This window comes from Lactuca serriola, chromosome 6 (genome assembly GCF_051521515.1).
Source record: "Lactuca serriola cultivar US96UC23 chromosome 6, Lser_US96UC23_V15, whole genome shotgun sequence".
NCBI lineage: Eukaryota > Viridiplantae > Streptophyta > Magnoliopsida > Asterales > Asteraceae > Lactuca > Lactuca serriola.
Window position 1 is genome coordinate 158,516,000 of NC_136413.1, and position 72,089 is coordinate 158,588,088.

The window sequence follows — 72,089 nt, forward strand, 5'->3', positions numbered from 1 at the left end:
AAACCCTAGAATAAGAAATCAATGAAAACAATTAAAATGAGATGACAAGAGAATGTATACGCTAAATAACTTGTATTGATACATTTTCCATCTTTTAAGCCTTGCAAAAATGCATCTTACCTTGGCTACTTGTGGATTTCTGGCCATAATTATAACATGCCTTAGAATAAAAAAAAACAAAATCAAGATTAAAAAAATTGAATATAATGGGGGATGTCCTTACTATGTGCTATCAATGTCTTCCAAAACTCAGTAAGATCAAAAATAAGGTTTGAGCATAGTTCCACCATAAAGAAACCTTATGTAAGTGACGAAATCATCAGTTCACGCTTCAGCTTCGACATCTTCGTTTGGATCTGGAAAATCAAAATACATAAAAACATGGAAAAAAAATGATGAATATAGACCTAAAAATCATACTTGGGAAATTAAAATTCAAGCGTTGGGGAAATTGATGAACATTGATGCATCGTTTGGGATTTATCAAACTTCGTAGATCGGAACCAAGTAATGGAGATAGATATACACCATCAATGACCATGGAAAACAGCAAAAAAAAAAAACTTGGGCAACGACACACCCAAAAAAGATAACAGAGAGCAAGAGAGATGTAATTCGAGCTAGGGTTATGAGAAGAAGCAAGGTAGAGATATGTAATATGAAGTATTCAAATTTTGAATTTTGAATTCCTATATTCACAGATATGTAATATGAAGTATTCAAATTTTGAATTTTGAATTCCTATATTCACGCTATAAAGAGCTGCAAAAATCACGCTATAGATTTTAGATTTATGAACTTCTTGGTTTTAAGGGATGCGATAAAGGTGATTGAATTGCTGAAGCAAATTGTGTTTAGGCAGGAAAAACATAATATTGGCTTACAGGAAGAAGCCACGTGGCAAAACAGATAATAAAAAGATGACATCTGACAGAATTAGGAGTCTTTAATTAGGAATGTAGATGTAGATGTAGATGTAAATTTTGCATTTTTTTTCAAAGAAATCTCTACATCAATATTCGAATTCATGAGTTATTCTTTTTTCTTTTGCATTTTTTCTCAAAGAAAGCTCTGCATTAATATCCGAAACATCTATTTTGGAATGTTTAATATTATCGATTGACTTTAAACCATAATTTTGTATATATTTCCTATTTAATATCCATGTTTAATGTTAGATTCGAGTAAAAAATAAATTTTGTTTCGAAATTCAAGAATTGCTCGTTGAGTTTCAGACTTATTTTTTAAAATTCCCGAATGTTTTTTTTTCGAAATCCAAAATCTTTTTTATTAACTTGGTGATTATTTTTCCAATAACAAGTTCTTTTAATTGCTTTCTTCAAATATTGAGATCACTCAATTTCCCAAAAAGAAAAACATAAACCGTTTGCCTTTTTACAAAATTAATTTGTTTTGTCGATAAGTTATAGACATTTTTGAATAGTTAGTGTATTTTCTTTTTTTTTTTTTTAAATTTTTTATAAAGGTTTTAATTAGGGTTAACATGGTAAATATACCATGAACTCGATGATGTTTTGCCGTCTCCAGTTTAACCTCCTTCCAGAACCTAAGAAAAAGGAAGTCATGAAATGTCAGTAATACCCTCCCGTGATCATCGAAACTACACTCCTTACATGGTAATTTAAGTAAATGCAAGTGGTTATTCAGGGATCTGGTTCAACTTTGTCAAATCTTCAATAAGAAAAAGCAAAATGGATCTTAGAACCCACAATCTCCGATCGATCCCTTCCGTGGGGTTTTGATTTCAGGAATAATAAATCTAGTGATTGTGTGTGTGTGTGTGTGCGCGTGTGTTCTGCTTCGTTCATGGCGGCCCCGTTCTTTTCTACGCCGTTTCAGCCATTTGTTTATCAGGTATTCTTAATTTTACTTCCAGGTTTTTGTTTTTGTTGAATTTGATTCAATTTATGGTGTTTCTTTGTGAAGAATTCAAATTGAACATATGCGTGTTTATTATTGTAATAATCTGAATTGTAACAGAGCCTGATGAATTCTAATCTACTACTAAACCTCCGTGATTTTCGAGTTTGTTAATTATACTTGCTTTGATATGCAACTGATGATCGTATCAATGATCGTGTACAAATAGTAAATTAACAGTGGTTTTTTATGCCGATCTCCCAGAAGGGATACTCCTTGTTCAAATGTAGGTTTTTTTTTTACAGAACCTTGTTATCGGACACCTTGGAGAACTTGAATCTAGATATCGTCATCAATAGAAAATATAATGAAAAGGGGAATTAGGGTTTATGCGATATTTGATGTAAATTGTTGATTTCTTCAATCTAAACCCAATCAGTTACTTTTACCAGTGACTGCATCTGCAAAATCATAACTTCCATTGGTATATGAGATGCTGATTGCAATTTTGGAGCAAGAAAAAGAATTTTCTTCACATTATATCCTGTAACTATGTTTTCTTAAGACAGTTCAATAATGTCATTACAATAATTGCTATTACTACTATTTTCTCTGTTAGATTGAAGAATCTTTGCATTTACATTAACCAAGAGTCTGAAATGACTCTTTTGAAGCAACAATGAGTTTCAGTTCTCCTGTGATGATAATACTGACATTATCTTATCTGGCATTCTTTCTTACATTCACAATAATCTGACTCATGATGTTGACTTTCAATAGAATCAACAAGACGATGTTACACCTTTTCAGATTTTAGGTGGTGAGGCTCAGATTGTTCAGGTATTTCTTTTGTAATTAAAATTTTCCATAGAAATTATATCTCCATCAAAACAACCTATAACTGTATCTGTATTTCCCCTCTGGATTGTTTATTCCAGATAATGTTGAAGCCAGAAGAGAAAGTGAGTGCAAGACCAGGTTGTATGTGCTACATGTCTGGAACTACTCAGATGGAAAATGTTTATGCCCCTGAAAATGAAGCAGGAATGTGGCAATGGCTATTTGGGAAGAATGTGACTAGCACAGTGTTTTTAAATACCGGTTCAAATGATGGATTTGTTGGCATTGCTGCACCTTCTCTAGCAAGAATTCTTCCGGTTTGTATCATCCTAGCTTATAGTTGATTAATCTTTCATGTTGGATTCTTGATTTTGTTAATTTATTCCTTATGCTGCAGATTGATTTAGCAAAATTTGGTGGCGAAATTTTATGCCAGGTATATTTGATTCTTCGACTGTTTTCACCTTTCTTTCTTTCATCCATGAGATCGGATGATTAGAGCAGTTTCTGCTCCATGGATGACCGGAGCAGTTTGTTTGTTCCGGTCATCCATGATGACCGGAACAGAATGTAAATTTTGTTCCGGTCATAATGGCGAGAGCAGATTAGATTAATCTGCTATGTTCATCTAATGATTGTAGCATAACATGCTACAGTCATCGTATGTCGGATGACAGAAAAGCTGCAGTCATCCGATATTGGATTATTAGAAGTCTGTATCTGACTTTGTGAGTATTATTTTGTAGCCAGATGCGTTCCTTTGCTCTGTTGGTGATGTGAAGATCAGTAATACTTTTGATCAGAGGGCGCGTAATGTTGTACCTGGTATAGAGGTTAGATTATGTTTTGATTATTTACCCTAACAATTTTTAATTATTTATTTTTCCATCAAATGATTTTGTTATGTTGTATGTAGGGATTCTTGAGACAAAAACTATCTGGCCAAGGGTTGGCATTCATAACAGGAGGTGGATCTGGTAGGCTTTTTATATGACATTATATATATAAAAAGTAAATAACATTTTCAGTTTATTTGACCTTTTTTTTTTTTTTTTTTTTTTTTTGTGGTGTTAGTGGTGCAGAAAAATCTTGAGGTGGGGGAGACACTTGCAGTTGACATGTCCAGCATTGTGGCTGTGCCATCTACAGTAAATGTGCAAATAAAATATAATGGACCAATGAGAAGAGTAGTCTTTGGGGTAACTTTTTGATGAATTACTTCCTACTTTTTCTTTTTTCTGTTTATTTTTTATCTAGAAGCTTTTGTTTTTTCTTAAAAAAATGATTTTACACAGGGGGAGAATCTGGTAACAGCAATGTTGACAGGACCTGGTATTGTTTTTATTCAGAGCATGCCGTTTCCTCGGCTTTCTCAACGTATTGCTAGGTAACACTTTTTATTTATTTGATTATTTCCTATATTGGTAAAAAAAAAAAAAAAAAAAAAAAACTAAAGTGTACATTCATACATTGTTATTTTTTGCAATTGTTGTTTGAATTAAGTTGAATAAAATTTACAGGGCAGTGACGTCACCAAACATGAGGGACAATCCAAAGTTGTTCATGCAGATAGCGATATTTTTCTTTCTTGCTTATGTTGTGGTTGTTTCATCATTGATCTTGACTGACATTTGACTTGTTTTGGTTTTCTTTCTCATGTTGGGTTCAAGGTTCTAAGCCCCAAGTATACTTAATTGAACTGGTTGAAAACTATATCTAGCCCTAGTTTACTTAATTATGGTGACCCAAGAGAATGTATGATCTATAAAGTTTTTTCTTTTTTATACTTTGTTTTGCTTGATACTAGCTTAAAAAAATTGTAAATTTATTGTTTACTTTTTTGGTTTTATGGTGTTTGGATGTGTGTTTAGTAATTAGAATCATATAGCCCATGCGACTAAAGTCACTAAAGCTTAGTGTTTGAGGTGCGATAGAAGTTGATATTTATGAATTTCACCACTTGTTATTCACGATTAACTAAAAATAATTCTTTATAAGTTTACACACATGATTTAATGGTCATTCAAACCCAAAATGGATTGTTTCGGATTTGGGATCTCATGGGTACCCGTCCATCCAAGTGATCACTTATTTAAAGAAAATTTGAAATGTGATACCCACCCTCATTCCACCATCCCAGAATAACATTTTAGACTTTCTCAAATCGAATCAACATGGATTTGGATGTAAAAGTGATTTAGGTTTATCCGGTATGTTCTTTATAACTTGTACATCTGTTACATTATAGCTTATAAAAATGAAAACTGTCAGTCTGAATTGAATCAAATGCCCTTATCCAAAGTTCGAGAACTTGTCCAAATGGATATGTTTTTTTTTTTTTTTTTTTTTTCAAATACATACTCACTATGCATTTCTTGGTAATTATTATCAAAGCTAGTAAGTAGTAGTGTATAGGGATAAACATTTAACCCAGTGGAACCAAATTAGACTAGAAAAAACCAGAACCAATTGGAACGGAGGTATTCAATCTGGTTTCTGGTTCTCTATTTCGGGAAAATCGGTTATTGGTTTTTCGGTTCTTGGTCCGAATCCGGACTGATGCTCATCCCTGGTAGTATAATAGACATGCTTGTTTGAAATAATGATCTATGGTTGAAATTCGAAGAGCATGTTCATAACACATGTTCGAAATAGAAACCCTATCCAAAATGGGATGAACAATTCCTAAATGCATCCTATAGTGTTTGCTTTACTAACTTGATATATTGTTATTTCAACAGATTGTGTGTACGGTGCTTCGTTGATATTGAGATCCCACACCCATTGGTTGATGAACAAATTTATTGGTCGGTAAGATCTCATACCCATTGGTTGATGTTGCACGTGTCATCAATTATTGATTACTTAGAGGGTTTGGTATAGAAAAGTTAGAATATGAGTTAAGTCATTTGGCATTATAGAAAAGTTAGAATATGAGTTAAGTCACTGTTACAAATACAAGTTGACTCATATGTGGTCATTATATAATGTTTCATACATCAATCATGTTGCACCCATAACAATATTGTATCTTATGTGGATAAATCATTTTTTAAGAGGAAGAATCAATTCTCTTCTTTTTATTAACAACTTAAAGTCATAAACCATAAAGATCACTTAACAAAAATAATTTGAAAAAATATAAACCATAATCATTCATAGTTTCATATTATAGTTTGTAATTAATACCTTAATGATAACAAGACACATTTGAGCTTAATTTATTTAAAAAAATATATATTGTTCTGATTTGATATCTATCTATTATTTTAAAAATAAAAATATTTGTATAGGGATAGTTGCTAATTGATAACACTTAATTTATATATATATATATATATATATATATATATATATATATATATATATATATATATATATATATATATATATATATATATATATACTAGTCGTTTACCCGCGCTAAGCGACGGGTGCGAATAATCTATTTCAAAAATTATTTTCTAGAGACGATTTTTTTTGGACAAATGAAAGTGGGGTGTGGTGGTGAGAGCTAGAGTTCTCTTTCGTCGACTGCGATGTGATGAAAGAAAATGAGAGTAGAAAATAAGAGAAGAATGAATTCGGCTAGCTTCACATCCGATATTTAAAGGACAAGAATCACATTCGATATTTAAGGGATAAGAATCACATTCGATATTTAAAGGATAAGAATAAGCAAATTTGAATTTCGAAATGAGATAAACATAGTCAATCTTATGTAAAATTTTAAAAATTCAAAATCTGATCCTTTACTTTTTGACTTGTTGACCGGATAAGAATCACATTCGATATTTAAGGGATAAGAATAAACAAATCTGAATTTCGAAATGAGATAAACATAGTCAATCTTATCTTAAATTTTAAAAATTCAAAATCTGATCTTTGAATTTTTGACTTGTTGACCGGATAAGATTTACATTTTTTAGATGCATAAATTGATTGTACATATTGCATTATAGTTTGTACGACTTAATTTTAAGCGTTTGACCAAATATGCTTTATAAGGTATAATATATATATATATATATATATATATATATATATATATATATATATATATATATATATATATTTCATGAATTATCTTATTATTTTGATGTTATTGAGGAGAAAAGGTGCTTAAAATTGAAAATAAGCAATTTGGTTGGAAACATTTCCAGAGTTGGAATACGGAAGTTGCGAAAAGATGCAGAAAAGTGTCCGACACACGACTAAGGGGACAAATCAACTTAGGAATCGTTGAATAATGAATTAAAACCATTTCATCTTTGTTTTGTTTTGGTTTGTCGGTAGTTTAATTTAGTTGTAATGTAATTCCCCTTTTTGTTTTTTTTATCTTTAATTTAACTAGTAATTAGATTGTTCTGAACTGAATTATAGGCATTCGATCATTCCTCTTGAGTTCGACACATGCTCTTACCAAATCTATACGGTTACCGATTAGATCCATCGCCTAGTTGTGCATGTCCCCAGTAAAAATAAATTCAATTTTATAATTTTAAAACGAGATTTGCATACATCAAGTTTTTGGTTTCTGCCATGGGTTTGTCCACTACACATCACTGATTGAGTCAAACCTACTAAGAGATCTATCGATAAGCTATATGATCGAATTAAAGACATCTAAATGTAATATGAAACATTCCAAGGAGTTGTGTTTTTTTTTTTTTTTTTTTTTTTTTTTTTTTTTTTTTGATAAAAGTACTTTTGGCACTTATCACTTCCAGCGCCTAGACATTTTCCAAAAAGCTTGTTTGTTTTTTGGAGGAAAAAGTAATCCTAGAAAGACTTTTTAACCACTTTCCCCAAAAGGCTTAAAAATAACTCTTCCGACGGTTAGACATTTTCCAATCTACGTTTTTTCACAGACACCTACATTCTCTTTCCCTTTCATCGACGACTGCATCCTTATTTCTCTCGCTCGCTGCCGCCGCCAGCTTTCCTTGCCGCCCTTCGCTCCGTTGCCGCTTCCGTCACTCCACGCATTCGCCTCTGTCGCTACACTCCGCCTTGTTTTGGTATTTTTCCCCTTTGTATTTTAATCATTGAATTTTCCAAATCATTTCCCATTTTTTTCTGCTTTGTCGATCAACCTTGTGTAGTTGTGTTGGTGATTTAATATCATCAATATTATTTAAATGTAATAGGATTAAATTTGTTGACCAAAAGTGACATTGATGAATATCGAACAAGTTATGATGGTGTAGAAGTGCACACTTGTTCAAGTTTTTCAATATTCAAAGTACACTGTTATTTAGGGGCGAAGCCCCTAAACGAACGGGGGCCTAGGGGCAGCGTCCCTAGCGAGGTCCAAGGGGCAGAGCCCCTGGCTGGGGTCGAGCTACCAGGTCAGCGCGGAAGTTTTTTATATAGGATATGTTACTATATTAAAAATGCATCAAAAAAAAGTTTTTTCAAATAATTGACCATTGGTTTGACCCTTATCCAAATACCCGTTTTTATGGTTTTATGACAGTTTGAAACTGTCATATGACAGTTTTCAGACAGAGATCATAAGTCCGTTTTCGGTCATTTTTCTGGTACATCTTAAAGAACATTTTCACAAAACATTCTATGATTTCATATATTTGAATTTCATCCAATTGAGTGTTCGATCTGTACCATCGAAATACTTCATTTTGATAGTGAATCATGACTTTCAGAGAATCCAAGCAATCTGTTCATCCTCTATTTCTAACACCTTGCTTGTTGTCCTTGTCCTAATTTTAAGTTACGAATATGGGTATTAACAACTTTTACATATTGTTTTCACTTTCTCTCTCGATCACGGTTTCCCCCTAAAATCATATTGCTATACAGTTTTGTACTTATGTGTTTCACGTAATTATGAACATAGGATTAAAAATTATAATATTGTGTTTTCTCTTTTGTCTTATTTAGTTCAATATAATTAAAAAACAAACAATCTTTTGTATGAAAGCATAGAAAAAACTTTTGGTCCACATCTTCTTCGGCATACATGAAAAAAGTTTAAAAACATTTTACCACCTCCAAAGCAAACATCATCTTAGTCTTTTATAAAACTTGATACAAGGCTTATCAAACAACCATTTGGGCGTGTTTGGCAAAATTAGTTGGTAGCAGGTAGCTTGTAGCGTTTTGTTAAACACTATGTGAAGTAACATTTGGATTTTGAGCGTTTCATTTAAACTAAACGCTGGAAGCCTGTAGTGCCAAACAAGATTTTCTATTCAAAACAGAGCGTTTTGTCAAATGCTTCAAAATGCTCTGTGCCGAACACGCCCTTAGTATTTTGGAAAAAGATCTAACATTTTAACTTTGATATTAGTGTAAGGCCGATCAATTCGATATAGGGTGTGTTCGGCAAAACTAGCTGATAGTGGGGAGCGGGTAGCTACGGGCGTGTTTGGCACAGAGCTTTTGGAAGCGTTTGAGAGCTTCTAGCTTTTATCTTTTGATAAAACGCTTTAATTTAAACAAAAAGTTTCGTTTGACAATACGAGCGTTTAACTTTTAGTTTAAACAAAACGCTCAAAATCTAAAAGCTACTTCATGTAGCGTTTAACAAAACGCTACCGAGCTTTTGAAATTAATTTTCATAATTACCCTTAAAAATATATTTATATATATATTTATTTATAATCAGTTGTCCTTTTATGTAATTTTATATATTTCAAAAGCTTCTAGCTACTTTTGCCAAACACTTATATAGCAAATAAAAGTTACAGTTTCCTGCTACCAGCTACCCACTACCCGTTACCCGCTACCAGCTATCCGCTAACCGCTTCCAGGTAACAACTATTTTTGCCAAACACGCCCTACATGAAGTAACATTTGGATTTGGAGCGTTTTGTTTAAACTAAAATGTTAGAAGCTTGCAGTGCCGAGCGGGACTTTTTGTTCAAAACGGAACGTTTTATTAAACACTAGAAGCTAGAAGCTCTCAAATGCCCCAAAAAACTCCGTGCCGAACACGCCCATAATCCTATGTCCCTTATTGAAAAAAACAATTAAACCCTTTTTTTTGTGCTTTATAACCACCGTATGCATATATGTGATTTCTAAGCTCCTAAATTACATAAAGAACAACTATATTATTTTGTAATTCAAAAAAGAAACCAAAATTAATTTAATTATCGACTTTTTGTTTGACTTTGGTTTAAGGCTTATAGTCGTACATCTTTCTCTTTGACTTGCACCTTGGACACTTTCCTCCTTGCTTCTTTTATTTGGGTCCCAAGTCAAAAACTTGGTCAGCAATATCACCTCTCAAATTCAATAGTCAATTAATTAATATCATTTAGCCCAAAACTATAACTATTCTTTGTGGTCCAAATGATATTAGTTCTTATACCATAACTTCCAAAAACATCGCTTTACATATCACATATATAGATGGTGAATATTTTTTATGCATAAATTAAAACCACACTATACCTTGTTTACATCAATTAAAATTTCTATATTAACAAGAGTAAAGAGACAACTTAAATAGAAGAGGGTTTTGAGCTGATAAATTTTTTATGGCTATAAATGTAATATATTATCTAATAATCATTATATATTTTTAAAAATTCAACCAAAAACACTAAGGTACACAAAAAAAAAAAAATCTAACCATTAGACTATTATTTTCATTAGGATATTATTGATTATCAATTTTACAAAAAAAACATATATATGGTGATTATAAATTTTATGGACAATCCATGTTAAACTGTTAATCATGAACATAATAAGAATAGTACAATCATATGATAATCATTTAATATTATCTTTTATAGCTAGTTGATCATCTAACATAGTATTATTTTGCCATAAAAACCATTGATTTAATCAGTTTGGTAAAGGCTTGTATTGAGGATAAAAAAAATGTTTTAAAAGCTTAATATATTAATACAAAATAATGCAAATATATAGTATTTAATAATATTTATCTATTAAAGGTCACGATTTTTTATGCCATACACTTTTTCTTTATTATATATTTTTGTCATTTATTTTGCCCTTCAAATATATAGACATAAAGGATTCCTTGTTTAAAAAAGAAAAGAAAAAAAATCTCATTTAAACTTAGCCCTAATTTAGGATTTTGTCAAATGGTTCTATGCATATCTAAAGTCTAAACACTTCTTGGGCTTCAAATCGTCATTCTTGAATAGTAAAGGAGTTAAAGTGTAAATAATTACCCTATAAATATAAAAGTACAGCCCGCATTATCTTCAAAGGAGGCGAGTTTCACACGTATTGGGGTACATCGTTATCGCGATTTTGCCCTAATTTTGCACACGATCTTCTGGATTCTTTGAACACCATCAACGAATCTCCGATTGTTGAACTCCTCACAGGTGTTTCACAGAATTAACCGCTGAAAACCGAGATTCGCTTCGTGGTTGGAGAATTCGTGGATTATATATATATCCAGATTCGCGACTACTGGAAGGCAAATAGTTTATCTGAAAGTAGATCTGAGAAATTGGAAGCGAATCAATCGGCGTCTCGGAAGAATCAAGCACCGGAAGAGGTCGACGGCGAATAGAAGGATTACGGTAACTCGTTATCATCGGAGAGAATCGGTTCTTTTGGAGGCTTTAGCTCGTGAGATCCTTCGATTTTCTCATCACTATCGAAAGTCAAGTGTTCCTGTGGAGTTATATCTGATCGTAAGAATCTGGCGAACTGAAGAATCTACGCAAATAGTTCGAAACATCGAAGGACTGAGCGTGTGAAGATGTTTCAAGGATTTGATTGAAGCCTTTTGCAGATTGAAGCCGTTCCTTAGTCGGTTTGATCTTTTTTTCAGAGTTACTGAAGAGTGGAAAACGAAAAAAAAATAGAGAATCTTGGCTGTGGATTTTTGTACTGTTATTATATCTTTTTGTTTCGGTGTTCAATTCAGGCGTTTGATAATTTTCTTTTATATGAACGCCTTTATTGATACTACTAGTATTGCATTTTGTGCTTGTTCCTGATATATCTTTTTTTGAGGGAAAAGAAAAAGAATTTATATTAAATTATGGCAGTATATTACAAGTTCAAAAGTGCTAAAGATTATGACTCGATTCCAATCGATGGCCATTTTATAACGGTTGCCTCTCTGAAAGAAAAAATATATGAATCCAAGCAATTGGGCAGGGGCACTGATTATGATCTTGTGGTCACCAACGCCCAGACTAATGAAGGTGTGTTTTAAGTTCTAGACCTAGTCAGCCTCTGTGTTCTTGAATAATTTCAATCTCTTAATATTCTATTCTAAAATCACACTGAATTTCAACTTTCATGTTTGCAACTTAAATGGCAACAAATATTTTGTTCAAGAGTCGTCAAGTTTTGCTTTTCTATAATTAGGTTGATTGGATTGAACTTTGAAGAGGATTCACATTTCACATCAACTCAACTAGAAGATGACTAGAACTAGCTATTAATTATGTATTTATTTATGTTATATAGTATGCAAAAATGGGTTGGCCTTTTGGGTACTACCGATGTGGATTGATCTATTTATAGTATTTCACAGAAGTGTTTCTGTTTTGAAATTTCAGAATATCTTGATGAAGACATGTTGATTCCAAAAAATACATCTGTTTTAATTCGTCGAATTCCTGGACAACCTCGCATGCCTATAGTTGCAGCACCAGTTTCTGAACAACCTGAGTACAGTTTCAAAACCTTTAAATTTTTTTAAATCACTCCCTACTTTTTTTCTTAAAGATTTAGATACCTTATTTATATAAACCCTGCAAAAGCTTTGTACATGTTTAATCATTAATGGCCATAAATCAAGTTTTAGTTGAATTGTTTTATGATTTGAACTGCAGGCAAAAAATGGTTAATGAGCTGGAAGTTGTGCAATCTGCAAAGAGTAACTTTTCAGGAGCTGGACTTTCTTTTCCCAACTATGTAAGCCTTGTGTAGTTATAACTTATAATGTTTTAAAAACTTGTTCATGGATGAATGATGATAGATGATAACATAACGCATTAATTTTTTGTAGCTTGATGGATCAGAATATGATGAATTTGGAAATGATTTGTATGAAATTCCTGAAGTTATTCCAGTTGTTTCTAGCAACCAACTACAGGATGCTCCTGCTCCTAGTAAAGCTGATGAAGACAGCAAAATTCAGGCCTTAATTGATACACCAGCTTTGGATTGGCAGCAGTGAGTTTTAGTTTAGTCTCTTTTTTAATGATTTAATATTTTTATTTTTTGAAAAAGATGTTGACTTTATTGACTTTTCAGGCAAAATTTTGATGGGTTTGGTGGTGGTAGAGGCTTTGGGCGTGGAATGGGTGGTAGAATGGGCGGACGTGGTTTTGGTAAAATTATCTTTTAGCTTCTCTCTTTTCTTTATATGTTCATGTTTATTTATATAAACATATAACAATTTTGCTTTTGAAAACTGATTTGTTTTTCTTTTCTCTTAAATAAATTTTAGGTAGGGGTGGTGGTGGTGGCGGCTTTGAGCGGAAAACACCACCTCCAGGCTATGTATGCCACAGATGCAAAACCCCAGGTAGATTCATCATTCATGAATCTTTTTTTCTTTTTTCAAGTAAGAAATCTTATAAATTTATAATCTTTTTTTACCAGGGCATTTTATTCAGCATTGTCCCACAAATGGTGATCCTAATTTTGATATAAAGAGAGTGAAACCTCCAACTGGTATTCCAAAATCCATGTTAATGGCTACTCCAGATGGCTCATATGCATTACCTAGTGGTGCTGTAGCAGTTTTGAAGCCAAATGAGTATGTTATTAATTAATATTTTTTTTATTTAAATTAACTTTAGATATATATATTTGTGTTATATTAATAATGTTTGTTACAATAGGGCTGCTTTTGAGAAGGAGATTGAAGGGATGCCTTCTACAAGAACTGTTGGTGATCTTCCTCCAGAACTTCATTGCCCTTTGTGCAAAGATGTGATGAAAGATGCTGTTCTCACCAGCAAGTGCTGTTTCACCAGTTTCTGTGATAAATGTAAGTTTTTTTTAAAGCCGACATGGCAAAATGAATTGGATTTTTTTTTTTTATAAATATTTGATTCTGTTTATCTTGATTATACTATCAGGTATAAGAGATCACATTATCTCCAAAGCAGTGTGTGTTTGTGGTGCAATGAATGTGCTTGCAGATGATCTTTTGCCTAATAAGACATTAAGGGATACAATAAATCGAATATTGGAGTCTAATAATAGCAGTGCTGAAAATGGTGGCAGTGCTTTTCATGTTCAAGGTATGTGAATATGTGATTAATTTACAAAAATGGTCCCTGTGTTTTCTGAGTTTTACCATGTTTAGTCCAAAGTTGAAACCTTTGTCAGTTTTGGTCCTTATTCTAAGGTTTTTTTTATCGAATATGATGGTTAAAACCAACTTAAAACCTTGAAATGACCAAAATCGATATGAAACTTCAATAAGGACTAAAATTGAAAAAAGTTTCGGTTTTGGACTAAACATGGTAAAATGCAGAAAGAACAGGGACTATTTATGTAACATACTTTATTTCTTGAAAAAGTTTTTAGTTTTTTAATCTTTATATTTTGTTTTTCAGATATGGAGTCTGCTAGGTGTGCGCCACCACCACAGCCGAAGATTCCATCACCTTCACGATCAGCCGCCTCCAAGGGGGAGCAAGCACCACCAGCACAGAACGGGGAGGCTACAAATATGCAGCAGGCGGAGGTGGCGGCGGCGGCAGAACATACTCCGGCAGCTGAGCCGCCAGTCTCAGGGAAAGGAAAAGTGATGAAAGCTCCTGATGTATCTGAAGCTACATATGATTCAAAGAGTATGATGGAACCGGCTTCACAGGGAAGTGCAAGACCTGTTGATGATGAAGTGCAGCAGCAGCAGAAGCAAGTTCCCGGTGAGGCAGGTAAATGGAATCTGTTTTTGGAAGGAATGGAATCTGTTAAAGGAATTGGAATATGCAAGAGTTGTAATATGTCATGTGTTACTTTGGTTGGTAGGAAATGGAATGGAGTTCAATCTCATTCCTTTGCTATGATTGAGGCAATGAACAGACGTGTTTGTGTTTTAATGTGTATGATGGGCAATTTTGTCTTTTAATAAAAAAAATAGAGAAATTTGTTCCTTAAACATGAATTTTGGTTCAAAATGGAATTTGAGATTCCAATTCCTTTGATTCCACTGGAATCCATGAAACCAAACACGCCCTAATACTTTTCTAGGGATAAATGCAAGAGACAGATAGCAACTTCATTATTTGTGTATATATAATCCTACTTTCATTTCCTTCTATTACAACATTGTACTTTCCTTACTTTTATTTCTTATTAAGGTGATGTGCTCTAAAAAATCAAAAGTCTACCCAATCATAACCTTTTGTGATGTCCTAATAAGAAAATAAAATGGAAGTAGCACATTGCTATTTCTTGCATTTAATCTATGGAGGTTTACCTTTTTTTGTTAATTTATTTTTCAGTGTTATATATATTGGCTTACATTTTCCTTTCTTGTTTTCAGCAAAGAAGAAGAAAAAGAAGAAAGTTAACATGCCAAATGGTAGAGTTCCAACTTCCAATCACTGTTATACCTTTTGTAGCATCTCATTTGTTCATATGGGCTCCTTTTTTTGACATTTTTTTTTTAAATTTATATTTTCAGCAGCAGAAATGCAGTGGAGGGCATCTCAGGAGTTTGCAGCTGAAAACTATATGATGCCGCCAGGTCCTTCCCCTTACAACCCCTACTGGAATGGGATGCAGCCTGGAATGGATGCATTTATGGGGCCATATGGTGGCGGCATGCCGCCATACATGGGTGGTGGTTATGGATTTGGGCCGATGGATGTCCCCTTTGGAGGTGGCATGTTCCCCCAGGACCCTTTTGGTGCATCAGGCCTTATGATGCCTCCTCCTTTTATCCCTCCACCTCAGAGGTAATTTCATAACAAGTTAGTAATTAGTAATTATATTTTTAAAATGGAAAATAAATAATAGAGAAATTAATTGTTTGATCTTACAGGGATCTTGCAGAGTTAGGGATGGGCATGAATGGTGGTGGGCCCCCCATTATGAGCCGAGAGGAATTTGAAGCCCGCAGAGCCGAATTAAAATGGAAACGTGATTTTGAGAAACGTGGCCCAAGTGGAAGGCAAGTTATCAAATCACCATTTAATATAACGAATTAATTATAATAATAATAATAATAATAATAATAATAGTTTTGACTTGTTGTTACTACAGCAGCAGGGAATTACAAAAAGAAAGGGATTTCAACAGAGAGCCACGTGGCCATGGCCATGGCCATGAGGATGCTCCTCCAATGAAGTCGAAATCGGTATATGAAGTTTTGGTCTTTTTATTTTTATCTTAATATTATTTTAAACATATTTTAAAGTGTCTTGTTGGATTCCAGAGACCAATTCCGCCGCCTAGCAGTGATGGTCACCACCGCCATAGATCCGACAGGCCGTCACCGGACCGCCGCCATTCCCGTGACGACGGTCATGATGTACCTCCACATCCATCGTCAAAGAGGAGATCTTCACGTGATCGCAATGATTATGAAGACCGTGACGACAGCCACCACAACCGCCACCATGACCACCAGTCACAGCCGCACAAGAGCCACCGCCGATCCGAATCATCATCCACCACCACCAGAAAGCCACCACAAGCACCACCAACATCAGATTCCAAATCGGCTGCACCAGCGGCACCCGTGGCGGCAGCCAGCAGTGGTGATCGGAAACATAAACCAAGTGTCTTCTCTCGCATCAGCTTCCCGGAAGAAGAAGCGGCGGCGGCCGCTGCGGCAGCAGCCGCCGCAGGTTCCAAGAAACGGAAGGTCACGTCAAGCTCAACGGAAGCGCCACCTGGCGGATCCACAGCGGTGTCAAGGAAGAGTGGCAGCTCTGCCACCACCACCACGACCACCGCTACCGCCACCGTCGCCGCCATAGATTATGAGTCTAGTGATGATGACAGACATTTTAAGAGGAGACCTGCGAGATATGAATCGTCTCCGGTGAGGGAACGGGAGCGGGACCGGGGACGGGAACGGGAGAGGGAACGTGAGCGGGAACACTACAGCAAGCACAGGTAGCTAATGACTTAATGTCAAGCTACTGTGCAATATGATTCATTTTAGGAATCTGAAGGTGGAGGATTGTTTTTCTTTTCTTGATGTATTACGATATTTAACTTGATGGAAATAAGTAAAATATATTTTGGTCGTTTCTTGCTTTGTATTTCTGGGTTTTAGCAGCGATTGCTTTTGTTTCGTGTTATGGTACCCCTTCATTTTAGTCTTCATCCTTGATTTTTCTTATGGGTTTTCTTGATTTTAGTCTTAATTTTTATCTTATGGAAGCTGCAAAATCTCGAGTGAAAGCAACATAAAAACTCAAATCCATCATTGTCGTTGTTGAGTTGAGGGCATGTGTAAAAGAATTTCGATTGACCTAATTTCAAGATTCAAAAATAGATTACAATCTTTTGAAGTGGATTGATTCATCACAACCAAATCAATGGTAGACAAATCTTGTTCATGAAATGCAAATTAAGCTCGAAAACAATAATCATATGCACTACCAATTGGAAAAAGAAGTTTAGGATGACGAGTTTATTTGATTTGGTTTAGTGATGATGCAACTTTTATTAAATTTGAGTGTGGTGTTTCTTGTTGTGTAATTGCTTAATTTAGGTCGAATGTTATTGTAATTCAATACTTTTAGTTATTGTACGCCGTTGTTATTGTTGTTTCAATGTTATTGTAGTTCTTGAAATTCTAGCTAATGAAATTGTTCCAAGTTAATAAACAAAATATACAATATAATATTCATTGTGAATTAATACACATGAATTAATATATTGCATATAACATACTGCATATATGTTTACGTACTCTTAATAAACATTCATTGATTCACATGCGAATACATATTCACATGTAAATATTTGGCGCAATATTCATTTTATACATTTATTTATACAATTGTTGTAAATAGTAAATACACTTTAATTTGTGTAGTTGTGGCAAAACCTTCACACAAGCTATTATAGTTCCGGTAAAAAGATATTTTTGGTAGGAAGATAAGAATTTTTTTTCCGGCATATCTTTTGACGAACAAAACAAATGAATCACTAAATAAATGAAAAATAACATGATTCACAAAAAAGTTCACGAAAAAACATTTCGATGATTTATTTTTACAATGATTTTTTTGATATTCACTGAAATTTTAATAAAAGTGATTTTTTTATTTACTTAAAAATAAATCATGAATGTGTTTTTTCAGGAATTTTTTCTTTTAAATCATCTAATGATTCATTTTGTTTGTTTGCTAAAAAAAATATGTAAATATAAAAAGTTTCTTACATTCCTACTAAAATTTCTCTTCTTATTTGATCTTGGTTATATATATATATATATATATATATATATATATATATATATATATATATATATATATATATATATATATATATTATCCCGTTCTTGATAGAGATGGCGATTTATGGTGAGATGAGGTGTAGTTGGTGGAGCGCGGGGTAGAGTATAAGCTGTGGTTGCAGGTCGACATTGTGTAACAATGGCGATGACGGTGTTGATTGTTAGGGTTTAAGCACTTCAATAGACAATTCAATGATTCCACAAAACAGAGTAATAATGTAAAAAGAAAAATAAAACATAAATTTTAACGTGATTCACGCAATCATGATGATCGGCTGCGTCCATAGTCGAAAACGAGAGATAAATTTTATTATACCTATCGAAAAAAGGTATCGGTATATTTGGTTACAAGAATTCATGGATATAAATATTGAGCACGATCCTATGTTTGGTCTGTCTAAGGGCTATAGGTTAAAAAATGAATCAATCTCTACAACTTAACATTTACATGGTATGTTACAATAAATCAATCACACTGAGGAGGATTGCCCATGAAGGTGGCTCATGACAGTGTTCAGGCGAGAGTAGTTTTGTGACACTCCCATTTTCATGACTAGAAAAGAACGATTTCGTTTATGCTTTTATAATAAAATAAGAGTAATCTTTCAAATAAAAGTGATGCGGAATTTGTTCCCAAGACAAAATATGATAATTTTTTTTATCAAAACATTTCTTAAAAAATGTATTTTCATTTCATTACAAACTTGGGATGTCAACATCGATACAAACCAAAAGCATAAACAATACAATATAGGCCTTACAACATTTATTTACATCTACTGACCTATAATCCAAAATCCCTCATCATCATCCATCTATGCTTTTGTTCAACTACCTGTAATACAAAAAGTTGAGTGAGTCAGGCTTGGGAGCCTGGTGAGCACATAGGGTTTTCAACCCACAATAAATAAATTTATTAATTTCATCAACCAATAATAAATTTATCAATTTCATCAACCAACAATAACCCTGATTACCCGTTCCCGTTATCCTCACTTTATGTCCCTAAACACCTATCATAAGGGACCTAGCCTAAGGATCATCATTAGGACGGACAATACTGCTAAGAGGATTCCTCAGCCATATATGTCCATAAGGCAACCATGAGGGGGGTGGAGTACACCGGCGAACACATCGTTCACAAACACCTACAAGTTGTGAGCCTGTTAACGTTCCACTAGACTGTTTAGAAAGGTCCGTGGTCGTCATCTATACTCCGCTAGATGAATGAAACATTGTCAACTTTGAGGCCTCTCATCATTTTATTTCATCACACATCAACTATTTCATCTACCCATGTTTTACCCAACATATTTGTAGATAAAATACATATACAGTTTAAATCATTCTAAACATGTATAAAACATTCATTCAACATTCATCTTAAATAAACAAACAATATATATACACATATCACGTATTTTATATAAAATACTTCATATCTATGTGTAGGATGAAAGTGACTATACACTCACCTGATAAGATGGTGATTGGACAACAACTCGTTCCTTAAAACAATATTTTTCGATAAAAAACTGGGGATTTATGCGGGCAGAGTTTCGACTCGAAAAACTCTTTTTCTCGTAGACTTTGGGCTCTCCGGGGCTTTCTTCTGGTGCTAGGAAGGTACCCTAGGTTTGGGGGATTTTAGTGTAGTTTAAAAGAAAGTAGAAGGTGGAAAGTAAGAAATTTTGTAAAATAACTTGGGCAACCTCGCACCCTTTTTATAGTCGGCTGAAGCTTCAGGTTATGCTAAGCGTAATCCTTGGTACGTGGGGCGTACTGCTCTATACTGCTCTACGCTGGGCGTAGGAGCTGGGGATACTTCGGACGTGTCATTGACGTGTCAAGCATGCAAAGGGTATGTCATGACCAATTATGGATCGAGTAAATATAAGACCGCTGGGCATACATACCTCGTACGCTGGGCGTACTCCGGTACGCTTAGCATACCCCTTCGCATGCTGGGCGTTCCTCAAGCCTCGAAGTTTGTGCCTCGAACTTCAAAAATTCATAACTTTCGCATACGAGCTCCGTTTTCGACGCTATTTATATCCACGCATAGATGAGACCGTGCTCTACAACTTTCGTATAGACTCCGTCGGCTAATTCTGACTTTATTTTTAAAGTTATATTTTTAACAGGTTGGGACAGGAAAAGTCCGTTAAAAATTCATATTTTCTTCATCCGACGTCCGGTTTTGTCTGTCTTTTTACCGTTGAACTACTATCGACGAGATCTTTGACTCTTTTTTAGGTTGTGTCGGCTAAAAATCACTCGATCTATAATTCGAATTCCGGGCTGCATACTGTTATGCCAAATCATAGAAAATGCATAACTTTCTCATAAGAAGTCAGATTTGGACATTCTTTTTATGCACGCTCTCGATTTAACGTATACTACGACTTTCATTTAGATCGCTAAGGCTAAAAAGCACTTTATTGTAAACTCACTTTTTACGTCACACAGCGTCGTGTCGGTTCTGTCGCGAAACTTCGACAGGTCATAACTTCTTCGTTATGACTCGGATTTCGGCGTTCTTTGTATCTCCGGAATCCTTGTTAAGACCACTACAGCTTTCTTTATAGATATTGGGTTTACCTAACCTTTTACTTTTGACGCTTATTTTTATCCTTAATTTATTATATCATCATAATTAAATATAAGATACATAAATTCACATAATTCATTCTTATTACTTCAAAACGCGTTACAATAGTTGACCTAAACTATTACATCTTCTTTAATGCTTAGCCTAGAAACATGAACGCTACAAGTTTGGGGTCGGAGGAGGAAGCTAACGATGGATCGGATGAAATAGCGTATAGGGTTCTTATTTAATTTCATCTTATTTACATATTTGGTCCCTATAGTTTACAAAATGGTTAAATCACATAAGAGACGAAATTAAGGGTATACCAATCTCTTTTAAAAGGTAACAACTCAAAAGTCAAATTTAACACCTAAATGACAGACCTCTAAAGAAAATGAAACTATAGGAATCAAGCACAAGACATTTTGATAGTTGTATTGAATCAACTTGTTTTGGCAAACCATAACAACCGTGTAATTTTATCAAAAAATAATTTTTATTCTTTTGCTTATTATACCTAAACAATAAAATTGATTCTCCGAGTATATTTCTTTGGGAATTACTTTTATACCAAACATGGCTAAATTCTCTTTCTTTGAATTTTCATTTCAATTCCATTTCACTCAAGTATCAATGTGGAAGAAATGAAGAAATGCAAAAGCACACTTTTCAAGTGATCCTACATCGGATTGGGTAAAAAGATTTTCACTTGTACAATTGGACGCTCAAACTATTAGTCTAGTGAGGTTTATAAATCACTTAAATAGTTAAATCTACTTCTTGGATCAACTTTTTTTTTTGGTTAATGTCTCTTTTTGGTGTCTCTTGGATAAATTAAGAGGTGTCCTTCCATTTCTTAAAATAGAATATTACTAAATCTTGTTCTTCAATCAGTTTTTTATACCTTGTTAATGCCCCTTTATAGCGTCCCTTGGAAAAAACTAAGAGGCGTCCTTCCATTTCTTATAAGAAAATATTACTAAATCTTGTTCGTGGATCAGTTTCAACCCTGTTAATCTTGTTTGTAGAGTCCCTTGGACAAATTGATAGGTGTTCTTTCATTTCTTAAAATAGTATTAAAAATCTAGAGTTGTCCTTTCATTTCTTAAAAGGTTAATTTAGGTCCCTGGGATGATTCACCCTTCAAGGAAGTATGGAGCCATTCCAGAGAATATAAGTAGTGGAAATTAACTTGTATGCTTTGGAAGTCTACCAAGTGTTTTTTTTCTTATTATGAGGTAAGCATCGAGTAAATTACACTTGGAAACCATGCACTTAGAAGTTTGGTTTCTTTGGGTTAGAATTGGTGCGCAGGTTTACATGGGAAACAATGCTCGAGGAAATCATTTCTAGATTAGACAGGCCACATTAGGGAGCTTGAGAAATTATTGGAAGGGGAATGAGGAGCGAATGTTGATGCAGGTTTTACCATATCAATGATTGGAGAATGATAACACATATCTTTCATTTTTTCAAACATGGCATTGCGAGATCATGAGTAGGATATCTTACATTACTTACATTACCATGTTAGCATCATGAAGGAATATTTACAAAACATCAGCAATTAGTGTATCTTGCTTAAAAGGAGATCAAGAACAGTGTAAAATATGCCATAACTGCTAGAGAATATGGATAGATCTTAAAGAAAGGTTTGGGAAGGAGAATGCCCCTCGGGCATATGAATTAAGAAGAGCTGTGACCATGATTAAGCAAGGAGGTATGTCTGTTTCAGCTTATTATACTAAATTAAGAGGGATTTGGGATGAAATTCAATCTATAAACCCGATACCCACATGTGCATGTAATGGTTGTAAACGTGATCTTGCAAGTGAATTCAACAAAATCAGAGACAAAGAACGATTGTACGACTTCTTAATAGGTCTAAATGAAGAGTATGGACCTGTTAAAACACAGATTTTAAGCAGCAGCCCATTGCCAACTTTGGGAACTGCTTATCGTCTTGTGAGTCAAGACGAACAACAAAGACAGGTGGGTCTTATGCGAAGCAACTCAACTGAAACGTATGCTTTTGGGTTGTATGGGAGGAAAGAGGAACGAATGAAGGATGAACGGACATGCACACATTGTAAGAAAAATGGACACACAGCTGATGGATGCTTTGAACTCATCGGGTATCCAGAATGGTGGTCAACAAAAAACCCAAAATCACAATCAAATAAAGCAAAGCCAAATCCCCGTGCAGCCACTGTCAGAGAAGAAAGTTGCATGCCGAAGTTCACTAAAGAAGAATATGAAAAGTTGCTTCAAATGGTTAGAACAACACACATGAAAGAAACAACCCCAATGGCAAACATGACGGGTAAGACAAATACACAAAAGTCTTGGATTATTGACTCAGGTGCTAGTGAACATGTCACACATCATGAGGAGTGGCTCAAACCCACCAAAGGTCATAAAAAGGGATCTTCTGTTGTCATACCAAACGGAGACTCTTACATGTAAAAGGATTTGGGAACATTAACTTGACAGATAATTTTGAATTAAAAAGTGTCCTTAACGTTCCTGATTTCAAGTGCAATTTACTATCTGTGAGCAAGTTATCTCGTGATTTAAATTGTTTCCTAACATTCTACCCGGATAAATGTTTCATACAGGACTTATGTACGAGGAGCCTGATTGGGACGGGTAAAGAACAAGATGGGTTGTATCTCCTGGAGCCGTTCAAGTAGAGAAATGTGGCAATGTCAGTTATGGTACAACAAGAAGTCTGGCATAGAAGGTTGGGGCATGCTTCAGAGGCAATTATTAGGAAAATACAAAGATTAGATAGTATAGGTACTTTTAATCGTGTTTGTGATTCGTGCATTCGAGCTAAACAAAGTAAATTACCGTTTCCTATTAGTTTTTCCAATACCGATGAATGTTTTGACTTAATACATGTGGATATTTGGGGTCGCTACCAACATTCTTCATTAGATGGTGCTCATTATTTCTTATCGATTGTTGATGATCATAGTCGTGGAGTCTGGGTATATCTTATGAAAACCAAGTCAGAAGCTGCTCATTTTCTTGTGTCTTTTCATAAGATGATACAAACTCAATTAAACAAAAGAATTAAACGGTTACGAACTGATAATGGCTCATAATTTCAATCCCGATATATGCTTGGATTCTACAAGAACGAAGGAATCATTTTAGAAACTTCATGCCCATATACACCACAACAAAATGGTGTAGTAGAGCGAAAACACAGACATTTACTGGAAATGGCTAGGGCTCTTCGTTTTTAAGCCTCTTTACCTATACAGTTTTGGGGTGATTGTGTCCTACCTGTATCATATGTGATTAATAAACTCCCTGCCAAAATTATTGACGATAAGACTCCACATGAGAAATTGTTAGGTAAACAACCATCATACGATCACTTCCGTGTTTTTGGTTGTCTTGCTTATGCGCATGACAATCTGTGGAAACAAGACAAGTTTGGAGAAAAGGGGAGGCCATGTGTGTTCATCGGGTACCCAATGGGACAAAAAGGGTACAAACTTTATGATTTAAAGAGCCAAAGAACATACACTAGCCGTAATGTTACTTTTGTTGAACACAAGTTTCCGTTTGGGGATCATTATGAAGGTCACCGGTTCATTGAGAATAATCATCTTGCAGACTGCAGTCCGTGCGAAAACTATGATAGTCAAGCTCCATCTTATCCAGAAGTTGAGTTAAATGGTAGCAACAACCCACAATCATCTAACACCAGCAATGTTGCTGATGATGGAACTCATAAGAATCACAACAGTCAAACTGATGTTGACGGAAGCCCAAACAAAAACAATGACAACCATCAGCACACCCACGACACAAAGACATTCTCACATGAGACTAATACTAATTCCACACCTTCAACTCATGTACAATCAGAAACGAACATGCCACGACAAAGTGCTCGAACAAAGGTCAAACCAAAACATTTAAGTGAGTTCATAACTGACTTGCCTCCTTCTCTTGAACATCCACAACAAATGACCAATTCAGGCTCTTCTACGGCGAGTCATTCAACGGTACACCCTCTTTCACATTTTATATCATACAATAATTTTTCCAAAACTCACCGTACTTTTCTAGCGGCCATTACATCCACTGACGAGCCTATAAGTTTCACTCAAGCATCAAAAAATCCAAAATGGCGAGAAGCAATGAAGAAGGAGATTCAAGCTTTAGAAGAAAATAGAACGTGGAGCATAACAGAACTCCCTCCAGGCAAGAAAGCTATTGAATCAAAGTGGGTATACAAGATCAAATACAAACCAAACGGTGAAGTGGAAAGGTATAAAACTCGCTTGGTGGCAAAAGGATATACTCAAATTGAAGGTGTTGATTTTCATGAGACATTTGCTGTAACACCCAAAGTTTGAAGACCAAGAAAGGAAAGAAAACCCTAACTTTAAGGGGAGACTCGGCGAGTCCAAGGAGGAACTCGGCGAGTCCGAGCGGGATCCGGGTCGAGGAGTAAGTGACCGACTCGGTGAGTCGGCCAAGGGGACTCGGCGAGTCTGGTCTGTGCGAGGAAAAATCTAAATTCGGGACTTGGAGCCTATTTAAGTGCCTCATTCTCTTCCCTAGGGTTCCTTTGCTGCCTCTTTAACCCAGAATACGAACCCTAAGCCTCCATTGTTGTGCATTCAAGCTTCCAAGTCATTTTTGGGTAATTTGAAGGAAGAAGAAGGAGGGGAATCATTGAAGCTTCAAGGTTTGGCCTTAGATCTGGAGTTTATGGAACCTTTCTGAGTTATTGAAGGTATTGAGTCGTTTCTTTCCTTTAGATCTTCTATGGTTGTGAGATTTGGGGCTTTTAAGCCATGGTTAGTCATCCATTTGAGTTAGAAGCCGGATCTGGAGTTGCTACTTCAGATCTAAGCATATTTTGGTCCTGAGAAGCATAAAGTATCTGCCCATGAGTTGATTATGGAGCCTCTTTGTCTTAAACCCTAGTTTATGGTGTGTTTTGCCTAGATCGCCTTCTCTACACGTGAAGTTTGCAACTTTACGTGAGGAATAGGCTTGGGATGGGTAGATCTACAGTTTGGAGTCCATGCATGACTCAAAAGTCCTCTGCATGTATGAAGATCTGAATGGACTCGGCGAGTCCTTTGAGTGGACTCGGCGAGTAGCATGAAGATGAGGAGAAACTCGATGAGTGGGATGAACAACTCGTCGAGTCGGATGAAGTTGGGCAGGAACTCGACGAGTTTGAAGAACAACTCGGTGAGTCTGATGAAGGTTGTCTTGGACTCGGCGAGTCAGGTCACGAAACCCCAAACCCTTCGAGTTGAGATGCGAATTAGTGAGTCGAGTGGAGACTTGGTGAGTCAGACAGGTCAGGACTCGGAAATCGGTAGACTCGGCGAGTCATGGACTGACTCGGCGAGTCGAGTCGCGAATAGAAGGACTCTAAACATATGGACTCGGCGAGTCAATAGGGTAACTCGGCGAGTAGGGTTGACCTGGAAGGTTGACTTTGACCAGGACTTTGACTTTGATCAGAGTTGACTTGGTTGTCTTTCGGGGGTCAGTTAGACTCAGTGTTGCTTTGATATTGGTAGCTCGGGGAGCTAGTGGAGCAGGAGTTCAGAGAGTTGCCGGTCAGCAGCTAGTGGGATCATCAGCAAGTTCAGCCAGTGCAGGTGAGTTTCCCTTTGTATGAATGGGTCTACGGCCACAATGCCGGCCTATGTAGTTATGAGTAGAAGACCCGGGGGTTAGCCCTAGGCATAGTATGCTAGTATGATATTCAGGACGAGGTCCAGTGATAGCGGGCGAGTGCCTAAGGAATGGTTTATGTGATAGTTTATACTTGTTGTTTGTGTGGTACTTGTATGTGCCTAGTAGGGAGGTGAGTGTGGGCGAGGTCCCGTATTTCACCAATAGTAGAGTGTGGATGGTGTTCCACATCTTATTAGCAGCAGATCAGGGGCGAGGCCCAAGTTAGGGAAAGAGTGAGTGTGGGATGGGCCCGTATCTCACTATCAGTAGGAGCATGGACGGGGTTCCATGACTCATCAGTAGAGTTCGGTTGTTAGGACCGAAGGGTAGTCAGACACCCCAGATACGTCTGACAGTATGTGATGTTATGTTTACATGCTAGCATGATCTATTATATGAGTTAGAGGCAGTAGGGGGAGATAGTCCCCCAGATTACCGATCGATAGGGCCGAAAGGGCGGTCATGCCCAACCATGCTAGATAGATTGTGTGATATATGTGTTATGTGGTAGTAGTAGGGGGTGAAATAGTCCCCAGTACCCAGTCGAGAGGACCGAAGGGGAGACCAGCACCCAGATATGCTAGTCAGTATCCGGTCGAGAGGACCGAAGGGGAGGCAAGCTCCCAGATATGTTAGTCAATATCCGGTCGAGAGGACCGAAGGGGAGGCAAGCTCCCAGATATACTAGTCAGTATCCGGTTGAGAGGACCGAAGGGGAGGCAAGCTCCCAGATATACTGGTCAGTATCCGGTCGAGAGGACCGAAGGGGTAGGTCGGGCACCCAGATATGCTTGACAATATATGTATGTTATGTGGTTGTTGTTGGATTAGTGTCTAAGTCCATAACTATTTTGGTATGTACTTGACCCGGTGGTGCATGGTCCTTTTGGGTTGCCTTCACCAAAGCAACTTGATTGGAGAAATAAATAAAGAGAGAGAGGTTATTATGATTTATTAATATGTTATAAGAATAATATATTAAAGGAGAAATAATATTCGTTTAATTAATATTGGTCAATAATTAATTAAGAATTAATTTTGTGATCAAGTGTAATTAATTAAACTAGAGGGGCTGAATTATAATTATGTGATAGTTACAAAATAAGGTAAGGATTATCTTATATATATGGTGAACGAATTTGAGGTGTAAATCCCTTAGAATTCGACTAGGATAAGGGTTTCTAGGACTTATCTTATGGTTGCTTGGTGGACAAGCAACTAGATAAGGATAAGGACTAAAACCTTAATCTTTACACCTATATAAACCCCATAGGGCTTAGGAATTCGTCCAACCCTTCCCAAGAGGATCTAAGGACGAATTCTAACCTCCCTCCTCTCTCTTTATACCTTCTTCACTTGCTTATGGTGTTTGTAAGCCATTAGAGGAGTGACACTTGTGACTCTCAGCTTTCCAAGGTCAATTCAAGGAGGAATTGGATTGTTATTGCTATATAACAATCAAGGTATGTTATTAAACTTAATTACATGTGAATTCTGATTTCCATATGCTAGAATTAGGGTTTGTATGAGCACATAGGATGTCTTATGACCAAAACCCATCAGTTGTATGGTATGAGGTATGATGGAGGAAACTCACTAAGCTTCGTGCTTACGGTTTTCAGTTTTGGTTTCAGGTACTTCCGGTAGCGGAGGGAAGAGCTCGGGGTGATCGCATGGCACACACCATAGACTAGGCAGCCTGGGAATGTTTTACTCTGATAACGAACATGTGTTTTAGAAATTAATACTCTGATTACGTTATGGATTAATGATTTTACTTTACGTAATGTTTTATTAAAAGAAATTTTTAGTCTTAAATTTTGGGACTTTACATTTGCGCATGTTGCAAAATTAGTTACCGTCCGTTGTGCTTTAGCAATTGCCTCAAAGAAAGAATGGGAAATTCATCAATTAGATGTTAACAATGCGTTTCTCCATGGCGATTTGGAGGAAGAAGTGTATATGAAAATACCCCAAGGTTTTTTTAATGAAAATGAGAAGCGGGTGTGTAAATTACAGAAATCAATCTATGGTTTAAAACAAGATTCGAGAAATTGGTACCAAAAGTTCACCAAAGCTCTCATTGACATCGGTTTTCAACAATCCAAGGCAGATCACTCAATGTTTATCTTTCGAAGAGATCAAACACAAATCTTTTGCCTTATCTATGTGGATGATATTTTACTTATGGGAAATGATAGCAAGAAAATTAGTTATGTTAAAAGATGTATGAATGAACATTTTAGTATAAAAGATTTGGGAGCTTTGAAGTATTTCTTGGGTATAGAAGTTGCCAGAACAACTGAAGGTCTTGTGATCAACCAACGAAAATACACCCTTGACATTTTGGAAGATAGTGGGGTGTAAGGGAGTTGGCCGAGTACTTTTCCTATGGAGAAAAATTTACGTTTACAGAAAGAGGATGATTGTCCAGAAGTAGACGCTTCACAATACCGAAGATTGGTGGGGAGATTACTCTATTTAACTGTTACTCGCCCAGATATTGCTTACTCGGTGAACCAACTCAGCCAATATTTGGGCAGTCCTCGTCGTTCTCATATGGATGCAACAATCAGAGTTCTTAGATACTTAAAAGCCACTCCAGGGAAAGGCTTACTTCTACCTTCAAAAGGAAGTTTGGAACTTATTACATATTGTGACGCAAGTTGGCTCAGTTGTCCTTCTACCAGACGGTCATGTACAGGGTATTTCATTAGCCTTGGTGGTGCTCCCATTTCTTGGAGAACTAAGAGACAAAGTGTTGTATCCAGATCTTCAGCAGAAGCTGAATATAGAGCTATGGCTAGCACGGTTTTCAAAATTTTGTGGTTGAGATGGTTGCTTCAAGATTTGGGGGTGACACAAACAGAAGCTACACCACTGATGTGTGACAATGAAGCTGCCCGCCATATCGCTATGAATCCAGTTTATCATGAAAGAACCAAGCATGTCGAGATGGATTGTTACTTTGTTCGTGAACGGGTTAATAATGGTGACATAAAACCATGTGCTATTCGGTCTGAGCATCAAACAACTGACATTTTTACTAAAGCTCTTGGATCCGATCGTTTTCTGTTCCTACGTAGCAAGTTGGGTGTTCGAGATCTTCACAGTCCAACTTGAAGGGGAGTATTGAGATTATGAATATCCATTCACACCTATTGGATATATTTACATTCCTTATATCTAGGAGTTTCTTTTTATCTTTTTATTCTCTTGTTTATCAAGTTAGCTTTTGCATATAAAACTCCGATGTATTATCTTTATATTCTCTCGTTAATTATAATTCAATACAAGAAGACCTAATTTGACAGAAACTTCATGACTTTTCATATTTCTTTATAATAATTATTCCATAATATTTATTTAAACCTACATAAATTTTCACTAATATCTAATTAACAACTACCACTCAATATTTTTTTTAACTTATGATACTTAATGGTTCTTATGACACCAATTGGTTAAAATTGAGATGTATATATATATATATATATATATATATATATATATATATATATATATATATATATATTTCATAATGATAGATTTTTATTAGAATAGTTTAAAGAGTTTGTAAGTGGTTGAGAGGTAGATTAGAAACTACATAAAAAAATTGTCAATGGAGAGCATTAGTAATAAGAGGAAAATGATAATGAGAGGGAAATATGAAAGTTTATGGTAAAAAATATTACTTCATTTTCTTCTTTCTTATTATCCAAATTTATACTGTATAATTATGATTTTGGTTGGAATGAAATATAGTATATATGACGATGCTCTAATCATTGCCTCTAGATTCATATGAGCAACAAGACTACTTCATAACAATACAAAACAATAATGGATACAAATAGCGTAGTTCATACTTCATGATTTTAAAATTTTGGTGGTTCAATTTATTTAAAATTTTTGCATTTTCTTTTCATGAAAGTTATAATCATGTTCAGTAGGGTCCCAAAAGGAAGCTATGCAACTAACCGTCTAAAGTCTAAACCCAACGGTCCATGTCGTATAAATTATAATGGAGTTTTCAAGATGGTGCATGTTAATGATCATTCCACTTTAAGTTGTATAACTAGACTTTTACAACGATTCATTTGGTGTGCTTTCCAAGATAATGTAATGGAGTGCATGTCGACATTTAATTTTATAGTTCTTTATGTTGTGTTGGATGTTCACAATTGATTATATGGAAATGGTCCTATTGATGACAGTTATATAGTTGATAAAGCTTATTAAAAATTGATTTTGTTATATTCCATAAAAATGGTAAATTTGAATTGTTGATATATCATTACAGACTATCATTTGATTATAAATCGTTTAATTATTCAAGATCTTTTTGAACAATACGTTTATGATTTAACTGTAAGGTAATTAAAAGTGAAATAAGATTTATCCATTGCAATATGCACCTCTAATTTTATGTTGTGCAAATGAAAATCACAATGACATGAGACCCTTACAAAATACAAGTCGTTTAATTGTTTTATAACTTATGTTCTCTAATAACATATGAGAGCTAAAACTCGTTATAGGTTTTATAATTATTATTAATCTGGTTAGAGTCTATTACAGAATATTCATCAATTATAAACATCTTTTATTTATAATTTTAACTTTTCCTTTAATTCGTTATATTTACGTTATCAATAATTTATATGATTAATTGTTTTTTCATATGTTGTAATAGTCAATCAATTTATTCCGTAATAAAAATTAGAACCCTAATATCGACAATTTTAGGAACGGTTTTGAAATATTAAAAACCAACATAACATGTTACAGGATCGATTCCAATATTCTAGGGTCGTAGGTTCTAATTTTAATAGGACTATATATAAAAAATGACCAAAAACCATAGATAAAATTATAAATTTCAACATAATTTAACCATATATGTGTTTTACTGCGCAACATGCAGGAATACGCCTAGTATAGTTATAAAAGAGACATTTTTAGTTGCACCACATGCATATGAAATCTTCATGAATTTTCAATTTCTTTCAAATAATTATTATAAATTAGTTAATAATATTAAATTAATGCAAAAACTAAATTCTAATCATAAATTAACAAAACTAAAATATTAAAATATCATATTTTACTTATATTTTTAAAATTATGATTTTAACTTTTTAACATATTATAGTTATCTTATTAGTTTAGATATATTGTCGTATAGGAAAAAAAATGTTATTTTAAAGTCGCAACTTTGTATAATTTATGACTTTATGCAAAATAGACAAAGTATTCATTTCAATATAATGTTAAACTATTAATTTAAATCATAATTTCAGTTAAACATAAAAAAATAGAGAGACTATTTTATAAATAGTTAAAATGTATAAGTTATATTGTTAAACCTAAATTGTAGTCCTAAATTAATACAAAAACCATGAAACTATTTTCTATAATCATTAAGAATTTTTAAATAAGTAGCTTAAAAATAACTTACAATATGAATAGCTAAATGTAATATCATAAAAAAAGTTATAATATTATCTTTAAAAGCAAAAATAATGTTTGTTGTTTTAAATAATTACAATAAAAAACTAACAATATTTATCAAATAAATTTAAAAAAAGTTTAACTTTCTAAACCAAATTAAATTAATTAAGAGTTTCCAAATATGTTATTTTAAAGTACTTACAACAACAATAGTTAAAAATAACATTATATACAAAAATTATATTGTTTTCTTTAGAAACAAAAACAATGTTTGATGATTTAAATACTTATAATGATAAAATTTAAAATCTTAAGCAAATAAACTTTTTAAAATTAATTAATCATCACAATAACTATAAATATCATTAAACCATATATTATATTTAATTTTAGACTAAACTACACAAATGGTCCCTATGGTTTGCTCAAAATTGACACTTTGATCCAAAAAAGTTTGGGCTAGCATCAGAGGTCCAAAGTTTTCATTTTGTTGCTTATTTTTTCAAAATGACGGATTTGCCCCTGTTCATATGATTTTCTCTTTTTTATTATTTGTTTCTGATTTTCAAATTAAAAAAAACAAGAAAATAAAAATAAAAATAAATCTCTCTCTCTCTCTCTCTCTCTTTCTTTCTCCCTCTCTCTCTCTCTCTCTCTTTTTTTTCTCTCTCTCTCTATCTCTTTCTCTCTCTCTTTTTCTCTATATATATATATCTCTCTCTCTCTCTCTCTCTTTCTCGTTTTCTTCTTCCCCACTATTACTATATCACCGCCTATATGCCATTCTCGTCAGATAACACCGCCGACAACCATATCATTTTCACCGGAAACACCATCGACCATTTCTCCAGCCATCAAACAGATCATAAGACGAAGAAACAAACAAAGATGTCTTTATGTTAGGGTTTCAAAATCAGATGAGCTACATATTGGGGTTATAGCACTGCTGTCGTCTCTTCTTCTCCTATGTGCCACTGACACTTTAAACATCATGTTCGTTGTACTAGTAGATCTGGGTCTGTTCGTTGATTTTTTACTAAGAGAATAGAGAAAAAGCCGACAGTGGAGGGAGGTACGATGCCACATCCATGATCTTCTTGATCTACCTATCTCTCTCACCATTGTTTTCTGGTAACCTTGACCAGCCATTGTCGGAACGTTCTTTTCACCTAATCTGTTCGTCGCTGCAGCCGCCCTTCGCCTACAAGAAACCGCCACCACCACCTCTATTTATTTCTACGACCAAGACATCCGATTTTTGTAGATCTAGAACACCACCCCTGTGTACCTGGAACCACAATTCGCCGCTGAAACTAGGGTTTTTAGAGCCATCTCTACTAGGGTTTGTGGCGGTCGGTTGGGAATGATGAGATGGTGGTGTTCCAGAAGGCGTATGTGATGCAAAAGGAGATGCGATATTAATCCACCAGGCAATAAATGGTGATGGTCGGAACTCTCTACAAGAACCAGTTGCTAGAAGCTTGTGGTGGTGGTGGTATTTTTGTTTTCTGAAAAACATGAAGATGGAGAGGGTTTTGTGAGATAGAGAGATAGGGTTAGGGGTTTTGTATTCTTCGATTCCAAAGAACAAAAAATGGATGCAGGTGACTGCAACCAAGGCACATGTTGTCTGATTTCTTTTCTTATGATTTTTCCCACACATTCATCCAAGTTGCAATAACTAGTGGTCGAAGCAGAAGATAATGGGGGTGAACAATTCTTTTAAGGTTTTAAGAGAGAGAGAGAGAGAGAGAGAGAGAGAGAGAGAGAGAAAAGAGGGTTTTGTCTTTTTTAATTTCTTTTAATAAGAAAAATATCTAAATAATAAAAACTGAAAAAGCAAAAAAACAAGGGAAAAATCGTCATTATAAAAAACTTCAAATCAAAATTGGACCAAACTCGCAACAAAATGAAAAGTTTGGACTTCTTTTGCTAGTCCAAACCTTTTGGACCAAAATGACAATTTTCAGCTAACCACATAGACCATTTGTGCAGTTTTGTCTTAATTTTATTCATGAGTAATCCATAGGTAGAAGGTATTGAGACAACTGAGATTATAAAATTTTATAAGATATCTACATAATTATATAATTCAAAACAAACAATGTTTATACCAACTTATTATAAGATTTATTATATAAAAGTTAACAACAATGTTATTAATGTATTTAAAAAAACATATATTTGTAAGATTTCAAATATATTGTTGTATTCTGCACAATGTGCGGGTATTCGCCTACTTCATACATACTTATAAAGCTAGCATTTTTTCTTGAATCTCATGTATTTGAAACCCTCTTTTTTAACTTCCTCAAACCACATTCATTTGAAACCCTCTTTTTTTTAACTAATGCAACTCAAAAGTTTTTTTAATTATGATTTTACACTTAAAAGTTTTATAACTTATATTATATTTAATTAGCATTTAGTGAAAAGTTTACTATAAAAAGGTCAATCTTTTGTGTCTTTTGTGTTATATAAAATCTTACATGTAAGAAAGATTTGAAGATATTGTGATTCAAAAGTTTTCATATAGTTGAAGCATTCACGATCCAAATATGATGATTTGAAGAAATGAGTTATGTCGTATCGATCGTAATTGTAACATGATTTTTTCTTTCAACTAAAACAAAAGAAGCTTTTTTGTTCTTTCTTTATATTCAGTTTCTCATTTAATCTTTATATGTGATTTGTGTGTATTACTCAATCTTGAATGTGATTCTCCAAACATCAATGTTTTGCTTGGAATATCCTTATGATTCTTCATTTTCAAGAAAAATATTTTGATTGCAGGTTAGTAAAGAATTATCATCACGTTTCTATGGTTAAATGGTATTAAATGAAGAAAGAAGATTCATAAAATGGATATAGTTTTTTTTTATTTGAGCAAAGTTGATGAATGTTAGTTTTTTCTTTTGATTTAAATGTATGTTTATGTAACATCTTAATTTATATATTCAACCACTTAATGCTCTTATTTATTTGATTGTAGTTTTTCTATTTTGATTATGTTTATTTTCTATTATTTTTTGTTAGGTTATCTTACACAATATATCTAAAACATAACATAATTTTGAACATTTGATATGCAATTATGATAGACTTATCATGATATGTTCTTCATATTAAAGTAATTTATCCATAAAGAATTACATATGACATTTACCAATATATATATATATATATATATATATATATATATATATATATATATATATATATATATATATATATTATATGATTTGTTTAACATGTATATGCACCTATGTATGTTATAAATTTATAATTAAATATCTTTATGTTTAATAATTGAAGAGATTAAAATGATACATCAAAACCAATTATTTAGACGAATATAATAATAATAATAATAATAATAATAATAATAATAATAATAATAATAATAATAATAATACATTTCCAAGTACCACATTTATTTGAAACACACACTACAACTCAAAAGTTTTTTAATTTATGTATATTTATTAGTTACAACTTAAAAGTTTTTAACTTATGATTATTAATTAGTAATCGCAAATAACTTTTTATTTTCTTTTTTTTATAGGGTTGTAAAGTTTTGCTCATTAAAACATTAATGTATTTGAAGATATTTGTGATTTAAATATGAAGAGTTAATATAAATATTATAATAGATATTTTAGTGTTTTTATGTTATTAAAAGTTATAGTGTTTATTTTTCATATTTTTTGTTATTTGTTGTATATATATCTTTTTTTTTAATACAAATATTATAATAGATGTTTTTCTATTTTTATTTTACTAAAAGTTGCAGTTCATATTTTTGTTCATACATTTTGTTACCCGTTATATTATCATTCACTTAATATATAATTTACACAATTTTAAATGGTTTATAAAATTATCAAATAATTGTATATATCACAATGACTTAAAAATTAAACTATAATGTTTAATAAAACTAATATGTTAACTATATGTTTGCTTTACTACTAACATTTTTTTTTCAAAGTAGAAATATTAAATAATAATTTGGTAAAAGTTATTATTTTAACTATATAATTCTATTCTCGCGCAACGCGTGGGGATTCGCCTAGTTTATATTATAAAAAAGAGGCATTTCAAACTCATGTGGTTAAAGATAAATTGTTATCTCATACTATATGGATTTGAAACCTATGTCTTCTCACATTCCCTAAATTAATGATAATTAGTACAATAGTTATAAATTTCTAATAATTTTTGTATCCCTACTTCTATATATAATTTATTAAAATAAAAAGGACCAATCATTAAAGTAATACACCTAAACACAAATTACAAATTTTAGAGAGAATATGAAGATAAACACAATGATAGATCATAAGGTTGAATGTTTTTGAAGTGTTGATTTATAAAAAAACGTTGAATGGTGAAGTATATCAGGGAGAACTCAAGGTGGGTATCATTATCAAGGTATTGAAATACTAAAAGCTATTTTTTGCTATTTTCCCATGTTTTGATTTATTTCTATATATTGTTCCTTCTACTTTCTTTATATTTCAAGAAAATATTTATGTTTGTATATTTAAAGACAAATGAAAAAGATGACCATGTTTCAGTTTAATTATTATAATTTTCAAGAAAATATTTATGTTTGTATATTTAGAGACAAATGAAAAAGATGACCATGTTTCAGTTTAATTATTATAATTTCTTGAAGATGATGTTTTTAGTTGGCAATGCCTTATATGAGTATTTGATTGATTTTCGTTGTTGAGTATGCCATTTATATAATTACAAAAATAGAATTATACTATTAATGAATATATTACTGGAATATATATATATATATATATATATATATATATATATATATATATATATATATATATATATATATATGAGTTTAAAAATGTGACAACATGACAAGATGCCAAATCTATATATTTATTATAATGGAGACTATTTTCGTTGCAACATATTCATTTAAAACTCTCATTGCAACTCAAAAATTTTTTTTAACCAAGAACTAATTAGTAAGTGCGACTCAAGTGTTTTGTAACTTGTGTGTATAATTATTATATTTCTTTGTTGTGTAATATGGAGAAAAAAAATCTAATTTGAAAACACTCAAAACTCTACATTATGATGCATATATTCATATTGAATGAGGAAAAAGGAAAATATAAATTTATATAAGCAAAAAATACAAATTTTGTTTGTGTTGTTTGACAATATTATGAAACAAAGTTTATGGTTATTTATTTCTATTCTACCATATTGAATCCCCTATATTGTATTTTTCTATAACAAATATTGTATTTTTCTATAACAAATGAGATTCACTAAAAAAGAATCCAAAATAATACAATATTCACATATGACATTTGTATTATATATATATATATATATATATATATATATATATGTGTGTGTGTGTGTGTTTTCTTTTCACTGTTGTACTTCATAAATATTATTAAATGTGTTTTTGATGTTTGTTATATCATCGTGCTGAACATGAAATTAAGTTTTTACGTTCGCGTTTTGTGATGAAAATTTATTATTTATAGATAATATGGATTGTGGTTATCAGGTTATAATTAATTTTGTATTAAAATTATATTCAAAATTTATAGGGTGATATATATAATATATAATTTTTTTAATCATATAATTTTAATCATGCATAATCCGTGGATATGGGTCTATTTTAATAAAATCTATGAAAAGCCAACTACTCTTAAGTAAGGAATATTACGATGGCAAAAAGAAAACGACTCATTTTTAATTTCTTACATAATTCTTGAAAAAGAAAATGAGTTGGGAGCACCAAACATAAATAAATCTGCAAAGAGAGAAAAAAAATCATGAGAAAATAACTAGTAGACGTGGAATATGACATTAAATAATATTTTTCTATCGACTTCTTTCATATTCATATTGCCTCATGACGTAGTTTTTTTTTATCACGTCCAATTAATGTATTAATATCACGTCCAATATATTAATATCAATTAAAATCAAATAAAATAAAATTCGATAAACTGTGAACGAGTTAAATACATTTGGGAGACATCAAATACATTTGGGACCAAATCAAAAGAGGTGTAAAATGGTTGATCGGACGTGAGAAACACGATATCATATAAGCTTCCAATTCCATAGTAAGGAGTAAGGACACGTAAACTTTATGATGACGAAAGCGGTGACGTAACAGTGGAGTAAGAGTGCAATTACAGGAGTCCAAGAAAACAACTCGTTGAAGTGTTTTCCCATTGTGACCCATGTAAACAATTATTATTCACTTACAGCCCTTAAAAGCAATATTGTTTTTGTTCTAGTACGCAGACAACAAAGATCACGGTGAAGTTAGAAAGAAAATCAATTGTTTCTAATTAAGTGAAGTCGACAAAATAAGAAAATCAACAATACTTGTAACGAACCGGTTAAAATCGATTTGGCACCGATCAAAAAAGTTAGAAACTGTTGCAATTAAAATGAAAAAATCTTCCAATTTAATGAAAACCCGGCTGAATACTTGAATTAATAAAGATTATTAAGAAATTCAATGACAAATTTAAAATATTAAATTTTTATATATAAATTAATTTACATTTTTTAAACTAGACACCACTATTAATTACTTGACATATATATATATATATATATATATATATATATATATATATATATATATATATATATATATATATATATATATAGAGAGAGAGAGAGAGAGAGAGAGAGAGAGAGAGAGAGAGAGAGAGAGAGAGAGAGAGAGAGAGAAGTTTAAATAAAATTACTAACTTTTTTAGTATTATGTTTACTTTTTCAACATTCATTTTATAATTAATCTTCTATAAGGAAAATATTTAAAAATATATAAATTTATTATTTTTCAATCTCTTTCTACAATGAAATTCAAAAAAAAAAAATACAGAAAATATTTACCATATGCAAAATTTTCGTAAAAACAACGTTTTTTTTAATAATAACTTTTTTCAATGAGTCACCTATTATAAGCCAAATGTACATTATTTTTGCAACCCTTATTTTAGAGTTTATCTTACATCGGAAAAAATAACTAAAAGAATTACATAAGTTAGGACGCTTCTATAGAAAACATCTTAATAAGTTAGAACATATCTATAGAATGTACATATTAATGAAAATATGCATATATACGTATATACACATCTGAATACGTGCACATTGATGTAAAAATAAAAAACATCTTAATAAGTTAGGACGTTTATATAAAATGTGATCTTTTGAAAAAAGAAATAAAAGAAAATATTTTTCTACTGATGTGCATATGATACATATTTTACATTATATGAAAAAAATCGAATATAAGTATATGTAGATGTTAAAATGATGAATTTATATACTTTTATTTATTCTACTGATGTGCATATGGTACACATTTTCGTTTTATATATATATATATATATATATATATATATATATATATATATATATATATATATATATATATATATTTTTTTTTTATATTTTTTTGTTTTTATATTTTTTTTATGTTTTTTATTATTTATGTTTCTATTTTATTATTATTATTTTTGATGTTTTTAGTTTCTCTTTGAATTTTCTTGTGCATTTTTGGTTTTCGATTTTTTTCATTGCTTTTATTTTTTTGAATTTAGTATCGTTTATAGTTTTTAATGTTTACCAACTACAAAACTTTCAAATCATCATGATATTGTGCATCACATATTTTTTGATCATTATATTTTGGATTATGTAATTTTGTATCATAAAATATTTTAATCATATTTTGCATCATATAATTTCTTTTTGACCATATTCTTTTCTAAACATATGATTTTGGATCATAATACATTAAATTAAATAAAGTTGTTGTTCAGAATAACATTTGAAACATTATATTTTTTTGAATAATTTAATTTTAATTTATAAAATATATAATAATTAAGGATCATAAAATATTTGAATCAAAATATTCATAGATCATAACGAATTAAAAATCATAAACAAGTTGAATCATATTTTTTTTTGAATTATAAATATTTTAAATCGTATCAATTTAGATCATATTATGTGAAAAAAAACAACTTTTAATATTTTAAGATAAATTGTGGTATCTAAAAAACAATATTTTTAAATATTTTTTTTTTCAAAAAGTTCATAATATATGATGTATAATAAATCTTTAAAATAAATATTTATTTAGAGAATGAAATTTTCTACATCTTATTTTTTACAAAAAAATAAATTCATTTAAAAAAACATTCGTATCCTAAACAATAATATTTTTGAAAAATTTCTTTTACAAACTCAATAGTGTGTGTTAATATTAAAACAGAACTTTATCATTTGCCTTTTGAATTTGGATCATAAAATTATGTTATATTTTATACTAAAACTTCAAAACTTATTTAAAAAAAATTCTTTTTATAAAGTCACAGTTATAGTGAGTAGAAGTTTTTACCTTCAAATATATAATTTTTTTTAGCATTCACAATTTGAAGTTATAAATTTAGAGATATATATATATATATATATATATATATATATATATATATATATATATATATATATATATTTCAATAAAGAATAAGCTCTAAAATTTAAAAAAAAATATTTGATTTCTTGAAGAACCATTAATAATCGTTCTATATTGAACTCTTCACTTATATATATATATATATATATATATATATATATATATATATATATATATATATATATATATATATAATATGTGATTGTATCTCAACCTTATATTTGATATATACTAGTTGTGAGACCCATGTATTACAAGGGTTAATTTAAAAAAAATGTTAGATATAAAAGTCTAAATATTCTAGAACTTTAAATTTATAAGAAAAAAAATAATGAATTATTAAAATTGAAATGTTTTTTTTATATTTGAAATTTAAACAAATAATTTAATAAATAAACAAAAGAAATTAATAAGCTTTAATTTAGAAAATTTGAAATTAGAAGGTAATTCCATTAATGAAATTGATATCTATTTATTATTATATTTATTGTAATTATTACATTAAAATATTATATGAAATTTAATAAAATAAAAAAACCCATAAAATGACATATAAAAAAAACTTAATTCAAAATAACCAAAAAATGACATTTGACTAATTTAATGAGAATGTGACATGTGACAAAAAAACATTCATTTGTTAGAGTAGATTTTTTTTTGTTACGGAGTATATATAAGCACATATATAGAAATAAAGGTATATAACAAAGATTCTATTATTTTAGGTTAATATTCAACAACAATTAGCATTTACAATATTGTAAGATAAAAAAGTGGTTAAAACATAATATATAATATGATATGATATTAAGAACAATTTTTAACTTTATATACTTTATAGCATATAATATGAAAGCAGGTTTAATCATTTTTGGTTTTTACAGTTCAACATTAACAATACACTGATTGTACGTAATGTCCCCATATTACAAAAATATTTTTCATTTAAAACAAGTTAACCAACTAAAAACCTTTTATATAAAATCATTTGGTGACATTCTCATTTATATAAAAATCATAACATCAGCAAAGTTGAATTATAAAACAGCTGAAACCAAATCTTCGATGAGATTGTACAGTTTCCGCCGAGCTCTTCTCACAACCAAACTACAAAAAATTTAATCCACAACTATAGACATAAATTTTAGTGAGTTCCACAATATACCACATATTCCACCATATATACAATGCATACAAACAAACTCTTTGCTCTATCACCGATCTACCGAATCTCACATCCACATGTATTCAACATACATAACAATCATACGTATCATCTACAAGTCACTGCCACTAGTTCTTATCCACTACTATTATTGACTACCTTATGAATACATAGTCATATGTAATCAATAACCAGATAGACAATAGAAGAGATGATCCCACCCAAAAGCAATAAATAAAACAAGAATCATGAAATAAGGCTTTAGACGAGAGTTCTCGGGTTATAAAATCTAACTACATACAACCCCTAGGGTATCCACTAAATGACCAACCAGTACTATCATCTGTGATCCAACTACAATATTTCATTCATGTGTTGTAATCCAAACATAGTCTTTCATACATGTGATGTGATCCCCTTTATGGTCGTAAGTGCAAATCCCCTCTATGTTGGGCTAAGGTGGGTGACACACAACTAGCTAGAGGGCAAGTTCCCGACAATACTCTCAATGGTCTGGAAAATATAAGAGAAACGACTGAGAAGATCGTCTAAATCCGAGAACGATTGAAAGCTTCTAGAGACAGAAAAAAGAGCTATGCAGACAAGAGACGGAAACCCTTGGAATTCTAGGTTGGCGACCGCGTTCTGCTGAAGGTCTCACCTAGAAGGGCATGATATGCTTCGGAAAGCGTGGAAAACTAAATCCAAGGTATATTGGGCCGTTCGAGATTCTTACCAGAATCGGCCCAGTAGCTTACAAACTCCGATTACCACAAGAACTAAATATGGTACACCATGTCTTCCACGTGTCAAACCTAAAGAAGTGTCCACCTGACGAGACTCTTGTGATTGCACTCGATGAAATTGAGATAAACGAGAGTCTACAATTCGTGGAAGAACCAACAAAAATCATGGATAGGGAAGTCAAACGAACGAAACAAAGTTGCATACCAATATTGAAGGTTCGCTGGAACGCCAAGCGGGGACCTGAATTCACTTGGAACGAGAAGATCAGACATAACGAAAGTACCCACATCTTTTCCCTAGTCTATGATGTACTATCCATAGAATTCTAATTTTGGGAAGAAATTCCCTCTAACGGGGGGATAATGTCACAACTAGGAAATTTTAGAGCCGACAAAGTCTAAACTGTAACCTAGTACAAGTGAAACCACATTTCAATTCTAGTTGCATTGTATCATCTATAGCCTTAGAGGCATGTTTATAAGCTAGTAACTAAGTATGGTTTAAAACCTAAGTTGATTTAAGCTAATATATGTCAACATAAGTTAAAAGTTTAAAGTTTAAACCATATAATAACCCCCCATATATGATTTTTCGGTCCAAAGATCCAATGATCTTTGGGTTTGCGGTCCAAGAAATTAAAGCAAAAGGGTTTACGGTTTTGAAATAAAGATCAAAGGGGTTTTCGGTCTATGTATGGCCGGAAAAACAATGTAAAGCCCATTAAGGGACCGAAAAATCAAGGCCTTGGCCCATTATGAACCTCAAACACAATCCTATATATAAGTGTTTAGCCGCAAACTCATTTCATTTCTCACGTTTCAAACCGTAAACACCTTCAATTTTCTCTCAAGTATCATCCGAAAACCTTCCTATCTTCATAAAATATTGCCCAGATCTTCATAATTTCACTAAGAACACCACGAACAATCTCTAGATCTTCAAGTTTTCCTCAAGATCACCAAGAACACCACCAAATATTCATATCCCACCGAAAACCCCCAGGAATACCGAAAACGCCAAGAAACCCTCTCAATTAATTCCTAACACTTTTTGTAAGTATTTCTTACATAATCAAGTGTTATATAACACTTAATTTATTATTTAATTTATTTAAATTAATATAATCTAAATACGATATCGTGTATAATTATTATTATTAGGACACGACTACGCACGCTGGTTCTAACCTGAGGATCATCGCTACCACTTCGCATCCAAACACGAACCTACATTCGAGGTGAGTTCATACCCCTATATTTTCAGTATTTTTCAATGTTTTTTTTTTTTTTTTTGGGGGGGGGGGGGGGGGGGAATACAAGTAAAACACAAGGAATCTTGTGTTATCATTCTAACGATTTCAAACTATTTTAACGGTTTCAACTATTCCAAATCATTTCAACGGTTACAACTACATTTATTTTCCAAAATATATTTATATATAATTAGGATTCAATAGGCTTAGGAACAATGTTTTTGCCTTAACTCCTGTTCCTTGTTTGGTTGTGGGCTTAGGGTGGATTTACTTGTCCGACTTCCTTTTTAATCAGAATTATATATAAGCCGTATACATATAAGTATGAAATTTATTTAAATTAAAACTTTAACCTCTTTGTAACATGTCGAGCAAAGGGGTATTTTTCATATATTCCAGTACACACAGAACATACATATAAACTATAATAGGTATAATTTATGAAACATACATACAACACTACTAGTTCAAGGAACAATACAAGAACATACATGATAAATTATAATAGGTATAATTTATGGAACACATACACTATTTACTAAGATTCAAAGGTTCAATACATAAATAATTATTTTACACTACGAGTAGACTACAAAAAGGGAATACGTGCATTTACAAGAACATGAGAACCTTTACACACTATACGTAAACAAGTTAATTCAGGATTGTGAGCCACTACTTCGTTTTACCTTTTAAGGTATGCTTTAAAGTCTTAATTATAACCAGAGTCTCTTGGAGCGAGAGTGTGAATTTGTGTATAGATCTATACGAGACTGACAATCCCGCACCTAAACTGTTAGCTACAGTTAGGCCGACAGGCCTGGGGGGACAAATGTCATAACATTCCGACGCCTGAAGAACGTCGTGCATGCCACTAGTCACTTTAGCATCGTTATAACCTCACTCACAATAAATATTAACTAAACATTTTGTTTACGGGACAAACACATCTTCAAAGGTTTTATTTTAATAATAGAACTACATTACAATACACTACTTTACAGTACAACTGGTGGATTCCAGACTCATATATACAAAAGGGTTTTCATACACATTCAGTATAGTACACTATTTTCCCAATACAGTACACTATTTTCTTAATACAGTAAAATGTACAATTCTAGGAATCATTCATGATATGGTTTTATTTATTAATAAGACTACAATATACTATTTCAGAGTATTGTAACAAACATACATTTTAGTCTTAAGGCCTAAGACTACCGTTCATTTACAATAGAAAATATTGGATTTTAGGGAGGAATACACTAAAATTTTCAGAGAACAGAGACAAACATTCCATCTCAAAAACATACTTATGAACTCACCAACTTACATGTTGATACACTTTCAAAATCACTTATATTTTCAGGGAACTAGTAGACAGGTACATTATAGGTTTTTTAAGAGACAGAGCATCCATGGTGTTACGTCTATAGTTTTCTATACATTTTGGTGTTATACAAACAATGATACAAATACAATGTAAACACTATATTATCAATGCAATGGTTGTTGTTACTTTGATTACTATTATTTAATTGTTGTGATATTGTACATGACGTCCTCCGCCCTTGAACGTTTCCTTCGTTCCGGTTTGGGCGTGTGACATATTGGTATTAGAGCATTGTTTATAGTCAACTAAGTATATCAGACCATAAAAGATATACAACTATAAATGTTGGATAAGGTGTCTAAGTCCGTAACTATATTTGGTATCAACTTGACTCGACCCGACATGGTCCATTTGGGTTGCACTTCACCTAACAGCTTGTATGGATATACTTTTGAGAATAAGAGGTTTATGATATATTAATATATTATTAGTTATAATATATTAATATGATATCATAATTATTTAATTAGATAGATCAAGAATTAATTTATAATTAATTTGGTGATCAAAATGTAGCTAATTAAATATGGACTCCTTTTTATATATATGGATTAGGGTAAGATTTATTTAGGATGGGCTAAGAGTACAAGGAGTCCATGGATAGTCCATGAAGCTTTTAACCCATGGATCCTAGGTAAATGAAGAGTCATGGGTGTTAGGGTTTGTTAGGTGCAATTTGTGCACCTTTTTGTGCACCTTTTAGTCCCATTCCATGCATCTATTTAGCACAATTATTCTTCCTTTTTCTTGCATTTCATCATATTCATGTTAGTCTCTAGAACAACCTTATTTGCACACTTTTATGTATTTTTCAGGTAAACCGGAGGTTGGAACGCGCTTTGGGAAGTGCTGGGAAGCATTGGTGAAGATTTCGGGATGATCGGGCGAAGAACGAAAAAGTTGGAAAAATCAAGTTTGGAATTGGAGTCAGAGAGGTACACGGAGCATGTTGAATTTACACTGAAAAGTGGGCACGGGGAGTGTTTGACCAAAATGGGAGCTGTTGACCATGCTGAACATGGGGCGTGTCAGTTTAGTGCAAATCAACACGGGGCGTGTTGCTGAACACGACCCGTGTCAGTTTAGCCTATTTTAACACGGGCCGTGTTCGACCCAAAAACCAACTTTTGGCACTTTTTCCTATCTTTCATATTACGGGTTAAGAGCCATTTATACACACACACAACATATCAGAGCACCATTGGAGAGGAGAATTCGAAGGTTTTTGCAAGGGTTTGCCCGTCAATCATTTGGAAACATTAATTCTTGTTTTTGTAAGTTGTAATTACACTTAATTTCATCTTTTGAACTTGTGATCTTGTTCTAGCCATGTGTGGCTAGAACCTTAGTTTCTCCAATTTCATGTTTTGACTCCTTGGTAGTGACTTCAATCATATGACATGATGTTTGTTCTTAATTTCTATCTAATGAATTTGATTTTGCTTCAATCGAATGTTTGATTCTAATTGTGATTCTTATTGGCCATTTGAATTAGGGTTAGGTCATTCAAGTTATCTCTTTTACAAAATCCGTAATTGTTTTGTGAAATTGAACAAGTAACAAGCATTAAATTGATCTCTATTGAATGAATTTAGTGTAAATCTTATTCATACACTTTTACACTCCTGAGCTTATGAGGAGTATTGGGTGTTGTTGGGAACATTCACATAAAGCTTCATGCAATCTTATAATCTAATTCTAAGAGCTTGTTTAGATTAGGTTATTAATGTTAGGGTTAATCAAAGAGCTTGTTTTGGTTAATTAATGTGGTGAATGGGAGGTGTTAGAGCTTGTTAACACTTTCAAGTACCAACTTAGATAGAATTAAACAAATATCATGTTATCTTGGAATCACATTGCTAAGTTGTCATACATGAGGTTGGAGTCCTTACCTTTTCTGGATTTAATTCACTCTTTTAGTTGATTACTTGTGTTTTTAAGTGTTTGTTTTAATTATTTTATTCTAAACCCCCCTCTTTACTGTTGGTGATCATAGTACCTTGCGCAAAGAGGTATAGACTAATTATCCCGTGTCTCTGTGGATCGACCCTGCTTACCTTGTACTACCTTTTAGTATAGTGGGATTCTTTTGGAGTATATCGTACCCCATTATTTGTTGGGTCTGACACGCCTAACAGGGTTTAACCCTAATCCTCCATACTATATAAAGGAGTCATTGGTTCTAGAATTAACACTAGAGTGTGTGTGAGCATAGGTGTGGCCGATTTCTAGAAGTGTTATTACTCTCTCAAGAGCTTCCAACTTGTTTTAGTGATTTGTGACACCACTTGAGGCATCCACACTATTGGTGCTAGGCTCATAAAATCCAAGCAATCAACCACAAAAGAAAGGTATGTTATTCTACTTAAAGTTTTGTATTACAAGTACCCCATAACATGCTAGTTAGGTTGTAAACCTTGGAAATCAAATTTGCATGTATTTTAGAGAAAACATAGATCCAAGGTTTCTAGTGTTGCATGTACACCATAGGGGTGTTAGTATGCTCAAAACCCAACAGTGGTATCATAGACTAGGCTTGTTTTCTTGATACTTGATGCAAACTTGTTGAAAAAGCTCGAAAAACTACTATCTGCAGCATGAACTCGCCGAGTCTATGGGGGGACTCGACGATTCCATGTGTTATTTCATCCTACTCATCGAGTAGGTTCTTGCACTCGACGAGTAGGAGCCCCTGAGTGCAGATTTTTGAGTTTTGCTGCTGGAAATGGACTAGAAACATTACCCTAAACTGTTTTGGTGTTTTAAAACTTGTTTTAGATGGTGTAATGTTTATGTTAATCTATTTACAATGGCTAATATCAAAATTCCATGTTTTATATGTGTTAATATGATTCTTAAAATTTTGATATGAATGGTTATGTTCTTATGAGTTTTTAGAAGATCATAGGAATTATGTGTAATTTGCTTGTAGTATAATTCTTGATCTTAACGGCTAATGATGGAGTCCATAACTTGTCCTCAAGTTATGGATAACCAAAAGTCACTTATTTAAAAGTGTTATTAAAGAATGAAATGTTACATAAAATGAAGAGTCTTCAATTTATGAACCATTAAAACTCATAAGTTATGAATTGAAGAGTCTTGAATAGTTTCAAAACTTGCCCTCAAGTCTTGGAATTTGTAAAGTCTCACACATTAATACTTTAATTCCAAATAGATCCTTGGAATTTTAAAAGTTTAAAATTCAAACCTTATACTTCTATAATACTAAAAGTTTAATTATCATTATATATATATATATATATATATATATATATATATATATATATATGTGTGTGTGTGTGTGTGTGTGTGTATATGTATGTATAAGAATAATTCAGTCTTACCGTTAGTAGGCCTCATTCACGAAGCTGGTCTATAAGGGGGTATAAGGTTACTGCCTATAAAATGGTGGTTTAATGGGTGTCCACTTTCACCCACCGCTTCCTTGACTGGTGGAGGGTCGTTAGCCAAACGGGTAGGATAAGACCTAAATCCTCATTAAAAGTATAATGAAATTATAAAGTAACTAAACCTTTATTAATTCCCAATCTTAGTTACTTTAGGAAAATGTGAAATTGGTGCTAACCCATGAAATTACACTTTGTACCTTACCAAGTCGTTAGTGGAGCGTGTGTGGTTAACCAGCACACTAACAAGGACTAGTAAGAGTGACAAAGAGTGACTTAAGTTTTATCATAGATCGGTGGAACGCGTGTGGTTAACCGACACATCTATTAGGTGATAAAATTAAGGGTACCAAGTCAATTTGCATGGTTATTCACACTGTAACGCCCGCAGATCCGGGCTAGTCAATTTAGAGGCAATAGGGGTCGAAAACGACTTTTTGATAAAAGATTATTTAGAATAAATAATCTTAACCAAGTTGTAGAATATGTCACAAGGTTTCCGTACATATAAAGAACACCAAAATTCGAGTTATAACGAAGAAGTTATGACCCGTCGAAGTTTCGCGACGGAACCGGCACGACACCGGGAAGCGTAAAAAAAGTGAATTTACGATAGAAGACTTTTTAGCCTTAGCGATCTAAACGAAAGTCTTAGAATACGTTAACGAGAGCGGCCATATAAAGAACGCCCAAATCTGACTTCGTATGAGGAAATTATGATTTTTCGAAGTTTCGGCTTAGCAGTGTACAACCTGAAGTTCGAATAATAGATCGAGCGGTTTTGGCTGACACAACCTAAACGAGAATTGAAGATCTCGTTAATAGTAGTGTAACGATAAAAAGACAGACAAAAACGGACATTGGATGAAGAAGTTATGGATTTTTAACGGACCAATCTTGTCTTAGCCTGTTAAAAATATAAAATTTAAAATAAAGTCAAAATTAGCCGACAGAGTCTAAATGAAAGTTGTAGAGTACATTCCCACCTATGCGTGGATATAAAGAACTTCGAAAACGAAGCTCGTATGCAAGACTTATGAATTTTTGAATTCGGGACTCGGATTTGCGAGATTTGGTGACGTGGACGGATCCTAGTCGTTGCTTGATGATCACGCCTCGCTTCGAATTTGCGACCCGTCGCCTTCGCTTACGCCCAGCGTCCGAAGCTCGGTACGTGCCGCGTACAACTGCCCCCTCGGTCCACAAGCAGCCGCGTAGCTCCAGCCGATGTCTAACGCGTGCCTCGTACGAAGCCATCTGGTAGCCCGATGCGAACTACACCTAGCGTAGCCGAGGACTACGCCTAACATATGTCTGAGGCTGATGAGGCTATAAATAGCATGCGAATTCATCCGAATTTCTCACACCTTTCTCATATCTCTCTCTCTCTAAACTTTCTCTCTCTAGGGTTTTGAACCCTCCCTAAAGTCTAGGTGAACCCCTAGCACCCGAGGGAAGCCCCGAGGCTCCCGGAGTCCCGAGAAAAAGAGTCTTTCGGTTTCGAAACACTGCTCCAAACAAAGCCCGATTTTCCATAAAACCCACTGTAAGTGTGATACGCTTACGCTATTTTTAATATAGCTTTTATATAATTATAGTAATGTTATTAGGGCCTTAAAATAATTATTTTGGCTATTATTATGGGTTATATAAGTATTGTTTAACGCTTATATAATAATAATAATAGTAGCCAGACTATTAATTAGTCTCGGTGAATATTAACTAAACCCTAGTAGTAATGATACTAGGTTTCGTCGAAGGAAATTGTTTTGAGATAACGAAGTGCTGTCTGAGTAATCCAGTCACCACCGTATCAAGTGAGTGCATAGTTACTTTCAGCTTACACATAGATATAAAGTATTTTACATAAATTACGTGCTATGTGTGCTTATTATCTGAATACTTGCTGTCTATGCTGGATGAACGATTTTATACATGATTTAAATGATTTAAAATGTATATGTATTTTATATCTACGATAATGTTGGGGTAAAACATAGGTAGATGTCATAGATGGAGTATGAGTTGGATGATGAGTTGAGAGGTGTTATAGACCACGAGGTGAGGGTGAGAGGTGGACGATGTGAGAAGCCTTTTTCCCAAATGATGGCCCCGTCATTCAGCAGAGTATGGATGGCAACCACAGACTATTCTAGACAGTCCAGTGGAACACTAGCAGGCTCACAACCTATAGGTGTTGTGAACGATGTGTTCACTGGTGTACTCTAAAAACCCATTGACATGTATTGCGAGTGGATACTGTCGATAAACGAAATAGCCCTGGTAGCTATGGATTTAGTTCCCATTGAGTAAACCCTGGCAGCTATGGATTTAGTGCCTACTGAGTAAACCTTGGCAACGATGGATTTCGTGCCGATTCCTTAGGATGATCCTTAGGAATGAATGAGCGAGGAGTAGCTGATTCTTAGGGTAGATCCTTAAGAGCAAAGTAGATAATGGGGATGGGTAATTGGGTTGATTTTTTGATTGTTTAAACATAATAATTATATTATTGTGGGTTGAAAACCCTATGTACTCACCAAGTTTCCCAACTTGACCCACTCAGTTTATTTATATCACAGGTGTTGATATGAAGTCACATTACACTGAGAGATTAAAGAGATGTAGATCATTAGCGTAAATAAATGTAAATTCCGTTTATGCTTATGTTTCTGTATTGACGATGGCATCCCAAAGGTTTTAAATGAATAAAATACGTTTCTTCGAAAATGCTTTAATAACGTATTTATCATGTTTTTCTGGGGAGGAAATAATGTATATCATATTGATTCTTCGATGAGCTTAGATAAAGCATCCTTGTGTCATTGTCGTCTTGGACATGTTAACAAGAAGCGCATAGGCCAACTCCAGAAGGCTGGAGTTTTGGAATCATTTGAGCTAAGGTCAGATGATAGTTGCGATTCTTGTTTACTTGGAAAAATGACAAAGTCACCCTTCACTGGTACTTGTGAGAGGGGTGAGGGTTTGCTGGACCTCATACACACAGATGTGTGTGGACCCTTCAAAATAGCTACAAGGGATGCTAATCGGTACTATGTGACTTTCACTGATGATTATAGCAAATATGGATATATCTACTTAATCAAACATAAGTCAAAAACCTTTGAAAAGTTCAAAGAATTTAAGCAGGAAGTCGAGAATCAGTTGGGCAGGAATATCAAGATGCTCCGATCCGATCGAGGAGGAGAGTATCTTAGTATTGAGTTCCTTGACTATATTAAGGAATGTGCGATAGTCTCACAATTGACACCTCCTAGGATACCACAACTGAATGGTGTTGCTGAGAGGTGCAATAGGACCTTATTAGACATGGTTCGTTCCATGATGAGTCGAGCTTCGTTACCAAAACACCTCACGATATGTGGACTGGAAAGTTCCTAATTTGGATGACATCAAAATTTGGGGTTGTGAGGCTTTCGTGAGGCGTGAGTCTCATGACAAGCTTGAACCTCAAAATGAGAGGTGTATTTTCATCGGCTATCCACAGAGATCCTTTGGTTACCTCTTCTATAGACCCAGTGATAATGTGGTCTTTGTAGCAAGAAGAGGAGTCTTTCGTGAGAGAGAATTTATAAGCCAAGGGGACAGTGGGAGGCAAATTGACCTTGAAGAGCTTCAAGAGTCAAGTGGTGAAGGAACCTCAAACACTATCTACCAACCTGAGGAGGAAACTCCTGTTGAGGCGATAGATGAGTCTGTACCTCCGAGGCGTTCCACTAGAGTTAGGAACACACCTGATTTTTATTATGGTTATCACATCACCACTGAAGGTGATACATTTATTAGTGATAGGACACTAATAGATTTGGATGAACCTAATAATTACAAGGAAGCCATGGCAGGCCCTGAGTCTGCTAAATGGAAGGAGGATATAGACAACGAGATTTAGTCCATGTATGTCATTCAAGTTTGGAACTTGGTTGACAATGTGCCAGGTCGTAAGACAGTTGGGTGCAAATGGATCTTCAAGAAGAAGACCGACATGGATGGGAAGGTACACACCTACAAAGCAAGACTGGTGGCGAAGGACTTTACTCAATGTTTAGTGGGTATAGAGACGTGGTCATGAATGAAGCACACAAGACTTGATACTCCATTCACCCAGGTTAAGACAAGATGTATCTGGACCTCAAACAACTGCATTGGTGGCTGAACACGAAAGCTGAGATTGCTACCTATGTGGGCAAGTACTTGACTTGTGCCAAAGTCAATGTGGAATACTAGAAGCCATCAGGTTTACTGCAACAACCAGAAATACTTGGGTGGAAGTGGGAGCAGATTACAATGGATTTCATTAGCAAGTTGCCCAAGACTACGGGTGGTCATGGCACCAATTGGGTAATCGTTGACAGGTTAACCAAGTCCACACACTTCCTACCAAGAAAGGAAATAGACAAGATGTAGAAACCGATCATAATGTACATAAGAGAGATAGTACTACAGCACGGTGTGCCAATATCTATTATCTCTGATAGAGACAGTAGAGTCACCTCAAGGTTCTGGCAGTCACTACAAAAAGCGCTGGGAACTAGGCTGGACATGAGTACAACCTACCACCCACAAACCGACGGGCAGAGTGAGAGGACTGTGCAAACCTTGGAAAACATGCTGAGAGCTTGCGTGATTGACTTTGGTAAAACATTGGATACCCATTTTCCACGTGTCGAGTTCTCATTCAACAACAACTATCACACTAGCATTAAGTTTGCCCCATTCGAAGCCCTTTATGGCCGTAAGTGCAAATCCCCTATATGTTGGGCTAAGGTGGGTGACATGCAACTAGCTAGAGGGCAAATTCCTGACAACACTCTCACTGGTACGGAAATCATAAGAGAAACGACTGAGAAGATCGTCCAAATCCGAGAACGATTGAAAGCTTCTAGAGACAGACAAAAGAGCTATGCAGACAAGAGATGGAAACCCTTGGAATTCTAGGTTGACGACCGTGTTCTGCTGAAGGTCTCACCCTGGAAGGGCATGATATGCTTCGGAAAGCGTGGAAAACTAAATCCAAGGTATATTGGGCCATTCGAGATTCTTACTAGAATCGGCCTAGTAGCTTACAAACTCCGATTACCACAAGAACTAAATATCGTACACCCTGTCTTCCACGTGTCAAACCTAAAGAAGTATCTACCTGACGAGACTCTTGTGATTACACTCGATGAAATTAAGATAAACAAGAATCTACAATTCATGGAAGAACCAACAGAAATCATGGATAGGGAAGTCAAACGAACGAAACAAAGTCATATACCAATAGTGAAGGTTCGCTGGAACGCCAAGCGGGGACCTGAATTCACTTAAGAACGAGAAGATCAAACATAACGAAAGTACCCACATCTTTTCCCTAGTCTATGATGTACTATCCATAGAATTCTAATTTTGGGACAAAATTCCCTCTAACGGGGGGATAATGTCACAACTGGAAAATTTTAGACCTGACAAAGTCTAAACCCGAACCTAGTACAAGTTAAACCACTTTTCAATTCTAGTTGCATTGTATCATGTATATCCTTAGAGACATGTTTATAAGCTAGTAACTAAGTATGGTTTAAAACCTAAGTTGATTTAAGCTAATATATGTCAACATAAGTTAAAAGTTAAAAGTTTAAACCATATAAAAACCATATCACAACACTGGAGAAGCACTGCTACACTCTCAACTGCTCACACTGATCAGACCTGCGAATTGACTACTAATGAAAAATATTAAACCTCAACCATCAAAAGCCAACTATCAACGGACAATAGTCACCACACCGTAATGAATCCTTGGTCACATCGTAGCCAATTTTGGATAAAACATTCGTGTTGTAGCGTGCCGCCATGTCGTGGGCCTTCCTTGGCCATGTCGTAGTTTTGGTTAGAAAGACATTTCTTCCTTAAGGGCTTAATCCATTAAGATAACTCCGAGTATTCTTATAAATGAAACATTTTTCCTTTCACCACATTCATTTGAAACTCCCATGACTTTTCAATTCTTTCTAATAATAATTATAAGTTGGTTAATAAGGTTAAATAAATATTAAACCTAAAGTGTAATCATATATAAACTAAATTTCAATATTAAGAGAATATCTTTACTTCTACTTATAAAGTTATATTTTTTAACTTTTAAAATATTATACTTAATTTATTAGTTTTAATATATTGTTGGATGTAAACCATTATCATTTTAAAACTATAACTTTTGAAAATTTTATATAAAATACTCAAATTATTCATTTAAATATAACATTACAGGGTTAACTTAAATATAAATTTTAGTTGAACTTAAACAATCCAAAGAATATTTTGTGAATAGTTAAAAGTGATAAATTGTAGTGCTAAATGCAAAAACTAAATTCTAATATCAATTTAACTAAAATATTTCTTAAATATATTTCTATAATCATTAAAAGTTTTCAAATAATCAGCTTAAAATAACTTACAATAACAATAGTTAAAAATAACAGTATATAAATGATTATATTGTTACATTTAAAATAAAAAAAAAACGTTTGATGTTTTAAATAGTTATAATGATAGAAATTAAAATGTTAAACAAATAAATTTTAGAAAATTAATTAACAATAACAAAAACTATAAATAACATTAAACCATATATTATATTTAATTTTATTCATGAGTAACTCGTGAGTAGAAGTCATCAAACGATTGAGATTATATATTTATAATAGATGTATATATAATAATATAATTCAAAATAATCAATATATTACATCAATTTAGCATACAAATTATTATATCAAACTTAACAACACTATTTTTATATTTAAAAAAACATATAATTGTTGGGATTTCAACTATATAGGTGTTTCTGTGCAACGCGCGTGCATTCGTCTAGTCATACATACTTATAAAGCTAGCATTTTTTCTTGAATCTCATGCATTTGAAACCCCCTTTTTTAACTTCCTCAATCCACATTCATTTGAAACTCCTTTTTTTTTTTTTTTAACTAATGTAACTCAAACGTTTTCTTAACTATGATTTAACACTCAAAAGTTTTATAACTTATATTATGTTTAATTAGCATTTAGTGAAAAGTTTACTATAAAAAGGTCAATCTTTTGTGTCTTTTGTGTTATATAAAATCTTACATGTAAGAAGGATTTGAAGATATTGTGATTGAAAAATTTTCATATAGTTGAAACATTCACGATCCAAATATAATGATTTGAAGAAATGGGTTATGTCGCATCGATGGTAATTGTAATATGATTTTTTTCTTTCAACCAAAACAAATGAAACTTTTCTATTCTTTCTTTATATTCAGTTTCTCATTTAATATTTATATGTCATCTGTGTGTTTTATTCAATCTTGAATGCGACTCTCCAAACATCAATGTTTTGTTTCGAATATCTTTATGATTCTTTTTTTTTTCAAGAAAAATATTTTGATTGCAGGTTAGTGAAGAATTGTCATCAAGTTTCTATGGTTGAATGATGTTAAATGAAGAAAGAAGATTCATAAAATGGATATAGGTTTTTTTGTTTGAGCAAAATTGACGAATGTTAGTTTTTTCTTTTGATTTAAATGTATGCTAATGTAACATCTTTATTTATATATTCAACCACCCAATGCTCTTATTTATTTGATTGTAGTTTATCTATTTTGATTATGTTTATTTTCTATTATTTTTTTATTGGGTTATCCTACACAACATATTTAAAAGACAATATTTAAAAGATAACATAATTTTGAACATTTGATATGTAATTGTGATAGACTTATCATGATATGTTTTTCATATGAAAGTAATTTATCCATATTACTACAACAAGAATTACATATGACATTTACGAATATATATATATATATATATATATATATATATATATATATATATATATATATATATATATATTATGTGATTTGTTTAACATGTATATGCACCTATGTATGTTATAAATTTATAATTAAATATCTTTATCTTTAATAATTGAAGGGATTAAAATGATGCATCAAAACCAATTATTTAGACGAATATAATAATAATAATAATAATAATAATAATAATAATAATAATAATAATAATAATAATAATAATAATAATAATAATACATATACATTTCCAAGTACCGCATTCATTTGAAACTCACGCTACAACTCAAGAGTTTTCTAATTCATGTATATTTATTAGTTACAACTCAAGAGTTTTTAACTTATGATTATTAATTAGTAATCACTAATAACTTTTTATTTTCCTTCTTTTATAAGGTTGTAAAGTTTTGCTCATTAAAAACATTAATGTATTTGAAGAGATTTGTGATTTAAATATAAAGAGTTAGTATAAATGTTATAATAGATGTTTTAGTGTTTTTATGTTATTAAAAGTTATAGTGTTTATTTTTCATATTTTTTATTATTCGTTGTATATATATCTTTTTAATACAAATGTTATAATAGATGTTTTCTATTTTTATGTTACTAGAAGTTGTAGTTCATATTTTTGTTCATACGTTTTGTTACCCGTTATATTATCATTCATTTGATATATAATTTACACAATTTTAAACGGTTTATAAAATAATCAAATAATTGTATATATCACAATGACTTAAAAATAAAATTGTAGTGTTTAATAAAACTAATATGTCAACTATATGTTTGCTTTACTACTAACATTTTATTTTAAAGTAGAAATATTAAATAATAATTTGGTAAAATTTATTATTGTAACTATATAATTTAATTCACGTGCAACGCACGGGGATTCGTCTAGTATACTTATAAAAGAAATATTTTTTTTTCCTTTTACCACATTCATTTGAAACTCCCATTCACCACATTCATTTGAAACTACCATGACTTTTCAATTTCTTTCTAATAATAATTATAAATTGGTTAATAAGGTTAAATAAATATCAAGTGTAATCATATATAAACTAAATTTCAATATTAAAATAATATCTTTACTTCTACTTTTAAAGTTATGTTTTTTAACTTCTAACATATTATACTTAATTTATTAGTTTTAATATATTGTTGGATGTAAACCATTATCGTTTTAAAGATATAATTTTGGAGCAATTTGTATAAAATACCTAAATTATTAATTTAAATATAACATTACTGGGTCAACTTAAATATAAATTTTAGTTTAACTTAAACAACCAAATTTTTTTTTTGTAAATAGTTAATAATGATAATTTGTGGTGTCTTTCTAATAATGATTATAAGTTGGTTAATAAGGTTAAATAAATATCAAACCTAAAGTGTAATTATAAATAAACTAAATTTCAGTTTTAAAATAATATCTTTACTTCTACTTATAAAGTTATGTCTTTAACGTTTAACTTATTATACTTAATTTATTAGATTTAAAATGTTGTTTGTATGTAAACCATTATCAGTTTAAAGCTACATCTTTTGAATAGTTTGGACAAAATACTTAAATTGTTAGTTTAAATATAACATTACAGTGTCAGCTTAAATATAAGTTTCAGTTACAGTTAAAAAACCAAAGAATATTTTGTAAATAGTTAAAAGTGATAAATGTTAGTGATAAATGCAAAAACTAAATTGTAATCTCAATTTAACTAAAATATTTCCTAAATATATTTTTATAATCGTTAAAAGTTTTCAAATAAGTAGTTTAAAATAACTTACAATAGCAATAAGTAAAATAACTCTATATAAATGATTATATTGTTACCTTTAAAATCAAAAAACAATGTTTGGTGTTTTAAATAATTATAATGACCAAAATTAAAACATTAAACAAATAAATTTTAAAAAATTAATTAACAATAACAACAACTATAAATAACATTAAAATATGTTTTATATTTAATTTTATTTATGTGTAACGCGCATGTATAAGTCATTCAAACAATTGAGATTATGCAATTATAATAGATTTATATATTGTCATGTAATTCAAAATAATCAATATAAGATATCAATTTAGTATACATATTTAACAACAACGTTATATATATATATATATATATATATATATATATATATATATATATATATATATATATATATATAAAGATTACAACTATATAGGTGTTTCTGCGCAATGCAAAGAAATTCACCTAGTTATAAATCAATTAAGCAAACAAATCAATCAAAAGAGTAAAGCAACTGAATAATGGAAGAAGAAAACCACATGACTCGCACTAATCACAACTACTTTATTAATTGTCTACTTGTAGAATATCTCGAACCACATGCAATTGGCCAATAACTTTCATCAGCTTATAAACCAATGAAATAATTTTTAGGCATATATACTTTCGAAAGTAGTCAATAATCTTAATAAAGACAAAATATATGCACATTGTTATGTATTTGTGAATGTACACAAATCACACTATCAATGTCTCTAAAATGTGTTAGAGTTTGGGTCTAGAGAATATCAATTAACTTGGATAATTTGTGGAATCGTGATTGCAATTACTTTTCAAAATCTGTGATTTCAACCCTTATGCCTGGGGTATCACGGAATCTGATTTGGGATAATCCAACAGATGCAATACATAAATCAGGACACTTCCAAATTCGAAACACAGAAAATATACCTTGTTGTTTTGTGTTCTTTAGAGATACAGAGAACCAAAAATATGATTTTTGAGAGTAAGTTTTGTAATCCGTTTTCCGAAACATGCAATATGTTATTATACAAGAGGGAATGATGGTTATTGGCGGTTGCATGCAGAATTGGCGCCAAAACGGGTAGTTCTGAGACATAACTAACACTTGCATCATCAAGATGTCATCATGTGAGTTTCGGCGGGAAATTACGTGGATGAAATCATACCCGGTGTAAAATCTGTTTAGGTTTTGGGGCGTTACCCCTTGGAACCCAATCTGCTGACTGGTTAGCAGAACCACGGATAGGGCTCAACACCTTGGACATGTTAGGGATGCTGCCCTTAGACCCCGCCAAGGAGTTGTGCCCCCTTGGAACCCTGCACCCAGGGGCACTACCACCAGATCCCCTCGTATACCCAATTTCACATTTATCACACCAAGTGTGTGCACTCTGCACCTATAGGCTCGGTTAGTAAATGAAGCTCGAGCTATCTCATTATTAAGAATAATCACACCAAAATATATTGATAACACTAAAATCACCAACAAAATGTGATCACATATTGATCAAAAGTTGATGGTTATCATAGAAGTGTTCTCACCAAAATTAGGAGGAACTATCACACAACTACATACTAAGGCATATATAAGGAAAATAAGATGGCAGTCTTAATTGTCTCGAGATGCATTTAGAATGGAAAATCAGGTTGCTTTTCATACTTCATTCCGAAAACCCAACGTTTTACAAGAATTTTCTAATACAAACGCACCGACAACATGCCATCAACCAAACATCCTATATATGTGTTTAATTCCTTTATACTCTAAACTAGACGAATACCCATGCATTGCACAAAATACAACAATATATTTGAAATCTTTTCAAATATATGTTCTCTAAATATATCAGTGACGTTGTTAGCTCTTATATAATAAATCTTATCATAAGTTGGTATAAATATTATTTGTTTTGAATTTTATGATAATGTAGAAATCTTTTAAAATTCTATAAGCTCAATTGTCTTAATAGCCTCTACCTGTGGGTTACTCATGGGTAAAATTAAATATAATATATCGTTTAATGATATTTATAGTTATTGTTATGATTAATTAATTTTAAAAAGTGTAGGGAAACTGAGCAATCTAACCCTTATAAGTGACTATTTTACAAAAATAACCAATTTTTTTTTGGTAAAATGACCACTTGTTCAAGAACATATTCTGAAGTACGATGTTTTGTTCCGGAGGTGTGCTCCGGAACAGGATATTCTGGAGTATTTATGATATTGTTACGGAGGGGTTGCTGGTTGGTGGGGATGAGGTTCGGAATCTGACAATCTGTACCTTCCAAACTGGAATAGCCATACATTCCAGACTAGCGTTCCGGAGAGATATAATTAGGGTTTTTCTATGTTTTCTTCCAAATATGCAATACATTTGTTTTTTTTAATATATTTGTGTGTTTGATACTTTCGAAAAATATTTTAGAATGAGTACGTATACGAGTTTTTTTTTCGAGTTCCCGTTTCTAATAGAGGGCAATGGCAGCGTATCGACGGATGTATGCAGTATCTTACTCCAGATTACACATGCTTTAGTGTAGATATAACTAGTGATATCAAATTCATTGGGTTATTTACATTGGTTGCTTCCAAGTCCAGGTTACACAAAAATCAAATTCGTCTATCTTTTCGATGTCCTGGATCAAACATAGTTATTCAGATTCTTGACGATAGTGATCTTAGATATTTTCTTAGTTTTGTTACTACTATGCCTCCTAACTCAGTACAATTGTTTGTTGTTAATAATGTTATGGATAGTGGTACTAATCGATTTCCCAGGAAAAATCGTTCTAAAAATGGTTCTTTCGGTGCTGGAAGTAACCAAATTTGTAATTTATTACCTATGACAACCAACCATGTTCCTTCTCACAAGGAGCTTATACATGAAGGTGATTATAGGTCTAAAGCTAAGGTTGTTGTTCATGATGAACTTACTGTTGATGTTGATGAATCTGCGAATGATGAGGCAAAGCAAATGATGTTGGTTGATGATGGTAGTATAGTTCCACATGGAGAACCAGTGGAACATTTTTAGAGTTACACTGAATTTGATAGGGATGATCATGAAAATGGAGAAGAGGAAACTGATCCTTTACCACAACCCCGAAAATCACAATAGGAAAATATTCCTTATTATTTTTCCGATTCTGAGGAAACCAAACCCATCCATTGGGGCATGCCTGATCCTTTACCATTGCACGAATTAGCTAAAAAAAATCGTAAAGGGGCCACAACACACAACTGTAATTTCAATGTTAAGTTATTCCAACTCTTCAAAAACAAAGAAGAACTTAATTTAGGAAAGAAAAGTGTTAGTGAAGGTTTCCATAATAAAGTGAAAAATTCTACAAAAGACAAGTTGGAAACTGTTTGCTATATTGATAATTATGACTGGCGGATTAGGGCAACAAAACATAATACTACTGATTCATTTCAAGTGGTTAAACTATCGGAGAAACACACTTACTCAAACATACAGCTACGTCCCCATCACCGACAAGCCAACAAAAAGGTATTGGGTCACTTACTGAAGGATATATTAGCTGATACTACCAATAATATGTTGCGGAACAGATACAACAAACTTTAAATGACCACCTTTGTGTACATGTTTCATACTGGAAAACATGGAATGCTAAAATGTATGCTCTAAATCTATTAAGAGGTATCCCTAAAGAAAGCTTTCTTAGAATATCTCTATACTATTACAACTCGGAGAAGAAGCATCCAGGGACGGTTACACATATAAAGACGAGTGATGAGAACAAATTTGAATACTTTTTTGGCTATAGGTTGTGCGGTAATATATTTTATATACCCACTTCTTTATATTTAATGTCCATACTCATGCATTTCTTTAATTAGATTATTAATTACTTTTTAGGTTCGAGCGTTTCGAAGATGTTTGCGTCCTATTATTATCATTGATGACACACACCTTAAAGGGAAATACTTGGGCACCATGTTCCTATCAGTAGGAATGGATGGTAATAACCAAATCCTTCCTATTGCATTTGGTGTTGGGAAAACTGAGATTGGAGAGTCATGGATTTGGTTTTTATTAAGACTCAAAGAATGTATTAGGGACATGCCATCTTTGGCTTTTATATCAGATAAAGCCAATTCAATTGAAATGGCCATTCAAGCCGTGTTCTCGAATGCATATCACGGACTCTGGTGTCGCTATTTGTTAATGAATATGAGAACAAAGATCGGAAAGCAAAAGTGAACAAAGATTTTGTTTTAGGAGGATGCAAAGGCATACTGATAATCTAATTTCAAGGAAAGCTTGAGTAGGCTATGTCGTGCACAAAATGATGATTGTCAGACATGACTAGACAAAATCGGTAATGAGAGATGGGAAAGGTCCTTTTTCCCCGTGGTTCGGTACAATATTATGACATCAAACAGTGCCGAGTCTGTCAATGCATTATTAAGAGATGCAAGGAAACTTCCGATAACAATGTTGATCGATTTTTTTGAGCAACTATGCAACAATAGTGATGCTAGAGACGTAATGCTGGAGGTAAGTGTTTCCTTATATTCTAATAGTTCAATCATAATTGTTAGTGTAATTTACTATGCATGGAAACGTATACGTAAATGCTTGTTATAACTGAAAGAAAAAAAAATATATCACTGAGTATGCTGAGAAGGTCATCGATAGGAGGATCAACAAGTCATTTGGTTTTCGAGTATACCAGATTGATTAAAGAAGATATGAGGCGACCAACCAAATGAAAAATGGTATAGTAAACTTGGAATGTCGTCACTGCACGTATGGGAAATGACAATTTTCGGGTATACCTTGTACTCATGCTATGGCAGTATTCAAGGAACTGAGATATCAACACTACAGTACATGGGTGTCATCGTACTTCACAATGGAAACATATCATTCAACATATGCAGAGATTGTGTTTCCTGTGCTAGTTCCAACTAAATATGAAGAACCGGGTGAAGTCATGGTTGTTTTGCCACCATTGATTGACAAACGACAAGTCGGACGACCTAAAAACCATAACCGTATCCCATCCTAAGGTGAAGGTCTGATTCAGAAAAAATGTAGCCGTTACCAAAGGATCTGTCACACATGCATAAATTGTGAAGCTCCGTTTCCCATAGAGTTAACAAAATGTGAATCTTAAAGTAGGACCATGTCAAGTGACAAAAATAATGTTCAGTCTATGTGTAAACATAGTAGTGAAAAAGGTAGCCAACAGTATGATACTGTTGATTTAAAAACCCGTAGTGATATATGTACGATATCATAATATTCTACAAAATGTTGTTCGGAAGGACAATTGTTTTAAAACATTAACAAAGAAAACCATAACTCAAACATTAGCGTAATATGCAACATCTATCCATTGGACACTCTCAATCCACCACCCAACAGCACGCTCTTGCGTAGTAGCCTACAACAACTCGTTGGGGGGGGGGGGGGGGGGCACAACATAAAAAAACAATATATAAAGGCTAATTGTAACTTATTTATTTCAAATCAACTTATAAATTATAAGGTGAACTAAACTACATACATTAGTAACATCGATAATACGTTCACAATCAGGTACATGCAAACACCTCATCCTAGGGTATGCAACTGCCCGAGGGATAACACACGATATCTGGGAACCATCAATACTACTGTTGGGAAATGTCTTGAAGATCAAAATCTACAAAATTAAGATGACAAACAACTTACCAAGTTAACAAAATTACAATACTTGTTGTTTAAAAACTCTTATTAAACATAGTGTACATACCTTAAATGCATAGACAAATCCCTACAGAGTATATGTTTGTCTATTGCCGATTCTTGCCGAATTTGGGTTCAAATGGTCCTCAGTCTTATCAAACACAATATGCATCTGTTTGTAAGTGAGATCCCATATCAATCTGCCACATGGGTACCTATGTCAAAAAATTACACTTACTAAGTATATGTATCATTTTGATATAATGTGGGTAAAAAACTGTTATACCTGTTAAACTCTTGTAAATTAGAGACAAATTTCATACGTTCATTAGTAATTGGCAGTTGCGAGTATTTCCCCAAAAATCCTTGCTCTAGCATATATAGTAGCGAGACTCTCATCATGTCTTCATTACTTAATTGATGAAGTGAGTTCTTGAACACGTTCATAAGGTCATCCATACTTACCAAACGTGAAAGTGGCACAAATGGAAACACACATTCTCTAAATGCTGCAAAATTAGAACTAGGATGAAAAATCCCCAAACTGTAGGCCGGTGACCAAGCATAATGCTTTCCTGTCAAAGCAAACTCGATAGTCGCCAACTGAAAATAGAAGCTCTTCTAGGTTATCCGGATCAAAAGTAGTAGCTTCCTTGCCCATAAGATAATGACATAGTAAATGGTGACATTCGACACCCATCGACATGTGCACGTAATCACCAAAATATGATTGCCTAAACATCGCCGCACATACTGGCCGGTTTTGTAAGTGCGCCATAATTTCGTGCCCAAGTTGGTTGTAGTAATAACAACTGTGTATGTTCTATCGTTCTACAATCAAAAGAATTATTAGTTAGGGAAAACCACATGAAGAATGGAAGAAGAAAACCACATGACGGACACTAATCACAACCACTTTATTAATTATCAACTTGTACAATATCTCAAACCATATGTGATTGGCCAATAACTTTCACCAGCGTATAAAACAATGAAATAATTTTTAGACATATACGTTCGAAAGCAGTCAATAATCTTAATAAAGAAACAATATATGCACATTGTTATGCATTTGTGAATGTGCACAAATCACAATATCAATGTCTCTAAAATGTGACCACATATTGATCAAATGTTGATGGTTATCATAGAAGTGTTCTCACCAAGGCATATATAAGGAAAGTAATGCTGGTAGTCTTAATGATCTCGGGATGCATTTAGAATGGAAAATCAGGTTGCTTTTCATACTCATTCCGAAAACCCAGCATTCTACAAAGAATTTTCTAATACAAACGCACCGGCAACATGCCATCAACCAAACACCCTATATATAGGAGTTTAATTCCTTTATATTCTAAATCCATTTAGAATTCTTTGATAAATTCCAAATCCTTCGAAGAGAATCCCACTAATCAAACACACACTAAGAATCATAAAATACTTTTTCTTTTATAGGGTATGTTCCATAACGATTTTTTGAGAGATTTTAGGAAAACTCGAATCAACGAAAAAAATTCGTTTGAGAAATATAAGTTTTAAGTTTTTATTTTAAACAAAAAACTTTTAATCCAAAATTTACATCTTTTATGTAATTTTACACTTTTGAAATGGTTATAACTAATTTCACAAATATTTCACACAAATAGTACCAACAATTTCTATTACTAGCTAGTTTTACCAAATATATCCTTAAAGCACAAAGCACATGACATGTGCTAACTTCTTTATAAACCAAGCCAGCTCCCACACTTGCTAATGTGGGATGATTTTCATGTTCACATTTGCTTATTTTTTTCCATTACATTCTCTTTTCCTGTCAAACCAATTGTAGTATCATGTTTTATAAAAAAAATTGGTTCTTCTTTAATAAAGCAATGTGAATTTAGTTCTTGCATCTTATTTTAGTCTTTAACTTTGATTTGTTGGTTTCATGCTTGAATGCTAAAGGCTGGAATCAGTATAAGTTGTTAACAAATTTGGACCGAGTCTATATCAAATATTCTAGTCTAAGAGAGTTGTTGGACTGTCCATTGCCAAACTTTTTTTTTTTGCCCCCATTTAAAAAAGAATATGGGTCCGCCCATGCATGCTCTTTATCAAAGATTTTACAAAGGGCTCGCGTTTTACTATAATCAAATACATTACTCAATATCTCCTATTGCCCACATGACACAAACTCACAACCATCATCTAGAAATTAATCAAAGGTAACTGATCATACATACTGTCTTAACCAAAATAGTAGATTGGTTTAAATAACTCAAAACAACCAAACCATGTGCTTATAACTTATAAGGAGCTCAAGTTTCATAAAAAAAACCTATATGAGATGGAATGATACATTGATAAAAAGCAATCTAAATCTATTTTACTCGGAACAACAGATTATTAAAGGCATCATTGTCAAAATATATACGCCAACTCCATGACCATGCCACGCACATGTATATCAACTAACTTAAATAATTAAGAGCAAAATGAAAATATCAAAGATATAGCAATGATGCTACAGATGCTACCAAAATGCACAAACAACCAATCCTTCCCGAGTGAGCAACCATGGCATAAACTGAAGCCGGACCAAGACGTGTGCAGGTAGAAATGAAATGTTGGGCTGCTGAAGCCAAACCATAAAAAAGTAGACTGGTAATGGCGATATTCATGGATCGAGGATGAGTTTTAAAAGGAAATTCAGACCCCTGCGACTTCATTTCTGCAAAAACATATAAACTAGTGATGATAAAGCTAAGTGGTGTTGGGGGCATGATTACAGCTTCATCCCCAAATGTTCGCCAGTAATAGTTGATCCAGAGGTGAGCGAGAGGTTGTAGTAGATTGACGATGTGTGCTATGCATTTGAACAAAAACGTTAACACAAAACTGAAGGTGACGTGGCTGGCTTCTATGGGTGGTTGTGGTTCTACCTCCACGACTATAGCTACTTCGTAGACTGGATTATCCATGGCCGAATGCATTGTCTCTTCTGACATTTTTGGAAGTGAAACTCTCGCGTTGTGGTTTGTGAAGAGACCACTTTCTTCAACACAAAAATTTATAGCGCGAATCTATATATAACCGCTGGGCGCTGGCTGCTGCCTGCTGCCTGCGACCATATATAGTACTTAATCATTGTGTGCTAACACCTATTAAACTTCCATTTCATCCTTACATTTAGATTATACTTCCGAATCTATACCTTGGACTTTGAGTGTTTAATGTTTTAACATATTACTACATATATTCTAACAAATAGTGTCATTAAATTTTATAGTAATACCTTCGATATTGAATATTAATAATATTTATTTTGCATTGAGTTCCATCACAAAAGTCAGCAAGTTATTGTATATCACTATATTCATTGTCCTTTAATTGCATAGGATTTAACAAAAAAATCTTTTATTCTAACTTGATATTGATATTTAATTATCCATTTATTACTTTTTCTTTTATATTTTATTTGCATTTATAAAACAAACTTGGTGTAGAAAACAACAGGTTTAGTAACCAGTTATATATATATATATATATATATATATATATATATATATATATATATATATTTGAAGGGAAATCTTCAGAAAAATCCAAACATTTACAGAAAAGTTACACTTTAGTGGCAATATTTTTTTTTTGAACAAAAAAGTCCTGAAAACCGGCAAAAATTTGCAGTTTGATCCCTTTTTGATCGGTTGAAACCGGTACCAAATTAATTTAAGACTTTTTCGTAAACTAATCCAAAATATTGAGACTTTTCTGTTAAAAAAAATATTAGGACTTTTCTATAAACAAAAATATTAGGACTTTTCTACAAACAAAACCCTTATTATTATTATTATTATTATTATTATTATTATTATTATTAAAAATATAAATAAGAATACTTTTTTTTGAACTTGTTATTATTAATATTGTTACTAATACATGTAAATGCATTTAAATGAAAAAAATAATATTAATGACATGGGTTACCTATGCAGATGTTTGTAGTGGATTTGTTGAATTTGGAAAGTAATTCTTCTAGTTTAAACAATTTTATATACAAAGTGAGAAACCCTACTACCTTAAACTATTAATATGCAACTTCTTTCAAATTGTTAAGTATTAATATTCTGAATTGAAAACAATAATAACAAATATGAAATGACCATATACAAAGTAAAAAATATACAAACAGATATTCACGATTTTAATGCAAAAAACATCAACATCTTCTCCACCTCCACCCTTAAACAATGTCATTAATCTTATTTTTTCATTTAATGCATTTATATGTATTAGTAACAATATTAATAATAACAAGTTCAAAAAATAGTATTCATATTTATAATAATAATAATAATAATAATAATAATAATAATAATAATAATAATAATAATAAGGGTTCTGTTTGTAGAAAAGTCGTAATATTTGTGTTTATAGAAAAATCCTAATATTTTTTGTTTATAGAAAAGTCTCAATATTTTGGATTAGTTTACGAAATAGTCCCAAATTAATTTGGTACCGGTTTCAACCAGTCAAAAAGGGTCAAACTGTAAATTTTTGCCGGTTTTCAGGAATTTTTTGTTCAAAAAAAAAATCTTAGGACTAAAGTGTAACTTTTCCATAAATATTGAGACTTTTCTGAAGATTTGCCTTTTTTTGAAACTTATGAATTATGCGGGGGAGGATCTATGTTGGTGTCCAGGATAGACTGATACCCATGACATTTTGTTCTGGCTCCGCTGTGTCTAGTTAAGTCAGGTTGGTTGTTAACATCTTTTGTATGTTTCTAAAAGAATTATAAATATTTAAATATAAAATATTATTAGTGAAAATATATTATTGATATCTGAATAATAGCATAACGCAAAACTCTTTCCAACATGACTCCAACCTACTCAAAAGTCAAAACGTTGGTCTTTTTGCTCTAATAAGTTGTAAATGTGAATACCATATATAAGTTCTTATAAAAAGTAGACAATGATATCTATATATAACTAGAGGTGGCAATCATGTCATGTCGTGTCGGGTTCGTGTCGTGTCGAAACACTAAACGGGTTGAAAGTGCTTGACCCTAACCCGACCCATTTAATTAACGTGTCGTGTCGTGTCAACCCGTTTATTTTCGTGTCGAGTTCGTGTCGGGTTTCGGGTTAGGGCTATACCTTGAAATATGTCGTGTCATGTGAGGTTAAAAAATTAAGCATGTTAAAAGAGTAAGAGTTAGGTAGGCGGAGAGGAAAAACTAATAGTTTGGAGACAGAATTGATGAAGTCATAACAAGTTCAGATGACAAAATTAAAAGAGTAGGAGTTGGTGAGGCGGATGAAAAGGTCGCGAGGATGTGAGAGTGGTGAAAGAGACTGGGTAGTTTGGGAGAGAATGAAAAAACTGAAATTAAGTCTTGATCTAGATGGCTAAGTCATTTCAACATTACAAAACGACTCAATTCGAAGGTTTTCTTTTACTTATGGTTTTGGTTTTGTATCTTTCTAGTTTATTTAAATAATTCAAAAAATTTGCATATAAATAAACGGGTCATTTTTGAGTCATATTCGAGTTGAAATTCCCAACCCTAACCTTACCCGTTTAATTTTCGTGTCGTGTCGTGTCAACCCTTTATTTAAGCGGGTTGAAATATCTTACCCAAACCTGTTTATTTCACGTCGGGTTTCGTGTCGTGTCAATTTTTGCCACCTCTATATATAACTACAATAAGAAATTTTAGTAATAGATTCTATTCGATAAACATCTAATAAACGAGGTTATTGTTGGATTAGTGTCTAAGTCCATAACTATTTTGGTATGTACTTGACTGTCACACCCCGAAACCGAAGGTGGAAATGTCCCGGGGCGGAGGTGACGTCATGTTAAGTATCATAACCAATGTACATAGTAAGCAAAGTAAACAACCATGACATTACATAGGAAAAATTTACATTTGTTTGAAAACAAAGTGTTGCAAGTGTTATACATATGTATCATATGAACAAAAGCAAATACGAGTCTTCTATACGCCCCGTCTTCTCCAAAAAATCGCGGGGTACCTATCTAATGTGGACCTAAGAATACAAGCAGTTTGAAAATCAGCATAAAGCTGGTGAGTTCATAAGCGGTTTGTTTCTGAAAATGAACAAGTTTCCTTTGGTTTTCTGAAAAATGTTATTAACCAAGAAAATCCCATATTTTTTTATAAGTATAGTTTAGTTATCCGTTTGTTACACAATCTGGTTAAGAACAGTTTATTATCCCAGGAAAAACCCTTATTTTCCTTAAAAAGTTTGTGGTTGGTTATCGAATCTGATTGTAATGTACAAGTATCTACCATACTTAATGTGTTTGTGTGAAGTTTCTTGAAAGCCTGTTATCCTTGAATAAGCACATTAGTTTTAACATGTATATAAAGCTAATAAGTAAGTAGAAAAGTTTCCATAATCTCGATTGCGAGTTCCATAACCATACTATAGACTAAATAAGGCTCGAAACGGGGCCAATATCTTTTTATGACTTTTGTCACCCTTGAACCTTTCGGTTCGGCTGTAGCTAGTAGCCAGGTGCGGGGTAGTCAATCCCGTATAGATCTATACACTCAAGTCACGCTCTCCCTCCAGGAGATTCTGGTTACAGGGATAGTCCTCCACTCTCGTATCTAGGGGAAGTGTTACAAAGGACGTGTCTCCAATCTTAAGATTAATGAATTTAAAATTGAAATACGGAAAATTCTGTTTTATTAGTCCTTCACTCTCGTATCTAAGGGGAGTATTATCAAGGACCTGTCAAAAGTTCTACTGATATCTGTCCTTCACTCTCGTATCTAGGGGAGTTTTATCAAGGACAATACAAAAGTTCTATGATTTTAACAATAATGGTGTGAGCAATCATTTGTGAAATATAAAATATAACACTATATAATAAGATTTGAAATCGGTTTGAAAACTAACTCTGCAAGTCAAACAGTTGGTTAATATGGTTTCCAGTGTTAAAAACATATAAATACCAACTATTTTAAATGAAATAAATAGTTTAAGTACAAGATATTCTTATACTTTTTGCTTGTATTCCCCCCTAAAAACATTGAAAAACGCGGAAAAAGGTGTAGGGGTATGAACTCACCAGACGGGAAACGTGTCGGTTTGGATGCTAAGTGTCAGTTCGGGGCTTGAGAACGCGCGAGGTTCCTATGTAATATGAAGAGATACACAATTTTATCTAATTGGACTTTGAACCACTAATCAAATATGAATAAACATTTCGAGACGCAAATACACTTTAATTCAAGTGTTAGGAGTGACCCGGGTGGCATCTATGGATGTGTATGGCCTAGATATGGAGTTTGTTCTTCAAGAGTAAACTCCTAAGGGAGTTTTCGGCCCAATGACCATGTCCCCATGAGTTCACGGCCGTAAACTTGTGGGTGATGTGTTCTAGCGTGTTCAAAGGTCATATATCACTAATGGGATGAAACTAGGTTAAGTTCTAAGGCGTGGGAAGTGATTAAACCAACACATGGACCATTTAATGGGGTTTACGGCTGTAAACTAGGATTTTACAGCCGTAAGCTCTTATATACTCATTCCTTATGTGTTTTAATGGTCCTAGGTTAATCACATGTGATTCAAACTCAATATACAAGCCATAGAAGGAAGTTAGGGTACCTTTTGACCACTATTGAGGATTTTATGGCCCATGAACCTTTCCTTGGGGGGTTTATGGCCGTGAACTCTTAAGGAGATGGTTTTCTTGATAATTAAGGCCCCTAACACAATGGTGGTTGGTTCTAGACTTTATTCCAAGGCTTAGGAGGTGTTTAAGGGGCATCTTAACACCTTAAAAGGTGTTTACGGCCTATGAAAGGGTGTTTACGGTCCAAGAATGTTCTTGGGCCGTAAACTCATGTTTACCCCTCAAATGTTAAGTTTTTGGTGTTCCAAGTCCGGTCTTGTAAGCCCCTAAGTCATATCTAAGCTCTAAAGGTGGTTTGGAAGGGTTTTGGGGCTCCAAAAACCCCATTTGTGTGTGTTTGCGGCCTAGGGCTGTTCCAGGGCCGTAAACACATGTTCTTGGTCCTATTTCATGATTCAAACACGAATTTGAAAGCTAAACATGTTATAATATGAGCTAGGATTGATTCCTTACCGATTTGGAGCTTGAATTGGATGATTTTGGATCAAAGGTTTGGATTGATGAGAGAGTAGAGAGAGAGAGAGAGAGAGAGAGAGAGAGAGAGAGGAAAAGTCTTCAAATGAGGTCCTTTCAACCTTAAATATGGTTTGAGTTTGAGGCTTGGTGGAAATCTACCCGATACTGACATTAAACGGGGCTTTTGGTCATACCCGATTTAATTGTTGTAACCCGACATGGTCGAAACAAAAAATTTTCCAAATAAGAA

At 32.9% G+C, this 72,089-nt stretch overlaps 3 protein-coding genes and 1 pseudogene across 5 annotated transcripts; all 4 read left to right on the forward strand.

Moving 5' to 3' along the window:
• The first annotated feature begins 1,646 nt into the window (after positions 1–1,646).
• On the forward strand, positions 1,647–4,505 carry LOC145057174 (uncharacterized). Its single transcript, XM_079004959.1, has 9 exons — positions 1,647–1,875; positions 2,662–2,721; positions 2,820–3,038; positions 3,119–3,157; positions 3,468–3,554; positions 3,638–3,698; positions 3,796–3,920; positions 4,017–4,108; positions 4,242–4,505. Exons 1-9 carry the CDS (start codon positions 1,828–1,830, stop codon positions 4,354–4,356), a joined length of 846 nt encoding a protein of 281 aa, XP_078861085.1. The 5' UTR covers positions 1,647–1,827; the 3' UTR covers positions 4,357–4,505.
• A 6,408-nt stretch (positions 4,506–10,913) lies between these two features.
• On the forward strand, positions 10,914–16,916 carry LOC145057175 (DWNN domain, a CCHC-type zinc finger). Of its 3 annotated transcripts, none has more exons than XM_079004960.1 (15): positions 10,914–11,888; positions 12,249–12,360; positions 12,525–12,606; positions 12,701–12,867; positions 12,949–13,025; positions 13,145–13,222; positions 13,300–13,456; positions 13,542–13,690; positions 13,782–13,946; positions 14,265–14,588; positions 15,200–15,238; positions 15,341–15,614; positions 15,701–15,829; positions 15,922–16,015; positions 16,094–16,916. In XM_079004960.1, exons 1-15 carry the CDS (start codon positions 11,723–11,725, stop codon positions 16,781–16,783), a joined length of 2,703 nt encoding a protein of 900 aa, XP_078861086.1. In that variant the 5' UTR covers positions 10,914–11,722; the 3' UTR covers positions 16,784–16,916. The 3 variants fall into 3 exon arrangements, with proteins under 3 accessions (XP_078861086.1, XP_078861088.1, XP_078861089.1); XM_079004962.1 differs by having other exon boundaries at positions 15,925–16,015; XM_079004963.1 differs by having other exon boundaries at positions 15,344–15,614.
• A 4,853-nt stretch (positions 16,917–21,769) lies between these two features.
• On the forward strand, positions 21,770–23,662 carry LOC145057176 (uncharacterized). Its single transcript, XM_079004964.1, has 2 exons — positions 21,770–23,049; positions 23,345–23,662. The coding sequence occupies exons 1-2, from the start codon at positions 22,431–22,433 to the stop codon at positions 23,377–23,379; spliced, it is 654 nt and encodes a 217-aa protein (XP_078861090.1). The 5' UTR covers positions 21,770–22,430; the 3' UTR covers positions 23,380–23,662.
• A 5,182-nt stretch (positions 23,663–28,844) lies between these two features.
• Positions 28,845–29,576, forward strand: LOC145060313 (secreted RxLR effector protein 161 pseudogene; annotated as a pseudogene).
• Positions 29,577–72,089: the final 42,513 nt, after the last annotated feature.

Excerpts from the sequence above, each read along its gene's own strand:
- LOC145057176 (XM_079004964.1), top strand. The coding sequence starts at position 22,431 with ATGATTAAGCAAGGAGGTATGTCTGTTTCAGCTTATTATACTAAATTA. Across the intron at positions 23,050-23,344 it reads CCCAATGGCAAACATGACGG|GACTTATGTACGAGGAGCCT; the intron begins GTAAGACAAATA and ends TGTTTCATACAG.
- LOC145057175 (XM_079004960.1), top strand. The coding sequence starts at position 11,723 with ATGGCAGTATATTACAAGTTCAAAAGTGCTAAAGATTATGACTCGATT. Across the intron at positions 11,889-12,248 it reads CAACGCCCAGACTAATGAAG|AATATCTTGATGAAGACATG; the intron begins GTGTGTTTTAAG and ends TTGAAATTTCAG. Across the intron at positions 14,589-15,199 it reads GCAAGTTCCCGGTGAGGCAG|CAAAGAAGAAGAAAAAGAAG; the intron begins GTAAATGGAATC and ends TCTTGTTTTCAG.
- LOC145057174 (XM_079004959.1), top strand. The coding sequence starts at position 1,828 with ATGGCGGCCCCGTTCTTTTCTACGCCGTTTCAGCCATTTGTTTATCAG. Across the intron at positions 3,039-3,118 it reads CTCTAGCAAGAATTCTTCCG|ATTGATTTAGCAAAATTTGG; the intron begins GTTTGTATCATC and ends CTTATGCTGCAG. Across the intron at positions 3,921-4,016 it reads TGAGAAGAGTAGTCTTTGGG|GGGGAGAATCTGGTAACAGC; the intron begins GTAACTTTTTGA and ends GATTTTACACAG.